The 71482-nt window shown below is 47.0% G+C and overlaps 2 protein-coding genes and 1 pseudogene across 3 annotated transcripts; 1 reads left to right on the forward strand and 2 right to left on the reverse strand.

Moving 5' to 3' along the window:
- The first annotated feature begins 1413 nt into the window (after positions 1–1413).
- Positions 1414–20201, forward strand: LOC146203831 (acyl-coenzyme A diphosphatase NUDT19-like). Of its 2 annotated transcripts, none has more exons than XM_084588939.1 (4): positions 1414–1659; positions 2374–3119; positions 14358–14565; positions 17480–20201. In XM_084588939.1, the coding sequence occupies exons 1-4, from the start codon at positions 1449–1451 to the stop codon at positions 17698–17700; spliced, it is 1386 nt and encodes a 461-aa protein (XP_084445065.1). In that variant the 5' UTR covers positions 1414–1448; the 3' UTR covers positions 17701–20201. The 2 variants fall into 2 exon arrangements, with proteins under 2 accessions (XP_084445065.1, XP_084445066.1); XM_084588940.1 differs by having other exon boundaries at positions 1597–1734.
- LOC146203832 (N-terminal EF-hand calcium-binding protein 1-like) lies at positions 18673–34381 on the reverse strand (annotated as a pseudogene).
- A 14889-nt stretch (positions 34382–49270) lies between these two features.
- LOC146203833 (phosphoenolpyruvate carboxykinase, cytosolic [GTP]-like) lies at positions 49271–61417 on the reverse strand. Its single transcript, XM_084603398.1, has 11 exons — positions 61374–61417; positions 60109–60225; positions 58199–58528; positions 57542–57726; positions 56318–56521; positions 55260–55447; positions 53671–53884; positions 52083–52391; positions 51696–51791; positions 51247–51488; positions 49271–49495 (listed from the first exon to the last, which is right to left on the reverse strand). The coding sequence occupies exons 1-11, from the start codon at positions 61415–61417 to the stop codon at positions 49271–49273; spliced, it is 2154 nt and encodes a 717-aa protein (XP_084459524.1).
- Positions 61418–71482: the final 10065 nt, after the last annotated feature.

Raw genomic sequence — 71482 nt, forward strand, 5'->3', positions numbered from 1 at the left:
GAGGGGAGAGGTTTCAAAAATGGGACGGTGCACTTGCCACCAGCATCAAAAGATCTCTTCATGGTCGAACACCAAACGATGCCTTTTCGCCGTTCCAAACTGCGCACCGGGGACCCTGCATAAGGCTCTAATTAGTGCCCCTCACGCGCCTGGCATAGAGAAAGAAATTGTGCCTGGTGATAGCGGAATAACGCCTAAGTGGCCATAAACGCGCTGAGATCGGGGCGCAAGAGCGGCCGGGAAGAAGTGTGAATCAGCGACGGCTTCTATAGTTTTAGCCTCTCGAGCAGGCCTGTTGATTCCCGGACGCCGCTTAGCTAACGAACGTGGCTGAGCAAGCGAGCGAACATTCGTCGTGTTGTTCGCATTTAAGAGCGCGCAGGCACAGCCCCCGTTTTCCTTGCGGATCCGCGCGGCGCACTCGTTGGTCTCGTTGGGCCACCGGAGCGCCGCCCGCCGCCGCCTTTGTAAGACGCCTTCGAGGAAAAGAGAACTCCAACTCGCTCTTCTTACTCTGAGCAGGAAAACTTGCAACGAGGAGATGTGCTGCTAGAGGAAGTTCCCCGCTCTTTGTCTGGGCGCTTTTTTGGCGCTGCCGTGTGAAGCGGCGCAGGCTGGATGCAGCGCGTGTAACTTTGACACTGTGCCAGCCGATAGCGTCGGTCGTATTGCTTTCCGTGTGGCTCGAGCTGCCACTCGAATTAAGCGTCCACAGGAGCCCTGCTTCGATAACCTCGCATGCGACAACTTTGTTTCGGCATATTGCACTGAACTAGCTCTTACAATTCATGTATTTTCTTTTTGCGCGATGAAAAGGAAAAAGAGGAGGTGGTTACACGACGGGCGATCAATCGTCACATGATCATGGCATTGAAGTCAAGATCAGCCCGTTTAATTTGATTATGAAGGTGCGCGTAGAAGGTTCAATTGTCACTGATGAAAAACAGATTTGGGCCTACATTCCTATCGAAAAGACCTAACCTATATTCTGATGACGTGATCTTGAACAGGCCCATATTGCAGTTAATAGCGCTCTCAACATGATAACTAGGACTTTAGATCTATACAGGAGCACTGCTAAACCACTGCTATCTCGCTTGACTGACATAGAATGGACGTCGAAGTAGCCCTTCAAATTAAAACATATTAAATTAGCGGCTAGAAGAGCTCAGTGCGTAAGCAAAGGTAAAATAAAAACGTAAGCGGACCACTCGTCGCCTGGCCCCTAGTAATTTTATTGCGCGCCCATTTGCGTCGTCTGCTGTCGGCCTGCAGCAGACGACCGCCCTGCCGCTAGAGTTGCTAGAGTTACTACCACATCTGCGCATGAGTGCTCTCTCCATTTCTGCGGAGGAGGAAGTGCCACCCATTTTTTATGCTTCCTTTCGTAAACGCATCATCATCATCACCATTGCCCTACCACGGTGTACCCTGCTCTTTCCGCTAAGATGGCGGCGGCCGCGATTCGGGTGGTGTGGCACCGCTGCCAGTTCAACGGCACTCGTTTGTACAGCGGACGCTTTGCTTTAGGAAACTTTGGGACGCCTGAGGCAAATAATTCGCTTTACTTTCTACCCGCATGCAGTGCTAACCTATCCGCAATGCAAGTGAGGCATTCAACTCGTCTACATGATTTGAAAAAACCTGGGACTGAATCAGGTGCGCTATGTGACTGCTGCGACTGCTGTTTTCAGTGACTTTTTTTTTCTAATTTTTCTTACGCAGAATGTTCAGGTAAGGTTGTTGCTCTAGATTATCGTAATTTAGGCGTATGTGCTACGTGTGGACGGACTTCGATAGGATGTCGCAGGGAGGAAAAAAAAAAAGAGGGGGAGGCGTGCCTCTGTTTTTAGTGACCTTGACGTTCCTGTCATTCTGAAGACGAACAGAAGAAAACGAGTTGTGATGGTGTTTTGACTGCGCCGCAATAACGTGCATTTCTTACTGTGCTAGTTGTGCTCGCCGCCCGACGCAAATTTGTCTGCTGTTTTAAGTTTTAATTGTTAAACATTGCTTCTTGTTCTCGGACAGTTAATTTAGTCGCGGGACGTTCGAAACCGAAACCTATTCAACGCCGCACGTATGCGTAATGTAGCATTGGAAAAAAAAAATCCTTAACTCTGTAGAAACTACTGTGTACTCGACGAAAAGAGAATGAGTGGTAAGAGGACAGAATATAAAAACCGTCACGCGATGCTTGAGCACTACTCTTTCGAACGTATTCATGTAATGCCCCGTGTGTGTTAAGGAATACACGATGAGTGGAACACTGGTGTGTTTACCTCTGATTTGTGTTGCATTTTTATTTCTTTATTTTAGGGCTGAGAGCAGAGTTGTTAACGAGTACTGTTGCGCCCGTTTGATCCGTTGCAGCCATGTCAGCACCTCCATGGAAGGAGGCAGCCAGCCTGATTGTAGTCAGTCGGGCCCCACTGCGAGATGTGGTGGGCAAGGACTTGGCGACTGCCATGATGGCGACTGTGTGGAACAACCAGACCGAGCGTGTGTCCCGTTGCGACTACCGGGTGATGATGGTGAAGCGCTCAAGCCTAAGCTCCTTCATGGCCAATGCCTACGTGTACCCAGGTGGCCACTGTGAGCCATGCGACTTTTCTCCTGACTGGTGGGAGGTGTTTGCTGCTGCTGGTGCTTCGAAAGAAGCACTTCTCAGGGATGTCTGTAGCCGAGCCAAGGGTCCGCGGCCTCCTATGATCACGAAGCCCATGACATTGTCTCACAATCAGCTGAAACCTGAAGAGCATTTACCGGGCGACCTGGCTTACCGCATCTCAGCCATTCGTGAGACATTCGAGGAGACTGGGGTTCTGCTGTTGACGCAAGTTGTTCCCAGTGGTGGTGCGACCGTAGTGGCGGAATCGTTGAGTGAAGGCATAGACACAACACTATGGCGACAGCGGTTGCGAGAAGATCCTGCTAATCTGCTGCGCATGTGCCGTGAAAATAGTCTCTGTCCTAACGTCTGGGCCTTGCACGAATGGTGGGACTGGTTGACACCCATCTCAGTTGGCCACCGTCGTTACGACACCATGTTCTACATCTGCTGCATGGACAAGCAGCCGCAGGTGGTGCTTGACCAAAGTGAAGTGATCACATTGAAGGTGAGAAATGCTTGACAGTTATAGAACTTGAATCCATCAGCTCGGTAGGCCGAAGCTAAGGATTTGAGCATATTTTTTTACTCTTTATATTATGCTGTGTTGCTTGTGCTGAAACAGCATTTCAAACAGTTGAGATGAATCGAAGCTGTTAATTGGGTCTGTGTGCACTCATTTCTGAAATGGGGCAGTGTCTTATCTGCCCCATTTTGCACTGTTTCAAAGAGGAGTGTGACTCCTAGAACAAAACAAAGGATTGTTTTTTTCTATGTTTTATCTAAGTTTTAGAATGGACATTTGGGCAAGTTCATAAGGTGTTAGATTCTACAGTGCGAAGACAAGGACGAGGAAGGTGACACAGTGAGTGCTGACTCGCAAGAGAAGTACAGTGAAACAGGCATTTATTGCTGACATAACCTGTGGCGTCAATAAACTTCACTTGCGATTCAGCGCTAGTCTTGATGCCCTGCCCGTGTTTTTCTTCTGCAGTGCAAATTCAGTAAAGTATTAGGTTGTCTTTATCAAGACCTCCTAATTGCTTGCTGTATGCTAGCTTGAAATAAGAAGTCTCTCAGTTCAGTTCAGTCGTTCAGTCGTGTCCGACTCTTCGTGACCCTATTGACCATGTCACGCCACGCTTTCCGGTCTCTCACTATCTTCCTAGCATCACATAACTTAGTCTGCAGTGCCTCGAGGATGCCATCTAACCATCGCGTTCGCTGCCTACCCCTTCTCCGGCGACCCTCAACCTTTCCCAACATCAAATCTTTCTCCAGCGACTCCTCTCTTCTCATCAGATGACCAAAGTAGCTGAGCTTTAACTTTAGAATTTGACCCTCCAATGAGCAGTCAGGGTTTATGGTCGACAGTATCGACTGATTTGATCTTCTGGCAGTCCAAGGAACTCTCAAGAGTCTTCGCCAGCACCACAATTCAAACGCGTCAATTCTTCGGCGGTCAGCCTTTTTCACAGTCCAACTCTCGCATCCATACATCACAACTGGAAAGACCATAGCACGAGTTATACGGATCTTGGTTGACAGACTAATGTCTCTGCTCTTTACTAGGCGGTCAAGGCTAACCATTGCTCTCTTTCCCAGAAGCAGGCGTCTCCTAATTTCATGGCTGCAGTCTCCTTCCGAGGTAATCTTGGAGCCCAAGAAAAGAAAATCTGTCACAGCTTCCACTTCTTGTCCCTTGATGCTCCAGGACTTGATAGGGCAAGACGCCATGATCTTTGTCTTTTTAATGTTCAGTTTAAGCCCAAACTTCTCACTCTCTTCTTGTACGCGCATCAGAAGTCTCTTGAGTTCCGCTTCACTTTCTGCCATTAAAGTGGTATCATCCGCATATCTAAGGTTGTTGATACATTTTCCAGCAATCTTCACTCCAGCTGAAGACTCGTCCAGACCGGCTTTCCTCATGATGCACTCTGCATATAGGTTAAATAGGCAGGGCGACAGTATGCAGCCTTGCCTCACTCCTTTCTCAATCGGAAACCAATCAGTAAGACCATGCCCAGTTCTGACTGCGGCCTCTTGCCTTTCATACAGGTTCCTGAGGAGACAGATGAGGTGAATTGGAATTCCCATCTCTTGGAGAGCTTGCCACAATCTGCTGTGATCTACGCAGTCAAACGCTTTCGCATAATCAATAAAGCAGAAGTAGATGGGTTTCTGGAACTCTCTTGCTTTTTCCATGATCCAGCGAAGGTTGGCAACTTGGTCTCTAGTTCCTCTGCCCTTGCGAAACCCAGCTTGCACGTCCGGAAGCTCCCGATCCACATACTGCTGCAGCCTACCTTGGAGGATTTTCAACATCACCTTGCTAGCATGCGAAATAAGCGCGATCGTGCGGTAGTTGGAACAATCTTTGGCACTGCCATTCTTTGGAATGGGGATGTAAACTGACCTCCTCCAATCCTGTGGCCACTGCAGGGTTGTCCAAATCTTCTGACATAATGTATGCAGAATGTTAACAGCGTCATGGTTGAGGTTTTGAAGCAACTCAGCTGGAATGCCATCAATTCCGCTAGCTTTGTTCTTAGCAAGGCTGGCTAAGGCCCATTCAACTTCACTCTTCAGGATGCCCGGCTCGAGATCAGTGATCACAACAGTCTTATGTTGGGTTTTCACATTCGGGTCCTTCTTGTACAGTTCTTCTGTGTATTCTTGCCACCTCTTATTTATCTCTGCGGCTTCAGTGAGGTCCTTGCCTTGTTTGTCCTTTATCACGCCCAGCTTAGCACAGAAGCTTCCTTTGATATCTTTGATTGTCTTATACAGAGCTCTTGTGTTCCTTAATTGGCTGTTGTCCTCAACTGCTTGGCACTGTATGTTCAGGAAGGCATTCTTATCTCTCCTTGCTATTTTCTGAAAATCCGCATTGAGAACCTTGTATCTTTCTCTTTCCCCTATAACTTTTGCCATCCTCCTTTCCTCAGCTATTTGCAAAGCCTCCTCAGATAACCAGATTGCTTTCTTGCACTTCTTTTGCTTTGGAACTACCTTAGTAGCAACTTCTTGTACTATATCGCGAACATCAGTCCACATCTCTTCGGGCTCTTTGTCTTCTAGGTCTAATTCTTGAAATCGATTCCTCACTTCCACAGCATATTCTAATGGAACTTGATCCAGATTATACCTGAAAGGCCTTCTAGTTTTCTGCGTTTTCCTCAATCGAAGCTTAATCTTGGCAACAAGAAGCTGATGATCGGTGCCACAATCGGCCCCAGGCCTTGTTTTTACTGCTTGTATAGCGCTTCTCCATCTCTGCCGGCAAATAATATAATCGATCTGATTCCTGTACAGACCGTCCGGTGAAGTCCATGTGTACAGGCGCCTCTTGTGCTGTTGAAAATGAGTATTCGCTATGGTCAGGTTGTTTTCTTGACAAAACTCTACTAGCCTCTGTCCGGCTTCATTTGGCTCACCAAGACCGAACTTGCCTGTAATTCCGGATATTTCTTCACTCCCTACCTTAGACAAAACACTTTTAATATCCGATTATAGAGCATTACCCAGAACACTACAAAAGGATTACAGAAATTGGCACATGGAAATGAGTTTTTCTATTTGGGAAACTAATAGATATTTACATAGATTGTTTCATTTGACCACATAGCGTAACACTGACTAAAACCAATTAGCAATGCCTCTTCTATGGTTATAACATATCATGAAGGTAGCCTAAAGTCTATGCCATAGCTATTCTTTTTTGGCAGTGGCATCATTTCAGTGCACATTATTTCATGTGTTTGGGTACTGTTGGCAAGTCGGATATGAGCGGCTCCCAATATGTGCTCATAGCAGTCATCATCATCATCATCAGCCTGACTATACCCACTGCAGGGCGAAGGCCTCTCCCATATTTCTCCACTTAACCCGGTTCTGTGCTAGCTGCATCCACTTGACCCCTGCGAACTTTAACTTAATCTCATCAGCCGACCTAACTTTCTGCCGCCCCCTGCTACGCTTTCCTTCCCTTGGAATCCAGTTTGTTACCCTAAGCGACCATTAGTTATCCTCTCTTCGCCCTACATGTCCTGCCTATGCCCATTTCGTCTTCTTAATTTCCACTAGAATGTCGGTAACTTGAGTTATTTCTCTTACCCACTCTGCACGCTTCCTATCTCTTAATGTTACCCCTACCATTTTTCGCTCCATAGCCCTCTGGGTTGTCCTCAACCAATGCTATGTATAAGGGCTGGTTATATTCCGAGCATTTTTCTATCACCTGATTGATGGTATGGATATGATCAATAGTAGAGTACTGTTTCCAAAAACCTGCTTGATCCTTTGCTGATCATAGCAGTACTTGGGTTTATTGTAAACCTGTCATCTTTAGGACTTAAGGAGCTTTATTCCTACATTCTTTTCCTGTTGCTTCTCTTTATTTTACATTTGTATGTGCACTTTCTGAACTCATTTTCACAGGTCGTGTTACATGTGTAGTTTGTGCAGCAGCACTAAACTCGGATACAACTTAAGAAAAAAGTGGTTTTCGCCCCCTAAAGGGCCCCCCTGCAGCCAATAGCATCAACAATTCTCGTGAATAATTCCATTGGACCTGCTAGTGGGACAACACGGTGTGGAAGATAAAAGGTGGTTCGCCGCTCCTTAATCGAATTAATTGCGAGGTCGTGAGGATTGGTCGATGCCGTTATTATCTGAAGGGCTTTCTTTGAGGTACATCTGCTACGTTTTTCTCAAGTTTAATAAGACTGTAGATTTAAGGAAAGTTGCCAATGTGCACTCTCATAATTTTTTGTGGTCTCCATTTAGTTTACATTTCAAGTGCATTTGTAGGGGAGAAATATGGTGCAAAATCTGGAGTCTTTTTTTTTTTTTTAATTCACTCGCTAAATATAAATGCCTAGACTGCATGCCCAATTAATTACTGGCTAAAGCAAGCCAGCCAGCAATGTCTGTCACATTGCATCTGCTGCCGAAAATTTTTACGCGGTGAGACTGTCTTTCCAAAGCATGCTTTTTTAAAACATATTGAGCCCTGCTGTGGTGGTGCACTAGTTAAGGCACTCAACTGCTGTGCCCAAGGATGTGGGATTGAATCCCGGCTGTGGCGGGTGCTTTTCGGAGGAAGCAAAAAGCAAGGTGCCTGTGGGCTGTGCAGTGCACGTTAAAGAACCCCAAGTGGTCGAAATTCCCAGAGCCCTCCACTACGGCGTCTCTCATAGCCTGAGCTGCTTTGGGACGTTAAATCCCATAAACCAAACCGAGCAAAAACATATTGAAATATAGCTTCACCACTCATGCCTGATACATCATTGTATCTACCAATGTGAACATAAAACAAAAACAAGCAAAAACTGCTGAACCTGTGTCACAGGGTCTTTTTACAAATGTGCTCATAAAAACAGAATTTGCCTATCAGTGTTTGCCTGCACCAACATTGCTTATTATACTGAAATGGGCCCAGCTATATCTGCTGGAGAACATCCTGCAATGGCTCAGTAGCTTTGGTGTTAGGCTACTTATCCCGAGGCCATGAGATAAAATTCCAACCACAGCTTGTGTACTTTGCGATGTCAGTGCACATTAAAGGGACACTGCAGTACTTTTTTGCAAAAATTGGGCTTTCAGCAGAAACCCACAGTTTTTCATGCTGCGAACTCGAATATCAGACTGAAATTAGGCAGAAGCCAGAAATGATCTTTTTTCAGCAGAAATACGCAGCCCCCGCGACGGGGCTCACCGCGTGTCGCGCCGCCGCCTGTGATTGGCCAAGACATCGCGTGACAACATTTTGAGGACCGGGGAAGCTGCCGATGGTGCTCCTTTGCTACGCTGCGTGCTGATCGCAGCTCTCTGCGGCTCTGTGAATGTCATTATGGCATGCCATTTCCACACGAATGACCTTCAGGATTTTCACCGCATGTATCTGTACCAGACGCGCCTACAAACGATGCAGCACTTCCGTTGTGGGGAGCATAGCTTTGACATGAAAACTTGCTTTGGTTATAATAAGGCAGTTTGAAAAGTCGTGTGTGTCATCATTAGCAGAAACATGGCCCTCAGCCTAACCTCGGCGCACATATTCCTGGGAAGAAAGGGAAGCGAGCAATGCCTTAGCCAACTACCTCCGTTTCAGGCCTCTCGCCCTGCCCGAAAGCTCATTGTTGGGAAAAATGAACCAAGGGCTTGGTGTACCAAATCCTGCTTTGAGTGTCAGTCGTCGTACCTTGGGGAAACGAAGAATTATATAGCAAGGGTGAAGCAGTACACAGCTGCCACCAGACAGATGAACAATAAGCGAAGCGCGGTTGCCGAGCTCTGCAGCGCATGTGAGGCACTGACGGGGCTATTGTGCTGGAGACCAAGTCAAATGCGCGCAGAATGCTGCTTGAGTCATAGTGCATTTAGGAAACTTAGAGAACCTTTCCCTTTTGTCAGACTCTCACAATACACGTTTACTGAATTTGACGGCTGACGTATATTGAAAGCCAAGCTGCAGCTCCTCCGCACCCATACCTTCATGAGAAAACCATGTTCCGAAATGTGTTTTCTTACAAGAGCCTCGTCATTTTCATTTCTAACTTAATTTGCATCCCCAAACAGGACAGGACTATGTAAAATGACGAGGCAGCAACGGGTGCAAAATCACAAGGCCATATATGAACAATTTCAATGATTACTTGCTTGGACGCATCGAAGGAAACCTCGCTCTGAGCGCCTATACTCAGCTGAGTGGTACACTCCTTATCTTCTAATAATGCTCTTGTAAAGGTTCCACGGACATATCAGGCATGTGCAGTGCTAGCAAGGATCTAGAAAACCCTTCAAACCCTAGCTGCAACATAGCAGCTGGCTCATCTTAATCATCAGCATGTGCTGCTGATGAGTTGTCCATAAATTTCTTCAAAAAGTTAGCACGGAAGTCGTTGCGCGGAGCTTTCGCGAAAAAAAAAAAACACAACATGCGAATACAACCATGCACCGATGCTGTCTGCTTGTCACATTGCGAGATTGCACTCCATGAACGGATCGCAATCAAAGCTAAACGCAACGTTTCACATTCAAATAAGACCTGAATAGTTAGAATGTAATGGAACTACGAAGTGCAAGCCTTACCTCCCTTTTCTTTCTTAAATAACCATGGTTCTAGGCAATGGTGACTGTCTCGACTCTTTTGTGCAAGGAAATACAAGGAACCGTGTCATGGTTCAGCCATGCCTTTTTGTCAAGCCCTATAGAAATTGCATTAGGAACAAACTGCATGTGGTTACAGTCACGAAAATGCTTCAAGTAGAATCATTTCTTTGGTTGGTTTGAATTTATCTCTCTTCTCAGTAACGCTGCATTGCGCCGCGAGCTTTTAACACAATGGAAGTTGCATCATTGCGTCCACAGCTGTTCGTGCGTCCGAACCCATGCAGTTGTGTTGTATTAGATGCACAGCACTAGTTAACATGTTTTGTACACCCGCAACGCACGTAAGACGAGGAACAGCGCACGCCGAAAGCCCCCTCCATTAGCTCTAAATGCCTCCGGCTCCTCACAGTGACGTCACGATGGGCAAAGAAGCGAGGTTTCTCTCTCCGCTTTCCTCCTCTGTAGCAGTAGCACAGGGCGCGGGATATTTGAATTGCACTCTTTCATTCGGTGATTGCGCAGGTGTTTTATGCATGATCGAAAAAATAACTTCAAAGACATGATCAAACAAAATAATCTACTTCAAAAATCTGTAGTATTGGCACATTTGAAAACCGCTGCAGTGTCCCTTTAAAGAACTATGCGGTCAAAATTAATCTGGAGCGCTTCACTGTGGCGTTTCTCTTAGCTCTTGTGTCCCTTTGGCACACTATACAGTTATTCTTTTTTTTTTTTCTAACATTGCAGTATGAATTAAACAAATTTTGAACTGCACTCTTTCACGTACATAAACAACAGAAATAGCAAATTGAAATCTTGCGTCATGAGTAGAAAGTTATAGGAGGTACAGTTTCAGATGAAACTGGAGTCACCTTCTTAGGTGTTACCCTTGCATAGCATTTCAAACTTCTCCACGTGACTCGGGACATGTGTGAGCTATGAATATTTCCTTTAATAGTTTATCATGGCATTGATGGATATTTGCCCTGCCACGATGCCTCAGTGGTTAAGGCGCTCAAGTGCTAATCTCAAGGACACGAGTACGATTTCGGATGTGGTGGTTGCTTTTTGATGGAAGCAAAAAGCAAGGTGCCGGTGTAGAAAGGACCCTTGGTGGTGGAAATTTCCTGAACCCTGGAGGGTTCAGGATATTCCGTATAGCCTGAGTTGCTTTGGAACATTTAATTTCTCTAAAACCGATTTGCTGTATTTTCACCCTAAGCGACTAGCTAGCATGCTTGAACTACCAAGAATTCTTTGTGTAATGGCCTCTGCTTGATTTATTTATACCTGTTTCAATGCTCAATCCATTAACCACTAAGTATCGTAATGCCCGTTTATGTCAATGTGGTAACATTCACTCAGTGTCAGTGGGAGGCACAACAGGCTCCTGGGTGCTAGTAAAGCAGTCAAAAGAAGTACTTGGTTAACAAATGAGCACAGTGTCATTACGGTGCTAGCACTCAATATGAATGGCATTTCCAGTTTGTAACACTACTATGCGACTGTTAATAGTTGGCTCTCAAAGCATTCAGATGTGTGAATGGAGCCTACCAACTGTGTGAACAAATAAAAAAAAAAGCGTCTTATCTAAGCATATATATTAATTTTTTTAGGCAACGGCTACACTAAATTTGTTTACTTTTTGCCATGTTGTGCTTTAATAAACGTACTTGTTAAAATAAGAACGGTTTGGCAAGCAAGACATTGGGGAGGAGTGTAATGCTGTGTCACTGGGATGTAAAATCCAGGCATCATTTCAGTGAAGCTCATTCATGACCATGTGCTGTTCGCTTCATGGCTACATGCTCCAGTTTCTTGAGCATTACTTGATCATTGTCTTATTTGTTCAAAGACCCTAAGTATACATCATAATACAGTGCTAGCTGGCACTCTGGGTCAGTTGTCTGGTGCCTCTTAATGGGAGCTGTTTGGCCTAGTGTTACCTACAGTGGGCAAGAGAATTGTGCGTCATCCATAACTGAGCATGATGAGCAAATACCGATTTTTTGTGAGGCAGCCTAGTTACTTGATTGATTTCTTTTTGAGACTGGAAAATAATAAGACTAAACTTATTGCTATGGTAAGTTGCTGTATCGCAGATATCGGTTGATATATCAAATGCGACTGATGCCGGCTCCAGGCAGCCGCTTTTCGATGGAAACAAAAAGCAAGGTGCCCGAGTGCTATGCGATGTCAATGCACGTTAAAGAACTCCAGGTGGTTGAAATTTCTGCCGCTCTCCACTACAGCATCCTTCATGGCCCGAGTTGTTTTGGGGCGTTAAACCCACATAAACCAAACCATCAACTGGTACACTGCATCTTGCATTCAAGGGGCAAGAAATAATACAGCAAAGGCATAGCTTGTGTGACTTGAAGTCTGACAGGTTATTTGCCCTACTTGCCCTTCAAGCATAGTGATTATAGGATAGTGTATTTATCCCCATTCCAATCTTGTACATTGGCATGCAGCTTGCTAGTGGATGCCCAAGATTGATCTTGCGCAAGTAGCTGTGTTGCGGGGAAGTATTGCTCAACTTTTTCAGCCTTTCAAAAAAGGTTAAGACGTCTCATTTAGAGAGAGATTTATTGACAGTCTTCCATACGACTTCCTGTCGTAGTCTGCATGTGCTCCTGATGAAGTTTCACAGGAACTGAAGGAGGTTGGCATGTCACTCTTAAGAACATCAGTTTATTGCCCCCATTGTATGCCTTCCAAGAATCCCTTGAGCTCATGTGAAGGTGAGCACAACACAAATTTTAGTCTTCAAATGAAAGTAAGAGTATGTAATGTCACAAAATTCTGTTACTCTTGCCCTTCTCAAATATGCTGCACTGGAGGGAAGTGAGATAAATGCATTCATTATTCAATGTACAGATGCATGTAAGCTTAAGTAGCATTCAGAAAGTAGCTTAAGTAGCATTCAGAAAAGCACTGAGTGCAGTGATATGGTTTGTTCGGTAGTCTCAAATGCTTGCCTTGTAATTGTTCCTAGGTAACGATAAGTGTTAGGTGGCCTATTTTTTCCCCGTTTTCGATTTAACAATCTAAAATGGAAACTTGCAGATGAGTTTGAGGACGAATGTGCTGTCATGAGGTGTACAGGGTGTTTCAGGGAAGATTAGGTAACTTTAAAAAATAATGTGTTCAATGTAGGTAAATATTTGCAAGAACAAACACTGTCGTGGCGGACACAATGTGCAGCAAAACTCTCAATTATCCAGCTAAATAACTTAAACCCACCAATTAACTCCTTAATTATCGCAGTTAGGTGGTTAATCGCAACGGGGAATTAGAAGCCATGAGCAAGATGATGTCATATAATTTTTTTTAAACAAATAAAAGCTCATTTTCCAAAGTCCTGCAACGCCATAAAACCGACGCTTATTTCTGTACGAAACCGAAGTTTCGCTCAACAAGACGCATGGGAAGCTGGGTACGGAAGTGACGCCTGGTGATGGCGTATTGCAGTGGCAACGGCGCCAAATTCGAACTGCCTGCTCTACTTTGATGTGCCATGCGCTCAATTTCGCTCCGTCACTATCAAAAACGGTGACCATGGATCTGGTAATGAATAGCCTCGTAATTAAGCTGTGAGGCAGAATAATGTAGATGACGTGGTGCAATGCCGCTTGCAGTTCGAACTGTGCGCAGTTGCCGCTGTTCACGTCATCACCGGACGTCGCTTCTGTACCGAGCCTTCTGCGCATCTTTTGCGACCAGTTTCGGTTTGCTAAAAAAAAAAAAAAATACATCCGATTTACTCGCGCAGCAAGACTTTAAAAATTGAGTTTTTCTTCGTTTCAAACACTCGTATGGCATCGTTTTGTTCTCCGCTTCGACCTCCCCATTGGAATCAACCACCCAACTGCGATAATTAAAAATGTAATTGGTTTTTTAATTAGCTGCATGATTAGCGGTCTCTTGCAGCGTATTGCGTCCGCCACTGCGGAGAGTTTGTTCCTACAAATATTTGTCTCCTATCTTGAACCCACTATTTTCTAAAATTACATAGTCTTCCCTGAAACACCCTGTGTTGTGGGTGTATACAGGGAAAGGAGGCCCTGCAGTCAGTGACGCCGAGTAGTTCTTATGATGCAGTTAAATCTCTTAGCGTGAGAGCGCAGGTGAACGGCAGGTACGCCCATGGTACGGGGGTTAACCGCCATGTCATAACAGTTAAGCAGTCGGTGCCCTTGGTTGAAAGGCCCGGGTATTTACTGCCACGAGTTGTATCGGACCACAGTTGAAGCTAAGCGTAGCACAATATACTACTTTGTGAATTGCCGGCTGCAAAAGCCAGTTGTAGAGAGGAATTTGCAAGAAATTCGAATGCATCACAGCATGCGCATATGCATCGTTTTTGCGAGCATTGCGCTTTTGCTTTATTCGGTTGCGAAATGATCGCCACTGGAAATTCTCGAGTTCCGAACGAGTGTATTTCGAGAATCAAAGTTAGAATATATAACGCTAACGGACATGGACGAAAAAGGAAAGCGCGCACAAGTGCTGTTCGACTTCGTTCGTTTGCGCTGTATTCAAACACTGAGGCCCACTGCAACTCGCCCGGCTCAGTATTCCCTTGTTTTGGAGAATGCCTGTTTTCAGGTGCCCATCTTGCTTGCAGTGGTGCACCCCGGAGGGTATGCTTCAGGACTACTCCACCGGGGCAGTGTTCCTGGCTCCGCCGCAAGTCTACGAAACGTCGCGGCTGCTGAACATGACCAGCTTCGCGGATCTGAGCCAGTTTGCCTGCCGCAGAGGGGCCGAAGGCTGCGAACAGTGGATGCCCGTCATCGCCTCGGCCAGCGACGGTGCCGTGTCGCTTCTGCCAGGTCAGTTCCCACGCGCGCCCGAGTCCAGCCCTCGAGTCCCCAAGACTCGGGGCCGCTGGAGGCTTCTGCCGTACGCGCCGTTTCGAAGGAACCAATAAAACGGAGGCGCGGCGATTGACCTCGCTTTCCAAAGCAGACTTCCGCAAACCTGCGCACTGGAGGACCGCCGGAAAGCAAGGCAGAAAGAAAACATTCTCGGGGGAATCATCGGCTGCATTCCTCCCGAGGCGTCCGTAGAGCCTGCGCCGCCGCGGTGGGCGGCCCCGTTTCCTTGACCTTGTTTCGATGCGCTCCCCAGTCTTTGTTTTGTTTCTTTTTTAATCGCATCCGCGCGGCTGATCTCCTGTCCCATCCCCCCCCCTCCCTTCCCCCCCTCCTCCTCCTGCCTTCTCATCTCGTCGGCCAGTTCTGCAGAGAAGCCGATCGACTTGTTGCGCACGACTTAGCGCGTCTCGCTACTTTCGACCCTCCGGCAGCGGGCCTCTCGACGCGCTTATACGGCGGCAGCTTTAGCTTTGTTATCGGCTGGCCTTGTATCAAGTGGTCATTAAGGTGTCAGTTGGCACTGTAAGTAGAAATCTTCGCACAGTATGCAGTGTACGCCGAGCAACTCAAGTCATACTTTTTAAAAGTGGTGCGTTTTGCGGATATTGAGATCATTGCTAGCAGCTGTCTCTGGCAGATTAGAATATCTTTATTTTTAGCAGCTTGATTCTTCGACTGCTAAAAGCGAAGACACTTGAGAGTGGCACCCCCCCCCCCCCCCCCCCCCCCCACCTCAGCGCACAGTCCTTGTGAAGGCGCAGACTTGGCGAACACAAAATTTGGAAGATGCTTAAGCTCCATTTTAAGGGCGTGACACATTAGCAGTCTGTCTCTGGTCCACGCTATAGTTACCCACACATTCATAGCATGGAGCCACAAGATGCCACTTTACTTTGAAGGCCACATTAGGCACATATGTACCAGTGCTTGTTCCCAAGAAATAAGAAGCATTTCTTGTGTGGCCCAGCTTGTCAGGCATGATCTCCTACCAAAGGTCATGGGTTCAAATACTGCCTAAAATCTGAAAATTTTCTCATAAATGAAATCAATTACTTTCTGAAGTTAAATCAGTTGAAGCACATGGAGACATTAAATTCATATTACGATTGTTCTACGCATGATGCCACATTTTACATGAACTTCGTGGAGTGTTTGAAATTTCTATGTGAGGGGATGTGGCTGTGACATCATGACCCTGTCGACCAGTCAGGATTTTCGCACCACGACACTGGATGCTGACTAAACAACGTTCAGTTCTCTGCTCAATGGGAACTTTGACATTACCGCTTTAAAAAGTGTAAATATTAAATTTTCATGGCTCAAGCGTCTGCATCTGCGTGCTCCATGCTGTCAAGGCACGCTCAAACTGGCACAGTCGTTTTTGCTACCAGCATATGGAGATGAAGCCTGTTTCACCTCCTGGGTTTTGTGGTGCCTAACGTAGAGCATCAAAATTTTCAATTACAGCCATGCTCTATAGCTTGATTTGATCTGTTCATGCATATATCCAAGGTTTGAAAAATTTGTTGCTGCTAATTAACTATGAATGCTTGCACTTATTGTTAGTGACCCCAAGTGATACCTCGGCAGCCTCATTTACGATTAATTTTATTCCTTGCCTCGGGTTATGCGGCGGGGTTTTGAGTATAAAATAACTTGTTATAGAAACATCACAAGAGCATCGTGCTTCCATGTTTCATGCTGCATGTAGGAGTGTACAGCAATGGCGAGGCCAAAGACAGGTACTTAGTGTTTCTAGTGTGTGTGTGTGTGTGTGTGTGTGTGTGTGTGTGTGTGTGTGTGTGTGTGTGTGTGTGTGTGTGTGTGTGTGTGTGTGTGTGTGTGTGTGTGTGTGTGTGTGTGTGTGTGTGTGTGTGTGTGTGTGTGTGTGTGTGTGTTTCCACTGAATAATTAGTAGTTATGATTCAGAACTTGCATAGGGTCCCACCTTAAGTGTTGCTGTGTATTTCAGGTGTACATTTTTTACTGCTAACTTCTCGAAAGTACCAACCATTACTTCAGCTATAGCCTTTGTATTAATGTCATACGTTTGGTTAATTCCTTGAAAGGCACTTCTTACTGAGCATTGTGTAGTGGAACGAGTTAACTTGTTCTGCTTAGTCTGTATTTTTTTGTAATGGCAAAATACCACACTTGTGTTCAGTGGCAGATGCAAAGGTTGTGTGATGAATTTGTAGCTATAAATACTGGCATTACCCCAGATAAACACCTGTGAGCAGTCAACTTGACTTTCCGATGTACAGCCTCATCCACTTCTAGCTATAACAAGGTCCCTGCTTTAAAAGTGCCCTTGCGTTCGACCGGGCCATGCAATAAAGCTAAGAGTGAGATAATGCAAAGCAACTCATCCGGGTCCCTCCGTGCTTGCATCGCTTTGCTTCGATATATGCCTGCGTCGGGTGCAATGTTGCTTTGAAAGCTGTGATCGTGGTACAGATAGAAGTGGATGACTCTGTATATACGAGGCCACGAAAGTACAGCTAATAATATTGCTAATAATACTGCTGATAATAATGCCTGAAAAAAAAAAAAAATAGAGCATTTGTTCGTACTCAGTCTTTGGTGGTTGAACTTTTCTTTTCCTTGCTTATTTTATTCAGTGTAGTAATCATACTGTTCTTGAATTTGCTCTTCATGAGAACTTTTGGAATGCAAGTGCACTGCAACAAATTAATGGCATTATGTAACTCCATTTGAAGTCAAGCAGAGAGCTTTAGCTTTTGTGTCCATGGTTATCTGCTACAAACGCACCTTTTCTGTGTGGCTGTTTTGATGTCTGTGTTCAGAGGTATGTTCATTTTTTGCAAGATTTCTTCGGCTTCAGAGACGATGCTGACCTTCCTTGCAGGTGATGACCTCTACCCAGAGGAACCAGATTACTTTGGCCGAGGCCCTGGTCCCGAATACCCATTCAGCCTGGAAGAGCTGCGCAAGCGCTGCCAGAACCTGCACCGCATGGAAGTGCAAGGTCCCCTGTGCACAGCCTACTCCAACATTGAGCCTCCCAGGGGTCACCTGCAGCCACAGACCTTCAGTGGCACTGCCTCCATGGTGCCATCCATGCTCTGACAGGCTGCTGAGAGAAGTGAACATGCCTGACTGCTGCTGTGTACATTGTTTTGCTCAAGCGGCTGGGCTGGGTGGGGAACACAGTAGTAATTTTGCTGCAAACTCTGTATTGATGCCTTGTAGTGTGCCCTGCTAGCCTTGCTTGGTTGTCTGGTCCAGCTCTTCAGAAGCAGCCATTATTTGTTGGGCGCCCAGCTTTACAATGACTAGTTTGATTGGCCCTATTTGTGGAAGGTTTTCTTTTCGCACTGCCTAGACATTTGGCAGGCCCTCATTTTTTCCTGTTCAAAATATTGCCTTTAAGCCTTCCAGCAGTGTTACTAAGGTATTTTTATATATACTTGCTAGTTACGTGCAAACTATTTTGATTGGTTGTGCTTTGATAGGCTCTTTCTTTGACTCTCGGCTCTGATGCAGCTTAATGGCCTACCCCACAGCTCAGCATTTGTTTGCTTGTTACTTTTTATTCCTTTTCGCGAAAGTATTCAATGCTTGCTTGACATTCCACACTGTTTCTAGATGGATTACTTTACATCTGAGCAAGAGTGGTTTTGTGTGTTGCAGTATCACTTTTTTTTCTTAAGTGTGGATCTCAGTGCAGGGCAGTGCCAAGGTTCTAGTGGTGATGAAACAGTGCAGCCTAATTGTGCATCACGATTTTGTGATTTCAATGTTATTTCTAGTTTTCATTAATAAATTTTGCATTTTTGATGAGGCAGCCTATTTTATTTCACCTTGCTTCAATCCTAAAAAAGTGTAAACACCTGAGAAGTCTGCACCAGCTTTACTTAATGCATTTTGCTCATGGTTGTTGCTGTCCTATTGCTGTCATCGTTATTGGTAAGGTAATGAACAAAAAAACTATGGAACAGGATGCACACTAGTTTATTTCAGCGTGCAGAGGTGGTCCTCGAAAGGGATGACTTTCCTAGAATGCAGAGGCAAGTTTTTCTGCTCTGCGGGAAGGGAATGTCACGTTTCTGAGCCTGTTTTCCACCATGACCCTGCAATATACAAGATATCAAAGTCCTTGCTCTTTAATCTCTGATGTTATCTGTACTTACCAGGTATCTCCATTGTGTTCAGGAATTCAGGCTTTCTCAGGCACTCTATATTTTGATGCTGCAGTGTCTTGTATATATGTGACCGTAAGTGCCTGAAACACGGAGCGAAGTTGTTAGTTGAAAGTGCTCACTTGTCATGCAGATGAAAAATTCTGAAAGCCTTCATCAATTGCCACATTGGAAAATTGTTCCTTTCTTTCACTTGAACTTGGCACAGCGTAACTCATAAAAAAGTTCAAGCATGCTTTTCAGGCTCGTATCGCGTATAAAGCCTCTTACTTGTTCCATGTATCTTCACTCTCCCATATTTCATAAACTGCATATGTGTTTATGTCTTTGTAGAAGCGGACTGATACGCTAGAAAAGAAAGCATTTGGAAGTAATCACTCGCAATACGTGTTAAAAAAAAACTGCCTTACAAGAGACATCCAGCAGAGGTGGCTGTCTTCTCGGCATATGTTTTCAGCGACTCCTTGTAGTCTTCCATCTGCTCTTCATCCACTGGCATTGTTTGCTGTACTAGAAATAGCTGTGAAGATAGCAGAAGGTACACATGGTGTCTCTTCGTGATCCTGTGATACTCGTGCAAGATTGACATGGTTTTTTAGCTCTCTACACAAACTGCCCTTGTGAGGCGTTGCAACCTCAAAGAGCTTGGTGACTTTTCGCTTACCAAGTTTTCTTCTGTGATGTCCAGTTCATCTTCTTGTGGTTTTTGAAATCTGGGCTGCTGAAAAAGTCTGTAGTAAGGCTATATTTTTGGATGCAAGTTATTTTACAACTTTACCACAAAACAGCAAAACATATGCTCTTGCTATAGCTGCCTGTGTACTTGGGAAGAATCCTGTTCGGCTTTGACGTTGCAAGGCTGGGGGTCTTAGTTATTGTTTCTTTGCTCGCACCAACTACCTTGTTTGAGGTTGTTCCATTGTGTTATTAAGCTGATACTTTTTAGCTGGCATTAAAACATCGACTCAAGGAGTACGATTAGTACACTGTGAAGGCATTTGATTTATGAATGTACATGATCTGACATTTTACTGTTCAATCCTCCATAAGCTGGTATTCAGCTGCACTGCTTCTGTTAGGGGAATGTACGTATTGGAGAACCTGTCAACCTGATTTGCAAGCTTTTCAACAATTGCCTCCAGCTTCTTGATTTGAGCACTCAGGTCTTGACTGGATTCTGAAAGTCAAGGTGGAAATATGTAAGCAAAATGGAGTGCGCTAGGACAAGCTCTCTTCACTCGAGAATGTGGTATCATACCTTCCAAATGAAGGGATGTTTGTGTCACCATCTGTTTCCTTATCCTGACTGGGAGCAGGCGACTAGGGCAAGGCTTGTACACCTGGAGGCTTTGGGGACCAACTGCAGCCTGAAAATTGCTGTTGCACATGTACAGCCGCATGTTTAATAAAAGAAAAAAAATTCTACAAGGTGTACTTGGTGGCTATTGTTCTTGAGTGGGAAGTTCACACACTGGATTGGAACACCTGTTACTTGAGCGTTTTTAAAATGCAAACTCTGTTCACCAGGTTGAAGACTTTTTGCATGCCTTCAAGATAGGGCTGCATTGTGCTGTATAGCAGCTGAATTTGCATGCCGTGTACTTTACTATTATCATGACTGACCAGTGCCTTTGCAGCCTGTGATGAAATTTTGCAGCTCTTAGTCTGCGGGGCAAGGCAGAGCATGGTTATGATGGATCAGCTGAGCTATTGCATGCCTGCTGTAACTGACTAGATGGCCGGTAAGCAGCACCTTCTAAGTGTCCAGAGTTTGCAATAATGGAATTCAATATTCGTGAGGATGCAAATTTGTGCCTTTGGCAGATAAATGTCTAAATTTAATACTGCTGTCGCATAGGCACTTCAAACCATTGCTTAACTCTAATACCTATTGGAGTTTTAAGCATGCGCTACATGAAACGTTTCTGCACTTCCCTTCATAATATTAATCACGTTTCCTTGCAAAATGCAATATGGTGCTATGTGCTTTCATAGTTGTGAAAGTGATGGCAAATAGATGGGCTGGGGATGAAGAAAAGTAAAGAACACTTCGATAAAATATTCTACAGCTGCGACACATCCAGACCAGGTTCTGTTGCAGACTCTCGCAAAGCATCGTACTTCTAGCTCATGCATGTGGGTGCTTTGCTAGTGCTAGCACACTTTTCTACTACTGCCAAGGCATGTTAGGTGATGTTGCGAATTTACAGTTTTGGAAATAGTGTTTCATTGAATAAAACTGCTATTTCAGTTTTTGTAGAATGTTTCATTTTGGTTTGCGTTTTCGCCCCGAGTGCTTGAGCAGCACTTCTAGACGAGGATAAAAAAAATCGATTGCACTTCAGCGAGTGTGCAAAGGGTCAAACTGAATCGGGCTTGGTTTGCTATTGGCTGTGTAATAGTGCCAGACCCCTGCAGTGAATGCTCGATCAGAAGTATGTGGGTGGCAGTGTTATAAGGCTGCACATTGTTGTGAGGAGGACCACCTTATAAGGAGAACGTACAAGTCAGCTATCTTTTACCACCAAGATTCCTTTACACTTGCTGCCCAGCGTAGCTTTGGGGGCATTTAAAATTGGGGCTTAATTTTCTGGCCATTTCTTAGGGGGACTCTAACCACCCGTAGGGTGCTGGGAAACGGAATTCCAGCCATGCTTGGGAGCAGTGCTGGCGCCATCAACAGTGATGGGGAATGCTGCGCCAACTGGTGCCATCGCGCTGAACTACCGTGCTATGTCTCTGGTCCCTTCTCCCGATAAGTGACGAGATTAACGACTGAATCCTAAAACCCCGCCCCATTTCGCTTTATGTAGCGCTTTACCGCCTACTATTAGCGCATGGTGTGCGCGCGTTTCGCAAATATGTTCCGGCGCCGCTGCGCTGCTGCAGCATTTAACTCTAGCGAAGAAAAGTGGCTGCACTTATCCCGGAATGATCGCGGTGACCTATGCCCTGTTCGTTGACACTAGTTTTCCCCTACCGCGTTCGTGCAATCGGAGCGCTTTTGAGAGTGTTAACATGAAGACGCCGTAGTGCAGTCGCGTGCCAATTTGAAACCTCGCGGGCATTTTAATGTTTTATTGAAAAGAAGCCAGGCTAGATTCATATCGACGAAAACAGCTAAAATGGGCATAACATCATTAGCGACTTATTGCGCAGTACAATTTGCGTCAATACGGAAACTTGGCCAAGGTGCTTATATAACCGTAGGTATGCTTAGGGCTCTGCATTAGGAGGAGCGAAGTTTCACCGCAGCCTAGGTATATAACGAACCACTGGAATATTATCGCGTTGTCGTTTTTTAAACCGTGGCCGCAAGTTTGATTAGTCCCGTCTGGATTCGAATTTTCTCCCTTTTCAGTAGCTCGAGGTAGCTACTTCAAATCATATTTCCGCCTGCTACCAAGCCTGTTCCGAAATGCTCTTGGCAATTCCCTCATCTGCCTCTAGCCCAAACAGATGCATGCGCGTGCTCCTTGTGGACATATGTATACCCGCCACCTGCATAATTACTCGACTTAGCCCACCCAAGGACTTCAGCCAGCATGACGCCTCCTTTCGTGTGGCTTGCCGTGGTGGGGCAGTGGTTAGGGCGCTTGACTGCTGTGCCCAACGATGCGGGATCGAATCCCGGCCGCGTTTCGGCGGAGGCGATAAGCAAAACGCCCATGTGCTGTGCGATGTCAGTGCACGTTAAAGTACCTCAAGTGGTCGAAATTTCCAGAGCCCTACATTACGGCGTCTCTCGTAGCCTGAGTCGCTTTGGGACATTAAACACCATAAATAAAGCCAGATCATTCCGTGTGAGGCAGGTGTACGTCCACGTGACACGTGCACACCTGCATGGACTTGCAAGCGCCGACACTGCTCAGTTAATTGTGCATCCTACGCTGCTGATGCACAGCTGTCTTAAAGATTTGCAGCATGTTGCTTGGTTCGGCTGGGGTCTTCTGTCACGTGTGTAGAGAGCTATGGCTATGGCACCCAACCGCGCCGCCGGCCGCCATGCTTGCGGCGCACTTAGCACACGAACGCCTCCGCGCATGCTTTCCTCACACGGCGCACCATGCTGCCGCTTGGAATGCGCGAGCATGTCAGATTCGGCCGGCCGTCGTCGCGCGCGGCAGCAGCAAGAAACGACGTCACAAATAAACGTCACTTCGGGTGGGCAAGTGCGCTGCTTAGAGATGCTCGAGCCGAGGTCTAAGGTCCAACGACGCCGTGGGTTGACTCGAAGCGCAGATAATGGTCAGTATGATATTGGATAATTGGAATTTGGAAGCCTTATTGGTTGTTTGGTTTATGGGGTTTAACGTCCCAAAGCGACTCCGGCTATTATAGACTCCGTAGTAAAGGGCTTCGGAAATTTGGACTACCTGTTTTTTTTTTTGTTTTTTTTTTTCTTTTTTTTTTTAACGTGCGCTGACATCGCACAGGACACACATGCGCCTTGCTTTTCGTCTCCATCGAAATGCGGCCTTCGCGGCCGGGATTAGATCCCACATTCTTAGGCACACAATTCGAGTGCTCTAACCTCTGCACCGCCGCGGCGGGGCTTCGAAGCCTTATGGTTACCACAATTGAGAAATATCGCTTTTGTTTTTACACAAATGTGGCTGTCCACCTAACGGTCACTCAATAAGGCATCAAACTCTAAGTGCACGGTGGTGGTTCATTTTTGCACTGTGCGCTGTGCGTGTGACAAAAGTCGACACGCGAGTGCCGATACTCGGTAGTCCGCGCTTCATCCCTGTGGTGCCTGTCTTTCGTGTTGGCATCTGAAAACACAGTACACATACGGTGCAGTGATCGAGTTAAACTAGCAGGTTGCCGAGCTAGGCGGCGAACTGGCATTATCGCCTTGACACAAGCATAGATTTTCAGCAGTGTGCAAAAAAAAAAAAAGAAAAAAAAAAGTCATCGCCAGGGTAATAACTACGCCATCGGGAAACAAAGCGCATGCCACAAGGACTTATTTCAAGGTCCGCAACAGGTCGATGTGACATATCATTTCATACGTACATATTTTGGGAAAGTTTAATTGGTGTCCCTCCTGCATGCGCTTATTCTGGACACATCTTGTTCAAAACTTTCGCAGGTGACCCCAAAGTTAAACTATGAAGCGCTATGTCTATAGGTCACATATGCACAAGATGGGGAAATCAAAGGTCCTGCGCAGATACGTCGTCCAGAGTAATGCAAGAGCACGATCCTCCGCAGCCAGCTGATCGCGTTGGAACGTTGTCAGAGCTTTCATTCCGGAATAGAGAGAAACCGAATCCACGAACAACGTTCGTCGCTGCACCCTTTTCGCGTATCTCGAGCGCATGTGCCTAAACTAAGAGCATGGCCTTTGTTTACGACGCATTTTCATGTAGTTATCACTTGCGGCCAGGGCTTATAGACAGGGGGATCTCGGAGGGGGGGGGGGGGGGAGGTCTGAGACCCCCCCCCCCTCCCAAGCTTGAAAGTACAAGGACTGCATGATTCCAAAGTAGGCAACCATTTTTTGTTCTTGTCAGTGGTATAATCAGAATTCTTCTCTATCGTTTCGACAGTTACGCAATGAGTATTAATAGGAACCAGTAACACGCTTTCGAAAGCCAGAGATGGAGAAAAATAATGATTTCTCTGCTTTGTACAAAACGATTTGCAAAGCAGGCAGTCAGCCGCATTCACTTATTCCCTCTTTATTCTCTTTCCACCAGTGCTCGAATCACTAACCCCCCCCCCCCCCCCCCTCCTCCCCTCCAATGGAGCCAGGCTTTAAGCACTGCTTGCGGCAATTGCATGTTCGATTTCCGATGCATGCGGATTCTTATCGACATGAATGTGGAACGCGAGCCACACTGTAACACGGCGAAAATACACTTTCGGAGCAGGACTGGCAGGAGCTCCTCTGCTACGTGCTCGCAAAAATGGCGGCCGGTGGCGAAAGGCACTGCAGCGTTCATTGCTAATCAGCTTTTCGCCGCAGAAAGTGCGCGCATTAGTCATTCGCGTTGGTGCTTTGTATGGCCGCGGTAAGGCGTTTTAGTACATCGCTGCAGAATCTAGGCTACACGTGATGAGCATATTGTGGTCACTAGTCCAAGCTTGCACTGCAACACGGCCGCTTGGCCATCGCCAGGCAGTGCTGCAATGTCTCACTGGAATACCCATCGCCAGCAACAACATGCAGTGGCGTCGCAAACGTGTATGGTCTCCAAGTGGTTTTAAAATGGCGCTACATGCGAACCCGTTGGGCCTGCGCAGAGCTTCGACGTCGTCTTCTTCGCTGTCGCTTCCGTCTATAAGCGGGATGCCTTCCTCCTGGAGCCTCTTCTGCGAAGCCTCCAGTGCCGCAGTCAGTTTGGTGAGCTGGAACGCCGTCTCCCGCACCAGGAACCTCGACACGAACTGGTCCTGAATGCTGCTGGAGTCGTAGCTCTGCGCAATATTCAACCCAGGTGAAGGACATTGCGCTCTAAGTGCTAGGGATGTCATCCTGACCTTGAGAGGCACAGTTGAAAGAATAAAAGTTACGCACTCTGAACATACACTCTATGGTTGCGCACATCTTGTGAGAAAATGGTCTCAAGCAGAGTTAAGCAGTGGCAGATAACATTTGACGAGAGGGCGACACCTTGTCAACAAACAATCATCGGAAGGAACAAGTCTCAATGGATAATCTGTGTAAAGACGGCTACACGTGCCCGCACATTAGTATTTGAGGGAGGGTTTGTGATGCATGTGCGTGATGTCATTTACACGCCTACGTTTTCTTGAACGCCGTGTGTGGAGCATATGCATTATGCCATCATTACTTATCCTCTCCTTTTCCATTTTGCCACCTAAAGCGCGGAGCAGCAGGAAAGATACATATCAGGTGATGCCACGTGTCCATATTCGGTCGAACTAACACCAATGCGCTTTTCGATGAGGTAAAAGCAAGGCGCCCGTGTACTGTTAGGTGTCGGCGCACGTTAAAGAATCCCAGGCCCCTAGCTGGTGGTAGCAATACCCACAAGCCTCTACTGTGGCGTCCCTCACAGCCTGAGTCACTTTGGGTGGTCCAACCCCCGCCGCCGCCTTGACGCCGCGGCAAAGGGCGCGCTCAGAAAGTCTAAGTTTCTTGCGCTGCAGCGCTAAAAAAAAGGCAGCTAACTGTAATAGTTACCATGTTAACCAATTTAGCTTAAAATGCGTTTTAGCGTTTTGGTTTTCTTTTTTCACTTCCGGCCTCCGGCAACAGCAATCGTGAAGAAAACTTCCCTTTAAGGATTTAAAAAAGGACAATGACTAAGAGCTTTTTATGTCTCATCTGTGAAAGCACTCGGTTTTCGAAGGAGCAGAAATATCTAAACGATGTGGGGATCATATGAAGTAAGGTTGCTGCAAGCGGAATTCTTTCTATATACAGCATTTAATGAAGGAAGGCAACATTCACTGAAACCAAGGAAAGCACAGGAGAATTAGTTTTTTTGACACTGCGCCATATAAAGCCAAGGTCGCCGTGCATGGCACAAGCCGCTACTGCGCATGCGCCGTAACCACGGCAACAAGCAGCGCCGTTCCACAGGCGTTCCGCCGCGGCGCTCACTACTGGGGAGAGGAGCAGGGCAGCGGCATCTCAGCAGAGGCGTGCGCCGGCACGGAGAGAAGGATAGTTCCCGCACTGTGCATGCTCGCGCCGCCGCGGAGAGCTGACCGAGTGGAGCAGGAATGCTTCTGCCGGCACCGCATGCGCAGGGCGTGAAAGTGTATCTGCCTAGAACGGCGGCGAACTTTGATGCGTTCAACGGTACTCTGGCTGTGTTCAAGGCAACGCTCGGCGAACCGCAGTTAGTTTTCGTTATAAATCAATTTGCAACTTAAGAAAAAAATTAGAGGGTCTCTTAGAAATCTCTTAAGAGGAGAATGGCGAAAGCCTATCCCTCGTCTCCTATAATTACATTGCCTATCATCTTTTGCTTCTTATCGGGGTTCGTTGCAGTGCTATATGTAATTATAATTGGTTTACAGGGTTTACAGGAAAGGAAAGGCGCAGTATCTATCACACTTTCTCCGGCAAGTGCGAGTTTGGACGGTACACCATCGCTCGTGTCGCGCGGCTTTACTTGACGCGCGTTCAAGTGTGGAATTGCAGATGGCAAGAACGCTATAAACAAGAAGACATCTCGCAGAATCTCGTGCAATATGACAGATCTCGCGCACAACTCTCGCGCACGGGATTTCGTTCCATGAGCCTAGAAAGGCTTTCGCCTTAAAATATGAAAACGTGAACTTGACCTGATTAGGTCCACCAATCCATGGTGTCTAACCAAAAGTATAAGGTGCCTTGCAAACTATATCTAAAAGAAAGAATATGAAAAAAAAATGCGGATGGAAAAGGCGGTGTTACAAGGGTTATCACTGCAACACTCACAGCTTTCACTCTATCACTAGGTTCAAGCCATGCTTAAACCCGCACAGTTTGTTTTTTTTTATTTCAGGCGACAAAAGGGGTATTGAAAAACAATGTATTACAGCTTTTGTTAGTGATATATAGTCCATTAGGTGTGCTTGAAAGGCGTACATCGAAGCTCTCTAGCCCCTCTACAAGTACTATTCTTCGGAGAGGTGCGGACAAGAAGTCTGTCTTTCCAGAGGTTTGAAATACCGACGAAGCAAATAAAGCCACTCTGCATGAGCAGGAAGCAGACTTAATTGGCTGATTACATGTGCTTGACGAAAGCGTTGCTATAGCAACAAACGAAATGATAAGAAGAAAAATGAGAAACATACGCAAAAGCACATTAGGTTACGGAGAGGAAATGCAAGAGAAGGTGATTGACACTTCCAAAAAAGAGTCTTTGAGGCTGTATTAGCCTGCGCTAATATTGAGTTTCCCCCGACTAATGCCGTAGTGTCTGAACAGACCTCCCCCGGTGCAAACGTCTCAAGGAGCAACAAAATCATCCACTTTCGCTCCTTAACCGGTTTCGCTTGCGACGAGGCTTGCCGCCGGCTTCCGCGTATTACAGATGCCTCGTTACGCGTCGCCGCCGTTATCCTAACTAAAGAAGCCCTCCTTCACCCCCCCCCCCCCCCCCCCTTAAAGCAGCACGTTTTGCCCACCGGACCAGAAACACGCCACCTGATGACGTAGGCAGGGACACCTCAGTTGTCATGTGGGCATTCCATTCATTCCTAATAGTACATGTGCTCAATTTGTCCTGCCCCGCCGCTTTTTGATGTCTCTGCATATTTAAACACAAAACCCCCTCCTATAGATCTGTAGTATGCATTTACTGGTCACAGGTTTGGATAATTTGTTTGCAAAAACTGCTCGTCAGGTCCTGGTCTCTCCTCTCCTTTTCTTCTGGGTTCTAGTCCCAGCATTAATACATTGAACTTCGTGACATCGAAAGAGAAAGAACGACAGCCCAGTTATCAATATCTGATTTCATCGAAAGCTGTTAGTGGATGTGTACAATCTGAAGACCCCACGGACAGTACATGTGTCACGGCTCAAAGTACTCCCATGTTGGAAAAAAAAATGTGTGTCAGCGTCGCCGTTTATCATTTTAAGTCTCGTAGCCTCGAAAAGAAAAATACAGCCGATTGAGCTAAGTTTGCCAAATGCAAAGTGTGTGCGTCACGTTTAATTTTGCTTTCGGTTCGAGGATAGAGTTTCAAGGTATACGTCATGCTTCAGCGTTCAAGAGTAGAAACACCGTTCAAGAGTAAAAAAAACAAAAAAAAAAAACAAGCAAGTAGAGTGCATAAATATCTTCCCCCTCCCAACCCTGTCCTGAACTGAACGGATAACATTGATTCATTCTTAAATATCGCTCATGTGAAAATGCCGATTGCCAAGCAATCTTAAAAAACAAACGGTTCAGTATATTTGTATTCTCACATAGATACAATTGTGCTGTTATTTAAAGGTCTGTACATAACAGAACAAATTGCATTCACCTGTACACAGCTGAATACTGTTGCAACACTGAAATCAAAACATTATGAGAATGCCTCGAAAGCGCGTTCTGATGTTCACATAGTGCCTTCGCGATATATCTAGGCGATATATCTAGCGTTGAATGGCTAATAATGAACGATGCATGCTTGGATTTAGTTTTTTTTTTTTTTTTTTTTTTTTTTTGCATGGCTGAAATTTGGCGTCTTCAAAGCGATTTCCTAAAGCAAACTTTGCGAGGTGCGGATATAAACTATGCTCCGCAGCGCGTTGCGAATTTGGGCAAAACTATTGGCTGCGATATAGAGGTCAAGCTAGCGGTGGCGACATTAATGTGTTAGCTTACACGATAGAGCCGTGCCATATTGTAAAAATTATTTTTTTCGCAAGCTCTGTATCTCGGCAATTCGGTTTATGCCGCTGTTTAAAAACATTTCGCCAGCACTAAACTTCGCGAAGCAGATGTGACAGCACCGTTAGCTCTGCTCGTTTTCCCGTGGCCTGCAGGCATCATGACGCTGCAAATATGACGCTGTGGTGCCCTACGCTGTGGTGCCCTAATATCGCGCAAGCCTCCATAGGAGTAACTTGATTGTAGACAAAAGGGTAGAAATAAACAGTAGTGGCTAAAGTGCGTCCCGCTTTTTCGGCGGCTGTCGCGTGGCGTTCCTTGGCGCACGTTCAAGTGTGGGATTGCAGATGGCAGCAACGCTTATCATTCTTGGAAGCAATTAATACGCGGCGTTGAATTCTGCAACCTGAGGGAGACTTAAGCATGTTTTTTTTAGAGAGTTAGTTCTACCCCTTGCATGCACAAACATCAAGGTCAATGAGTGGTGCAGTTGGGAACCTGAATTCTCGCCCTTTGCAGCAAACATTGTCGTGCCCAGGCACGAGAGCACTATTCTATCACCGAAGCCGATCCCGCCTCGTGTAAAACCGCAGCACACTCTCGCGCTGCGCAGTAAGCATCCTCGTCTCCATCAGCTTCCAAATGCAAACCACTCTCGCTCTGTGCGCTTAATATTGCCGCCAAACCTTCAAAACTATATTTGTTGTTTTTTTAACAGCCGCCGGCATGCGACCTTATCACTCTGATTCTGGATCACGTATCAATTCTGTATTCTTTGTTCGTTAATGCTCGATGTCACGAGTCGCACCTTTATCAGATTCGTTGTAGCGCAAGATGCACCGAGATCTGTCTCGAAGATTCCAACCACTCGTGTGTCTTTCTAGAATGTTCCAGCTTGTGCTGGTAGCTGTTTGCGACGTTATCTAGATTGTTCTGAGCAGCCTTTAAATTGAACGTTGACGAGTGCGACGGGCATTCTTTGTTCGACGATCGACGAGCACGTCTGTTGCTTTCGCCGCCGCCGAGTTGCTTAGTTCTTTTGTGGGCGCAAGTCAGCCCAATAAAGAGTTAATTTCACTACCATCAAACCTGTGTCTTCTTTTGGTGTCACCACTACGTGACAATGTCGTCGTCTTCGTGAAGTTCCCATCTGCGTCGCTCCTTCACTTAACCTTGGGAAATGGCCGTACACATACGCCATCTCGCTAAATAACTTCGCCGTGTGAGACATGCTGTCGAGGCCATCGAGCAACGAGAAGAGTAGCCCATTGCCGAGAAGTTTACCAAGCGCGGAAGCGTGCCAAGATCGAAGCAGCAGCAGCGACTGCGGCTGCGGCCGATGGCTAACGCTTGTAAAAGTTGGTTCAAGGATTGTTGAACCTCTACATTTTTTTTTTTCGTGAAGTCACCTCGCTCATTCGGTAAATACATAATGTGATTACATAAGCATACTCGCAAATCGCAAAGGCCGTGAAAAGGATGAGGACTTTTATGCGATAGCGTTTTAGGCTCCACGGCCGAAAAGCGGTCGCCGTCGTCGTACTACAGAATTGAGATACGCGTAAAAGACATGCGAGAAAACATAACGAAAAACACACACACACACCTTATTTCGTGTCACGATTGCGACGCAACCGTTCTCTGCGCAGCTTTCAGGGTGGTGTCATACCACTTCGCGTCCCATTTAGCATCCATCATTTGCTCTAGTTGGAGACTAGTTGTGGTATAGGGATTCGAATCGGCGACATATGTGTCTCCAGTTTTACGTTATTAATTGTTGGTGTAGGTGTCCACCGAGAAGTTAGACATATACTGCGCCTTCCTCTCCCCCCCCCCAAAAAAAACAAATTGAATTAACTTTAAAAAATAAATAAAAATTTCAAAATGAAAAGGCGTTCTTAAAGGCGCTATGGCGTATACTTTTAAGCCGAAGCTTGAACAGCTCCCCTAATTTTTCATAATGCTCTTTGCTAGGTTGCAGATATTTAACGGAGAGGAGTGGGGCTCAACATAAGAAGCAAGGAAAATGAACGAGATGAACAGGAGACGGGCGAGGAAAATTAGCCTTTACATTGTCCCCTTTTAACAGGGCCAAGAGGGACGGCTCTCTACCCTGGCTTCTAGTTGCAGGTAGTAACAGTGTGCTCGTCTCAGAGGTATATTTGTTGCGAATTACAAGTTAATATCTTTCCTATACAGCTTGCGGAACCTAAATCTTTGTCGGTAATAAATCGTATACATAATACGTGTTAGGTGGAGAGCGTTTTACGTTTTGAACATTTGATCATCTGAACTGCGCCGGACAGATGTTTGTGGTTCGCTGTGCATTCACTTGACACTAACGCTCTGCACCTTACCAGAAGTGCTTTGATGCGGTTACATGAATACATGCAAACATTAGGACAGAAGAACTGGGTGTTTTGTCCGTGCTGGGCAGTGTGTGCAAGAAGGACTCGAGCGAACCTTTTCCATTTGTTGAAGGCCTTTCGTAACAGCTACGCTCACGTCCTCCAGGGAAGCCAGGAGCGTTGGAAAGTTCCCCATGTGCCTCCATATGAAGGAACTGAGCTCCCCGGCATCTATAAAACTAAACCGAAGGCATCCATGAGTGACGATTGTTAGTCACGTGCAAAAGAAGCTTCATTCATTCATTGCATGGAACACATCCCAGTGCAAACACGAACATGTGGTGACACCTTACGCATACATGACCGGTGAGTGGGATCTGCCTTTCTCACAAGACATGGCGCCCCCTTTGTCTGCTACCATTTGAAAACAAACGTGCATGGGGGACACAGTACCAAGCGTGTGTGTCGTTTTGAGAGCTGCCGCCCCCTGTCGCATGCACCTTTCACTAGTTGAACCGCGCATGCACACTTGGGGCTGACGGTTCGTTTTCAGCCAGTGGACAGGCGCGCACGCGCACAGCGTTCGTGTGAAAAAGGCGGGTATGTGAGCACGATTCCGCGCACACGAGGGACCATTTTGTTACAGGTGTCACTTTGAGGCCAGTCACGTCGCCCACATTTAGGACACCGAAATCCAAGGCTTCTGCTCTGCATTTAGCCCCAGAACTGCAGCTGCTGAAGACCTAGGCTTGCAGGTGAGTGCATACTCACGCGGCTGCAATTCCCAGAAGCATGCAGAATATATACATTGTAAAGCTTGCCCTAAGCGTGACACTTTTGAAGCTCGGTTTGCCAAATCCACCCTATGGCTTGTGAGCCCACTGATATGAAACTTAGTTATTATTAAAATAATAATGCAGTCCAGGTACGCGCTCATAGGTGACTCAGTGTTTTTTTTTTTTTTTTTTTGTTGTTGTTGTTTTGGAGAATATCGCATAAATGCGAATCGCATGAATGGTGGTAACATGCGTGCACCTGTTGGCTTACAGCGCTTTCCGTGCGCATGGCCAGGTTTCGTTGAACAATTTTTTTCTTCGTTTTTCACTTTGAATTGCTGTGGACATTCAGAAACAAAAGGGGGCAGAAAGGGGACCAAGCCAGTCATATGTTTTTCGTCGCTTGTACTCCTACTGTCAGAAGGCTCGACAATAACGCCTGCTAATTCCAATAAAAAAAAAAGGTTGAATGCAATCGCATTTCTTTATTTATTCTTCCGAATACCACTTTTGAGACTCCTGTCCAGCTCAGGACCTGTCTACGTCAGTGAATACTTGATTCGGCCAGATAGACCGTCCAAGAGTGTGTTCTATACGCTAAAATCACATTTTGCACCGTATAAGATATCCCATCTTGCACTCTATATGCACTCCCTAGAGTTGAGCAATACGGTCGCCCCTGTTTTAGCCCCCACCTCATCTCGTTCGAACAAAAAGTGACCCGTTATAGCGCCCTTTTCTTTGGAGGACAAAGCTATCCCTGCTCTGCCACAGTGCTGGATACTTTTTCGAAAAGCTTAACCATGCACATGTTGAGTCATCTTTCTGTTCTGTTAAGTCTGTTATTATAATTTCGTCCAGTTTATTTTTAGAGTTCATGTTAGTTCGTTTCTCTATGACGATCTTCTCCTCGTGGACTCTCCACAACCCTGCAGCACGAGGATAGAAACCATTTCGAGCACCACTGCATTCGCAATTCCCGCATGACCACTTTCCACATATCGGATACATCGGACATGATGTGCACAGCAGTACGCTGTGCGTCTAAGGCGTTGACCGCTTTTGTTGGTGCGAGGATATAAGCCTGTAAGAGCCTGTAGTCTAAGAAATAATAGTGATAAAGGGCATGAGCGCGTTGCTTGCCTATTTTAACCTGTAGTGCTGTTAGATGAGGATTGTATTTCCTTGTGAACACTTAATTGCCACGGTTATCTTTCTTACCCGGTCCTGTGAACGTTGATTTCTTCAAAAAGTTCGCATAGCTCATCTTCTGTAAGTATGGCATCCCAGAAGAAATTAAGGAATTCCTCCTTTGCCAGCACACCATCTCCTGGGCGGGGAAAGATAAGAGCCAGCATATGGAAAAACTTTAGAAAGATGAACTGACGCACTAAACGATTGTTTTCACTTGGACAAAGGGTTGGGTTGAGGTTTACTTCTTTTTCTTGCTCTTTTTTCTCTATCGAATTGCGTGTATCGTTTTACTTTTTCACGAATCAGGTAAAATTGGTTCCTACTATGTGGATAGTTTGATAGAGTGTGCTAAGTGTGTTAACCTGCACACCTTCAGCAAACGGCGATAACCGAATAACAGCGATAAACATACTCGTTTGGCATACTTATTGTAGCTGTAGGGGCAACGTGCATGAACACCGGGCAAATTCGCAATAAATTAAACGGCGAATGAGAAAACGAAAGTCAAATTCCAACAGTTCCTGCCTGCCTATTTCTTCTTGCAGCCTCAGTGCTTTATACGGCGATATCAAAGTACATAAGCGTAGACAAAAACATGAGGCTCACTGCAAAAGCCCAGCTCGGTAGTGTGCTCGTCTGTCGCAACTGGCTTTGTGAAAGCCGACCACAGATTGAAGCTACTATGTTAACGACCGCACGTCCTCGAACTCTTCGGCAAGCGGAACTCCGTTCAGCGCAATTCCTGCTTCCTGGCGTTCGCGTAGAGCATAGTCACTCACCGTTGGTGTCGGCACGGTTCAGCACCTGCGTATACGGAAGAGGCAAAGAGCTTCGCTCACTACAACGCTACGCCACGCGATTTCGGGCATGCAGGCCGACGACCGTAAAACTCGTGCGGGACCGCCGGCGCTGTCAATGTGGTCACTCACGTTGAGCAGGACCGATGTCCCTTTCTGGAGGTTGAGAAAAGGGCTCGTGATATCGGCCATGGCCAACCTCTTCTTTTTTCCCAGCCTCTGGACAGCTGCTCTCCCCCGCAGCGCGCGGCGGTTTGAGGCTGCACTGCAGCCGGAACGCGGGAGGCACGGCGGGCTGGCGGTGTATTTTTGGCACGCGCCACCGCAAGGAACGCGCGTTATGTAGGTGAAATATACGGAGGCGCTCGCTCCGCGGGGGTTACGGGAACAATTAACCGGCTTCCCAGGTGTCGTTGTCTGACTGCGGCCCTGCGTGGCGCGTGTACACACCCGCGCGTAGACGGCGGCCGCGTGGCGCTTCCGCCCATCGGATGCACCGCGGACGCCGGCGACGAACCGCAGGGGGGCAACAGCAGTGTCATCCTCTGTCCCCCCGTGTCGCATGAACGGCGCCGACGCCGACTCTGATGCACCGGGAGGTCAGCCGAGCACGTCGTGCGAGCCGCTCTCGGAAACCGCCAGATCGGAATTAACTGCGTCGGACATTTGAAAACTGTACACGCTTGGCGTCATTTAAGCCATCACGTCATTAGCCACGAGCTGGTGGGTGTCCGCCGACAGCCAACATATTTGCCAGCCATGCAAAATCAATGTGCCTCCCCTGGCTAGCATCTCACAAGAAAGCTTAAAGCGATACCTGTCGCGCAGTACTATTGCTACTGATGGTCTGTCACAGGAGGGAAAGGCTGGCTCAAGTATTTACTTATCGCTCCGTGAGTACAGTCTTTCTCCCTTCGATTGGCTGATTACAGCTCTCTTTTCATCGCGCAGTATTAAACCATGGTTCTGGCCATGAGGAGGTCTAAGCCGCAAAATGGAGCCGTCATGCCATAATTAAAGGTCAAAGGGCATTTCAAATGCTACGAAATGATTCCTTCATTCTGCGACCGAGACGAAAATCCTTTGGCTTCGGGACTTTTGATTAAGCCTGTAACTACGTTGTAACGAACCCATCATACGACATTGTCTATTGCGCAGTGTTTGTCATACAAACGGCATGAACACACAGGAGTATAGTGAGGGAATATTTATTTATTCGTCCTTTTCTCGCGAAGTAGAGCGAATGCTGGGGGGGGAGGGGGGGGTGGCCTTTCTGCCACATGGCCTCAGCAATGTATATCCTTATTGTGACCAATGGCTTTTTTTTTTTTATCTTACAGCTCTGACATCTGAAATCCGGACGGATTTGCCTCCCCTATATTTCATTCTTTTAAAGGGAGGAGGGGGATCACGTGCATTGTCATGTCTGTCAGGTGACGCTTGTGTGAATGGATAAGACGGCGGACTTTCTCATAACTTAAGCGGCCATATATTGGACTTGCGTCTTTTTTCTTTTTTTCCTTTATGGGCAGAGGATTGCAGCAAGCTGTTTTTATTGCTGAAGCACTTCAACTCTCCATTAGTTTCGTCTTATGACTTCCGGTATTTAAAGTTCCAGCAGAATATTTAGTGATACTACAGGGCTCTGGACTAGTTCACTGTAGTGAAACCTTCCTAGTCAATAAGAGGGCGCACTCTGATCAGCGTTGAGTGCAGAGTTACTCCTATAAATTTCTATCCTCATAGGTCCGAGAATTTCCCCCCAGTCATATGAGTTCATTCAGCAATGAACCTGCAACCTTGGATCATTACAAAATAATGTAATGAGATTTATAGCTAACGTAAAATATGATTCCCCCACAGAATAACTTTTTAAAGTATTCGATGTTGCTAAAGTTTGCCAGTATTACAACTACAGCTGCCTTACCGTATCGTACACCACAGCTACAAAAAACAATAATCGTTCCTACAACAACATCGCCACATTGAAGAAAACTTTTCAGAAATATAACACACGTCATGTTAAAGATCCCCAGGTGGTCGAAATTACTCAGTAGCCCTCCACTACGGCTCCCCTTTCTCTCTTTCCACTTTCACTCCCACTTTCATCCCTTCCCTTACGGCGCGGTTCAGGTGTCCACATAATAAGTGTGACAGATACTGCGCCTTTTCCTTCCTGTGAACCAATTATTATTATTATTATTATTATTATTATTATTATTATTATTATTATTATTATTATTATTATTATTATTATTATTATTATTATTATTATTAGTAGTAGTAGTAGTAGTAGTAGTAGTAGTAGTAGTAGTAGTAGTAGTATTAGTATTAATATTATTATTATCCGGATGTGTTCTATGGTACCAACCTCGTCGAACAACTGTACCCTTCAGTCATTAACCTATAGACCCTATTCACTATAATGTTTAGCAGGCGACAGTTGTGGCAACCTTGTATTGCGGAGACGCCATAACGTTGGGCGGTTCGAAGCTCGGCGCTGGTCTATACCGGCGTCCTCCCTGCTGTGTGCAGTTCATTTGTCGGACACTTGAGACACCGTTAGCAACGCCGTCCAACCAGAGCTCGGATTTCACCGACGCCGTGTCATGATTCGCTGTAGGCCTTCTCTCTTTCTCTCTTTCTTTCCCCCTCTCTGATGTTGTTTTGTGCGTGCCATGGTTGCCAGTACAGCTGCAATGGCGTCACGTGAATAAGCTCTGTAGTCTACAAGTTCTCAGCAATTATGCTCGCCGGTCCGTCGGTCTAAAATATGTTTGAAACAGGTCTTTTTGGGATGTGTATATAGTGTAACAATATGAAATCTGAGCTCAGCGTGATGGTTTTCTTTATTCCGTCAATTCCATTTTTCCCTTTTGGGACACTGCATTTGTTGTATTGTACGACGCTATATTTTTCACGCTCCTTTGTCATTCCGGGAATTAAATTTTCCGGCCTCTGCTACTGTCATGGGTTGGGGCGGTCTCCTTGTCAAGCTGCTGGTAGCAGCAGCTTTTTGCGGCTGCTCTATCCTTGCACTTTGAGCAAAGAAAACTAAAATTTGATTTGATTTGATTTCCTCCTTTCCTGTCGCCAATTCCCTTCCCTCCGCAAACGCTTTCTCGAAATTCATTTCATAAATTTAAGTGTTTGCAACAGTTGGTCTACAGCCCCGGGAAAGTTCGCTCCGCTCTCCACAGGTTCAGTTGCTAGATTTTTTTTAATCTTTTATCCACCCATCCTATCAGCATGGCAGAGTTAAGGGTACCGTCACAGAAAAGCCGGTGTCGGCGTCCTTGTTCGCCAGGGAACGTGGAATGCGAGTAGCCGCATGGGTAAAGTTGTTGAACTTTACAAAGCAGGTGATTTTGCTTCAAGAAAATGTTTAAGAATTTTAAGGAGGATTCGCACCCGCGCCCCTCGGATTCCCAGTCAGAAACGCTACCGACTATAGGCAGGTGCGCTTGTATGCTTTGGGAATAAGCGAGGGTTGATATCTATAGCCCTGTAGTGTGTCACAAAGTGTTATCAAGCACAGGATTCTGGCACAACTTTTACTTGTGAGGCAAATGCGGGCCTCACGGGCCCGCAGTGCGGGATAAGACACTGTTATGCATACGTTGACTGGGATGATATAAGCTTCTGATGCGGGGCCGCAACTTTGCCTTTAAAGATTTTCCTGCGGTCGCACTGAGTAGTTAAATCTGCCATATAAAACCAAAAGGCTGCTTATATGAAAATAATTATGACGCAGCTGTTGAATTCTGCAAGATCCTTTCATGAACTTAATAGAAATGACCTAAGCTTCCTCTGCGTACAAAAATTTTAACTTTGAAGATTGTCCTGCGCTCACAACGAGTAATTCTGACTTCTGGAGAAAACCAATGGGGTGCCTTTTTGAATAATTGTGAGGAAACTGGAATACAGCAAGATACTTTCATGAATATATTTATTGAGAGCAACTGCCTAACCGTCCAACGGATAGCAGAATTCTTCTTCAAATGTTTCTCCTGCACTCAAGTTAAGTCCGAATGCCACAAAAAGGTAATCATAGCCTGAGTCGCTTTGGAACGTTAAACCCCACAAACCAAACAACCAACCAACCAACAAAAAGGCAATGGGGCGTGTTTTTTTTATATTACCAACAAAAAATTAGGGGGACACTTAACCTCCGCCGTTAAGGGCATAGACGCGATAGCGTGTCATACGCGCAAGGACGGCGTTTCGCGCTTTTTATTTTCTTTCTTTTTCGTTCATTTGTTTACTGTTCTTTCTTTTTTATTATTATATTTTTTATGCGCCGATACTGAGCATTAGCAAACACATGGCTTTCCATTCTGAGCAGTTTGACACCTTTGAATGCATTTTCTTTTTTTTTTTCATTATTTAAATTATTTAATTGATTAAAACACACCCTAAAATTTTCAGTCAGCCCCATCAAGCACTGACTTTTCATTCTGAGCACTTTGACACCTTTCACCTGTCCTTTCCAGTTTTTCATTTTCAGCTATTTTAGTTATTTTATTTATCAATTACGCTCAGTAAATTTTCTTAATTAGCGTATCACGCATTGACTGTTTATTCTGAGCACTTTAAGAATGAACCGAAGCCCTCCTTTTTCAGTGATTCATTTTTTCAATTATTTACATTAATAAATTGATCGATGACATGCATTAATTTTTTATAATTAGCATCATCAAGCATTAGCTTTTCGTTCTGAGCATTTTATACCTTTGACCTCTATGTTTCAATTGCTCATATTCAAATATTTCAATTAATTAATTGATTAATTATGCAATTTAATTTTCTTAGCATCATCACTCATTTGGTTTTCATTTTGTGCACTGTGACACCTTCGAACCTTCTTTTTCCATTTTTTAGTTTCTTAATTCCTTTAGTTTATTAATTAATGAATTACTTACAAAGATTTCATTAACTCGGCATCACCTATCCCACAACAATCAATAATCAGCCTCTAGAACGATAAGTTATCAAGATACGATTTTTTTTTAGGCAGGCGCTGTTATTTCCGACACGCGGTGCCGACTACAACTATACTACTACGACGTCAACGGCTTTTCGGCCGTTCGAGCTATCGCTTAATTGCCGAGGGAAAAATGGGGGCTACAGATTGTTATTCGGAAGTTATACAACACGAAAAAAAAAAAAAATAAGTTCAAGATCTCTTTCCTTCAATACGCCCGAAATTCCTGGGTATGCTTACGGATACATAGTAATGACTATGTTTGCAATTCGAGGGGACCACAGGTCGTGTCGCTTCATACTCTTAAGGCGGAGCTTACGTTTCCCCTTTATATCTTCCTTCGTCAGTCTATGAGATTTTTCTCCAAATTTTGAGCCTATCTTAGGATTATATTTTTTTGTGTGTGACCAATTCTTACCGCAAGTATATATATCTTTGTTCAAGGTCACAATAACAACAACAGCAAACAAAAGGCAAAAAACTGACAGATCACTGTCCGGAGCTGCCCTGGTTTTCCCAGTATTGTGATGTAAAAGCACCATCGACGCAGGCCACAACCAGTAAATCAGGGTTAGATGGAAAGCTGAAAGTCGCTGAGAATAGAGATAAGGATTGCCGCTGGCAAGGACCCCATAATGTGTCATCATTTGGACCTTTTAATCAATCTCGACGAAGAGGAAAACTAATCGCGGAGCTCACTTGACTGGCACGCACCACGAGGCAACGTGCCTTCGAACCGGGCTCGGAACTGATCCTGAAATGAATCGACGCATCAAGCTGTCGAGAATTACGTCGAAGTTCCTGGGTTTGCGACTGTGTTGCTTCGTGACCAGAGCGGCACCTGCCACTGCATTCGGTTCAAGCTGCCTCCAGGCCAGGAACGATGCCATGACGCTTCCACGAGCTCTGGAACAGAAACAGGCGGTGAAGACGCGCCTCGGAGAGGGCAGCTCCAACGCTTGGCGCAGCTGCGAAGCCTTACCGGATGGAGTCTGGCGCACAACTCGAACCCAGGACTGGGCCCACAGACGAAGCGTTCCTGCTCTACTGAAGGCTTGTATTGCGCGTTTTGCTAACAGCGTGCAGCACTGCGGGTCTGAGATGGAGCAGCATTGGCCAGCCAGGAACCATTTCTCGGCACTTCGTCAGTTCTTGCCATGGAATGAATCGTTTGAGTTCCCTGGCGGAACTCGCGCTTCCTGCACAAAGCTTGCAAGCTTTCCATTTCGCGCCTCTGCACCGGAGAACTCCCTGCGGTCCGTCTTCATCGCCGAACGCCAGCGCGAGTGCACGCATAACAAGCACCTTCTTGCCATCCTCCGTCGACCTGAAATGTCCATCACTGACGACAAAGGGCATCGTAGTCAGCAGGAATAGCTGGTCGTGATCGGAGCCGGATGCAGGCGCGACGTCATCGTCGTCTGCACCCAGTGCACACGCCGCTGCTACCAGCACCATCGTCGCGATGAAGGTGACCGATTCATGCTCCTAGTCCCCGAGTAAATATGCGGCTGGTGCTTTGCGGAAGATGGGATAGAGTTCGGGTGCTTGCCTGCCGATGTACGGTACGCAACCGACAACTACTCGCTTGCCATAGACGGTGTTGTTGATACACCAGACTCGAAATTCAATCAAGGACTTTGTCGCCGGCAAACTGCTTGTAAACGACCACCGTATAAGTTTTCCCGTGAACCGGAACTAGCCCATTTATTCTGCACCCTGCGCTGAAGATTACCATTGCCACGGGCCTTGAGAGGCGTCACGGTTTTCGCAGCGATACTGGCCGGTGTGCATGATATCATCGGTAGCTGCCCATTTCTATCTATTAAAGCTTAATGACATGACGTGGTTGGTCTCTGACTTCAATAAGCCAATCATACCTTTCAGCGTGGGGCCGAGCCTGACCTCGTACCTTGTGTACTCAGGTCAGACCTGCATTCGAGTTTTCTCCCAAACCAGAACGAGATTATTAAACGGTGCGAATCTTCTTGCTGAGCAGAAAATGATTTCTTTACAAGCGAGGACGTGAACCATTACCAACGAACGTGCCGCCTCAGATGCCGCTCTCGGTCAGAAACAGATCACTATTTAGAGTCAATGTTTGTGAGTTTCACACTGTTCTGCGTTATTACGAGTTCTTCCTGTTTCAATGATGGCGCCACATACTCGTACTAAGCATGTCCTTTCATCTCGCTCTATGCAGCAAACATCGTCGTCTTCATCGTCGTGCCCAGGCGCAAGAGCACTATACGCTATACCGCAGCCGATTGCGCCTCGTGTAAAACTGCTGCACACTCTCGTGCAATGCAGTAAACATCGCCGTCTTCGGCAAATTGCCACGGCAAAACACTCTCCCGCTGTGCATTGAACATCATCGTCTTCATAAAGTTTAATCTGCGCCGCTTCTTCATTTAAATTTAGTAATTACGCCATGCACATATACGCCATCCCGCTAAAGACAGACCGCAGCCGTTTAAGACAGCCTGCCGAGACCACCGAACAACGAGAAGCTTACCAAGCGCGGAAGCGAGCCAAGGTTGAAGTGGCAACAGCGACTGCGGCCGATGGCCAACGCTCGAGAAACTTCGTTCAAGGATAGTTGAACCTCTACAAAGTTTCATGCAGGCCTCCTTATAGAGCAAAATTAACGCGAGCGTTTAAAGAAGTAGCATTCCTTCTAACGCGGCAGACGAACAAAGCGCTCCTAGGGCAACATTCCCTACAAACAAAGATTGAAGGAGGTCATCACGATGGCGTCAGAGGCGACAGGTAAGGCGCGGACAAGTCGTGCAGCTTGAGTAGCTTGACTCGCTTTGCAAGGTCGGCGTGAACATGATTGAAGAGGACGCAGTCGAGCTGAATTTTGACTCACTTTGCATTTTTAAAGAAAGACTGGGTACTTCGTCCAATATTCGCGTTCATGCTGTTATGAAAATGTGAGGCAAAAAAAAAAAACAACAACTAGTACCCAAGAAACAAACTTTCATTTTGGTAACAAGCGTGACTTGTGGTGAGAGGCACGTTTATAGCTAGTGGAATTTATTTCTGAAACACAGCTTTATCATATTTCCTTTTACCCTCGTGTATGCCGCATCCATGCTCGACCTATCTTCATTTTCGCGCATTATTTCAAGGCACCTTACTAAACATCCCATTATGCAGCTCGCATACCTGTTTCCTGATTTGGGAGTTAACTGTGGAATATTGTAAGATACTTTTATAAACATATTGACAGCAACTCTTTAACCGTCCGACGGATGGCTCATATTTTTCTGGTGTTGCTCCTGCACTCACATTAAGTCCAACTGCCACAAAAAAGGCAATCGGGCGCGTTCTTTTATCATAACATAAAACATAGAAGCATTCTGAGGGAAGATATACGGGTATTTTGATTTTTAACGTGACGTTTACAATATGTGAAAAAAAAAAATGCGTTCAAAAGCTATTTCTCAGAAAGTGTACAAGGTTCCTGGGTATGCGTGCGGCTATATGGTAATAAGTATGTCTGTAATTCCAGAGGACCGCAGGCTGCTAGCGCGTTGAATGTTTTTGTTGTTATTGTCGTCATAAGCGTGGCCCAGACCCACATGGTGGGTTGGCCATCACCCCCTTGAGGGTATGCCCACTTTTCATTAGGACAACAACAAAAATATTGCTACGAAGATAACGAAGCGGGCAGTGGCGCGGGGCGGAGCGCTCGCGCCAAGCCCGCTGGCCATTAAAGCATATTTTATCATCAAGTCATCACGTCGTTCTGTTTCTGTTGTGTCGCCGTGTTCCATCGCTCATCATGCCACCACGTAACAATATTCAACGCGCTAGCAGCTTCTGGTCCCCTGCTTCCTTCCTTCGTCATCCTTAATTGAGATGATTGATTTTTGTTTTGCGAGAAATCACTGCTAACCTTTTTCTCTCTAAATTCTGAGCGATATTTAGGCTTTTCCTTGTGTGAACAATTCCTCTCGTAAGAATATATCAGTCTCCAAGGCCACAATAAAAACAAATAAAATAAGATCATCATCATCATCAGCTTGACTATACCCACTGCAGGGCGAAGGCCTCTCCCATATTTCTCCACTTAACCCGGTTCTGTGCTAGCTGCATCCACTTGACCCCTGCGAACTTCTTAATCTCATCCGCCCACCTAACTTTCTGCTGCCCCCTGCTACGCTTTCCTTCCCTGGAATCCAGTTTGTTACCCTAAGCGACCATCGGTTATCCTCTCTTCGCACTACATGTCCTGCCCATGTCCATTTCTTCTTCTTAATTTCCACTAGAATGTCTGTAACGAGTTATTTCTCTGACCCACTCTGCACGCTTCCTATCTCTTAATGTCACCCCTACCATTTTTCGTTCCATAGCCCTCTGGGTTGTCCTAAACTTAAGTAGAACTCTCTTGGTTAGCCTCCACGTTTGAGCGCCATAGGTGAGTACAGGTAAGATGCAACTGTTATATACTTTCCTCTTCAGCTATACCGGTAAGCTGCTAGTCATAATCTGCGAGTGCTTGCCAAATGCGCTCCATCCCAATCTTATTCTTTTTGTTATTTCCTTTTCATGGTCCGGATCTGCGGTTACTACCTGCCCTAAGTAGACATATTCGCCTACTACTTCCAGTATTTCGCTTACTAATGTAAACTGCTGTTCCTTCCCGAGGCTGTTGAACATTACCTTAGTCTCCTGCATATTGATTTTCAAGCCTACCTTTCTACTTTTCCTGCCTAGGTCATCAATCATTATTTGCAGTTCATCCCCCGAGTTGCTTAGCAAGGCAATGTCATCAGCAAATCGCAGATTACTGAGGTATTCTCCATCTACCCTTATCCCTAACTGCTCCCATTCCAAGTCTCTGAATACTTCCTTTAAGCAAGCTGTGAATAGTACTGGGGAGATTGTGCCTCCTTGCCTATAACACCTTTCTTTATGGGAATTTAGTTACTTTCTTTATGCAGAACGATGGTTGCTGTGCAGCCACTATATATATCTTCCAGCACTTTCATGTACGGCTCGTCTACCCCCTGATTTCGCAATGCCTGCATCACCGCCGAGGTTTCAACTGAGTCAAATGCTTTTTCGCAATCAATGAATGCTATGTATAAGGGCTGGTTATATTCCGAGCATTTTTCTATCACCTGATTGATGGTATGGATATGATCGATCCTTGATCCTTTGCTTGATTGAAGTGTAAGGTTGTCCTGATTCTATTAGCGATTACCTTAGTTAATATCTTATACGTAACAGACAGTAAGCTGATTGGTCTGTAATTTTTAAGGTCCTTAGAGTCCCCTTCCTTATGAATGAGGATAATGTTTGCATTCCTCCATGGTTCCGGTGCCGTCGATGACACCAGACACTGCGTATACAGGGTGGCCAGATTTTCTAGCATGATTCCCCCCCCCCCCCCGTCCTTCAGCAAATCTGTAGTTATCTGATCCTCTCCAGCTGATTTCCCCCTTTTCATAGTTTCTAATGCTTTCATGACCTCATCCTTCGTCACTGGTGGAACTTCTGACTGTTTTTCCCTACCAGCCAATCTCATTACGGTCCTGACTATGTTGGCTACTGTAGAGATCTGTATAGAACTCCTCGGCTACTTTGACTATCTTATCAATATTCGTGATGACGTTGCCCGCCTTGTCCCTTATCGCATACATCTGGTTTTTGCCTATGCCCAATTTCTTCTTTACCACTTTAAGGCTTCCCCCGCTCTTTATAGCATGCTCAATTTTCTCCATGTTATACTTCCTTATATCGGCCAACTTGCGCTCATTGATTAGCTTTGATATCTCGGCCAATTCTATCTGGTCTGTTGGATTGGAAGCTTTCATACTCTGGCGTTTCTTAATCAAATCTTTCGTCTCCTTAGACAGCTTACCGGTGTCCTCTCTAACTATCCTACCGCCTACTTCTACCGCACACTCAGTAATGATATCTCTGAAATTATCGTTCATTGCATCTAGGGTAATGTCGCCATCCTCGATTAGAGCTGAATACCTATTCTGTAGCGAGATCCTGAACTCTTCTGCCCTCCCCCTCACCGCTAATTCGTTGATGGGTTTCTTTCTTACTAATGTGTTGCGTTCCTTCTTCACATTTAGGTTAATTCGGGACCTCACCATCCTGTGGTCACTGCATCACACTTTCCCGATTACTTCTACATCTTGCATAATGGCGGGGGTTGAACACATGAAGTTCTTTGTCATTTTTAGTCTCCCCGTTCGCACTTCTCCATGTCCATTTCCGGTTCTTCCGTTTGCTGAAGAAGGTATTCATGATTCGTAAGGTATTGCGCTCTGCAAGCTCAACTAGTAACTCCCCCCTGCTATTCTTAGAACCAATGCCATAGTCGCCTACTGCCTTGTCTGCTGCCTGCTTTTTCCCTACCTTGGCATTGAAGTCGCCCATTAGTACAGTATACTGCGTTTCTAACCTTTCGCATTGCCGATTCTACATCTTCGTAGAGGCTTTAAACTGCCTGGTCATCATAACTACATGTAGGTGCATAGGCCTGTACAACCTTCAGTTTATACCGCTTATTAAGCCTAATTACGATGCCTGCCACCCTCTAATTAATGCTATAGAATTCATCTATATTACCCGCTATATACTTATTGACAAGGAAACCTACTCCTAGTTGTCGCCTCTCTGGTAATCCTCGATAGCACAGTACATGCCCATCCTTCAGTGCAATATATGCCTCATTCGGCCTCCTAACCTCACTAAGCCCTATGACATCCCATTTCATACCCTCTAGTTCCTGTAAGAGCACTGTTAAACTAGCTTCACTAGCTAGGGTTCTAGCATTAAACGTTGCCAGGGTCAGTTTCCAATGGCGGCCTGTCCAGGGGAGCCAGAGATCCCTGCTGCGTCACAGGTCTGACCGCCGCCGTGGTCAGTTCTTCCGCAGCCGCTGGTGACTGAGGGCCGGGGTTTTGTGGAGCTTATCATGAGAGGTTGCGGCCAATTACTGCACCAGGGTGGCCAACTCCTGTTCTGGTGAGGGAGTGCTTTGCCGGAGGTGTTCACCGGCATCAGGTCGCACCCCAAGCCTGCTTTTTATGCAATTCCATCGACACGCGCATTTTCTTTTTTTTTTAATGCGGTGGAGAATTGTGCGGCACCAGGATTTGAACCCCGGTCCTCTTGCATGCGAGGCGGATGTTCTACCGATACGCTACCGCTGCGTGTGTAAGATACAGCAAGGAAACCAAAGACAAAAAACAGACCGCCGTCCGGAGCTGCTCTGACGTTTGCTGACGTTTGCTGGTATTGTGCTGCGACCGTTGACATAGACCACCACCAGTAAATCACGCTTAGAAAGGAAGCTGAATGTCGCTGAGATTAGAAAGAGAATTGCCGCTCGCAAGGATTTCATACTGTGTCATCACCTGGTAAGTGACCTTTTAATTAATTTCGACGAAGAGGAAAACGAGTCGCGAAGCTTGCTTCACTGGCGCTCAGCACGAGGCAACGTACCTTCGAATCTGGCTCGGAACTGATCGTGAAACTGATCGACGCATCAAGCCTCTGAAGAATTGCGTCCAAGTTCCTGGGTTTGCGACTGTGCTGCTTCATGACTAGAACGACCCCTGAGACTGCATTCTGTTCAAGCTGCCTCCAGGCCTGGAACGATGCCTTGACGCTTCCACGCGCTCTCCAACAGAAACAGGCGGTGAAGACGTGCCTTGGAGAGGGCAGCTGCAACGCTTGGCGCCGCTGCGAAACCTTACCGGCTGGAGTCTGGCCCACAACTCGAATAAAAGACTGGCCCACAGGCGAAGCGTTCCTGCTCTACTGAAGGTTTGTGTTGCTCATTTCGCTACTAGTGTTCAGCACTACAGCTCTGAGCTGGAGCAGCGACGGCCAGCCGGCAGCCATTTTCCGGCACTTAATCAGCGCTTGCCGTGGAATGAGTCATTTGAGTTCCCTGGCGGAACTCGCACTGCCTGCACAGAGCTTGCAAGCGTTCGCTTTTGCGCCTCTGCACCGAAGAGCTCCCTGCGGTCCGCCCACATCGTCGAATGCCAGCGCGAGTGCACGCATAACAAGCACCTTCTTGCCATCCTCCGTCGACCTGAAATGTCCATCGGTGATGGCAAAGAACAGCGTAGTCAGCATGAACAGCTGGTCGGAATCGAAGTCGTCCTCAGGCCCAACGTTATCGTCGTCCGCACCCAGAACATAGTCGTACTCGTCGCATGCTACCCGCCCCATCGTCGCGATGAAGCTGACCGCTTTGTGGTCCTGGTCCTCGAGTACATACGTGGCTGGTACACGCCCTCTGCTTCGTGGAAGGTGGGGTGGAGTTTGACTGCTTGCCTGCCGATGTTCGGGACGCTACCGACGACTTCGCGCGCCTGCCATAGACGGTGTTGCTGATACACCAGGCTTGAAATTCAATTTAGAACTTTGTCGCCGGCAAACTACTTGTAAACGACCACCATATTACGTTTTCCCGTGAACCTGAATTAGCCCACTTGTTTGCCTCATGCGCTGAAGATTACCTTTGCCATGAGCCATGAGAGGCGTCATGGTTTCCGCAGTGATACTGTCCAATGTGCATGATGTCATCGGTAGCTGCAGACTTCTTTGTATTAAAGCTTATTGATCTGATGTGGTTATGCCTGAATCTTGGTGCTGGCGGAGACTCTTGAGAGTTCCTTGGACGGCTTCAAACCAGTCGATATTGTCGACCATAAACCCTGACTGCTCATTGGAGGGTCAAATTCTAAAGTTAAAGCTCAGCTACTTTGGTCATCTGATGAGAAGAGAGAAGTCGCTGGAGAAAGATTTGATGTTGGGAAAGGTTGAGGGTCACCGGAGAAGGGTAGGCAGCGAATGCGATGGTTAGATGGCATAGATGGCATCCTCGAGGCGCCGCATATGAAGTTATGTGATGTTAGGAAGATAGTGAGAGACCGGAAAGCGTGGCGTGATATGGTCCATAGGGTCACGAAGAGTCGGACACGACTGAACGACTGAACTGAACTGGTTATGTCTGACTTCAGTAAGCTAATCATAACTTTCAGAGTTTGATCGATGCTGGCATCGTTCGTACCTTTGTGCACTTAGATCAGACCTGCATGCGTTCCGCCTCTAAACCAGAACCACAACCTTAACTGCTGCGCGGAAAATGATCTCATTACAGAGAGGACGTGAACCATTCCGCGTCAGATAGCGCGCTGGGCCAGAAACCGATCACTTTTTATGCAGGCGTCCTTACGAGGTGAAATTAAAGCGAGCGTTAAAGCAGTGGGTCTTTGTTTTCAATGTAATCGCTCCAGGTAGGATGAGGCCTTCAAGAACGCGGGAAACGAGACAAGTAATGCGCTGACAAGTCGGAGCTGCTTGAGAAGCTTGACTCGCTTTGAAAGATCAGCATGAACAAGATCGGAGAGGACTCAGTCGAGCAGAATTCTGACTCACCTTTCATGACTGGGTGATTCGTCCAATATTCGCGTTAATGGTTTGTGTAAGGCAATAAAAAGTTATACCCAAGAAAAATTATTTCTTGCCGGGAGCAAACGTAACTTGTGATGCGATCCGCTTTTAGAAAGAGTGGGATTTGTTTGAAACGCAGCTTTGTCATATTGATTTCACTTTGCCTGTGTATAACGCAATCATGATCGACACACCTACTAGCATTGCCCATTAAACGCTTTTAGCTGTTTGGCCTATTGTTCGTGCTTTACTTCAAGGTACCCCTAACCACGTCTTTAAGCAGCTCGCTTACCTGAATACAGAGTTAACTCGCATCGTATACAATAGTTGACCAACGATGTGAGAAATATGCTTCGATGTGTGTTCTGGACAAACTAAATAAATATTAGGCTTGTCTAATGTGGGCATACCAGGCTGCAGGTTCTTGTTTCCGATTAAACCGTGTGCGTCCCCAACGCGATTGCTACAAACGATAACGTGAATGCCACTGATACATCCCGATCCAGGTGCGCTATCTGCGCATGACAGCCAAAGTGTTCGCAAGCTGGGACTTAGGTGTGTATTGTCGATAAGTTTAGGAGAAAGCTGGCGGTTCTTTCACCGACGTGCAAGGCCTTTATTGCAGCCGGCCCTCTCGCAAGACCCGACGCTGCTAAGCCGTTCGCTCATACAGTTGCCTTCATGATGCGTTCCTTCAGCGCAGTCAGCTGCTCGGCGATGGCCGGAGGCAACGAGCGGCCCACTTGCTCGTCGAAGAAGGTCTTGATGTCGCGACACTCCTTGATCCAGAAGTCCTTGTCGACGCGCATGAGCTCCGCTATGTTGACTGGCTCGTTCAGGCCGCTCAAATTGAGAGCATCTTCGGTTGGCACATAACCCAGGAACGTCTCCTGAAAGCAAATCGCGCGCAACGTGAGGTTAACAGTAAATTTTGCGATTTCGTTTCAGAACGCCTAAGTCTAACGCTATATTATTCCGATCCAATAGTATAGGCAACTTGCACTGCCTAGGTGGCGCTGTTATTGTTCCACAGTATAACAGTAACAGCATAACAGTTCCACAGCATAACAGATAACAGTGGCCGGATGAATAAACCGGCGGTGGAAACTAGCAAAAAACGACCGGAAGATTGGTGGCTTAGAAGCAGAGAAGTGACATATAGTAATGTAGGTACAAAAATTTAATAAATAGAATGATGGTTTAGCTAACCATTCTAAATCAATAATTAATATATAGGGAGAAAAATGAGCATGATAGCTACTGATACCACCCCGTTTTAAAGGGGACGCTCCTATATTCCATCCATCCATCCATCCATCCGAAAAGAAACAGAGTGTGGAATTATACCGAAAGTGGAAAAGGCAGATCAGAAAGGAAGCTTTCTTCGATAACTCAAAAGGCAAATCGCGCGCAACGTGAGGTTTTTGAAGCTAGATCAGGGTGCCTTAGAACACGCAGCTACAAAAAGAAATTTAACGATGAAGATGACGCATGTGCTGTATGTGGTAACTCCAGAGAAACAATTGACCATATTATACTCGAATGTAACGGTATCCATCCGGAACTTGATGCAGGCGCAGTCACTGTTCCTGAACCTCTGGGGTTTAGAGATGCCAGTGGCCGGGTGAATATTTTATTTACATGATACTGCAGACCTCTTTGGTCCAAGCAGGATGGGCAAAATCAATGTTAAGAAGAAATAACAAAGAAAAGGAGAAATTTTGCGTGTCATGCACAGATACACTTCTACAAATAACCTGGACGCATGAATTGGTACAGATAGCCATTTTGATTATGTCGCTATCAAAAAAAAAAAAAAACGACAATAACTCTCTCAGAGGTCAAAAACATTGCAAACAACCAGACAAAAACTCTCTTAGTGGTCAAAAACATTGCCAATGGCTTCCCTGAATTTTTCACAAGTGTAAACCTCCCCAGGCAGTACCGGCGGTGGAAGCTAGCAAAAAGCGACTGGAAGATTGGTGGCTTAAAAGCAGAGAAGTGACATAATGTTAGTATTGTAGAAAGAAAAATTTAATAAATAGAATGATGGTGTAGTTAACCAATCTAAAACAATAATTAAGATATAGGGAGAAAAATGAGCATGATAGCTACTACTACCACCCCGTTTCAAAGGGGACGCTCTTATATTCCATCCATCCATCCAGCGCGCCTCAAAAATGCTGCTGTTAGCCACTTGGTTCGCGCTAAACTGCCAAGCATAGTCAGCGCCATTATAGATACGCGCGTGACAACGTCCTTGCTCAGGCGCTCTCGATGTAACCCAGTTATTTGACATCCGACATGCAAACTTTTGACAGAGCGTGTAATCTGATCCCTGTAAGCTCATGCAGGTGGCGTGAAAACTCTCCACGAAAGCGCCTCAAAAGTATTCGCTCTTCTCGCCAGGATATGAGTTACGGCGCGGCGATTGACACAGCTCCCTTCATTTCAGGCTGCCTGAAATGCGCATGTCGCCGTACAATTTTAAGCTTATATAAAAAAAGTTCGCTTTAATTACTGGCTGGGAAGTGTTCAAAGTGAGGATCGAGCGTCCTTTACCAGCAAATGAAATGCAAAGACACGACGTTCGTGATAGTAGCGGCGCCCATTCTGTTTGGAGAACAATGAAAGGATGTACCCTGGCGATGTTGACTTCACCGTCGACACGACGTATAATCCAATCCAGGACGCGGCTGTTCTCGCCAAATCCTGGCCACAGGAACTTCCCGTCAGCGCCTTTGCGGAACCAGTTGACGTGGTAAATCCTGGGAAGCTGGTTGCCGTCTTCTTTAGCGAAGTTCAGCCAGTGGGTCAGGTAGTCGCCAAAGTTGTAACCAAAAAAGGGTCGCATCCCGAAGGGGTCATGCATGATAATTTTGGCTGAAAAAGAAAACAAAACGCACACACACCGTTACACCTCAGATCTAAATAACCGCAGTAACGTGCTAATAGCGCGAATATTGATATCACGTGCCGTATGTCACGCAACTTACGTGCTTCCGTATATCATGTACGACCAAATCGTTTCGCAGGCGCGCTATATGGACAATCATTTGATCACCTGGAAGAAAATGAAAGAATGCTTACCTTTGTGCTCGGCAGCTGCCGTCGTTTCGGACCTCATGCAGGCGCCCAGGAAAACTCCGTGGCTCCAGTTGAAAGCCTCGAACACCAGAGGCACACCTGAAACGATAGTCAAGGTTAAGCATTCACTTTTCCTCGCATAAGAACATATGAAAAAAAAAATGTCTTTTTCTTCATCCCTAGCGCACCTTTCGACGCCTTCGTTACTGTGTCGCGGCTGATGTCCAAGCTAAATCAAGCAAACGCATTAGCATCCTGCATTCAAAATCAGTCCTTCGAATATAGCCTACAATCTCATGGTGCGTGTCCAGAAATGTCCACTAAGCAACTGGACTTAATAGAGTATGCGCACTCCAAACGAGCTCGCCAAAATATGCGCGGAGATTGGACCTTCTGGCCGCCGGCCGCCGAAGATTATGGCTGAGACGGGCACGCCTTTGGGATCCTCCCAGGCCGGATCGATGATGGGGCACTGTCCGGCCGGGGTGCAGAAGCGCGCGTTGGGGTGCGCCGCGGTCTTGGACTTGTCGCCGGGCTTCCAGTTGGGCTCGCCCTTCCACGACTTGATGGTGACGTCGGCAGATGGCGGATCCAGGCCCTCCCACCAGACCCCACCGTCGCTCGTCTCGGCCACATTCGTGAAGATGGTGTTGGTCTGGATGGTCATCATAGCGTTCGGGTTTGTCTTCATCGACGTTCCTGCGCGTGCCCAGCGCCCAGATTAAGAAACGAGGCCCAGCATTAATTGCGCTATATCTGCACTTCTGCACTTCGTAAGGGGCTGGGCTGGGAAATTCGTTAGCAAGGCAAGGTTCACGAAAAACTGTCGCTCATGCCAACCAACCACAACGCGATCGATTCTATGTTACAAGGAGTTTTGTAAAGATTAACCCATGTTCGTAAATTTTTATTAGAATGCTGTACTAACATCTATCTATCCGCGTCTCTTGCAGAGAAAGTGTGAACCAACAGCACGATTGCGTTTTGTTGATACGAATAAAGTGAGCGTCTGGCATAAGATGCATTCATTCGTCGTGGCAGTTAAGGCCTATTTTATCGCAGATGCTGGTCTTCATGCGAGCAGTGAGGCAACTAATGTGAATCCTGGCGCCCACTTGTTGGCTGCCGTGAACTGTACCTTGGAGAACCTGCATCTTGACTTAGACATGGTGCAGAGACGCTACCGAAGTTCTGGCTGTCTCCTATTTTCTATTACAAACTCCTGTAAGCTTGCATTCTTGTGACCAGCACAGTTATCGGTGATCTCTCATCTAGGATTTACGAGAAATGCAAACGGTTTGGTTTAATGCAGCTTGAAGTGCCATTCATTGCTTTCTCAGTGTATAACTATACTCACGATTCATGTCAGTCTATTTCTAGTTCAATAATACAAACCAGCCAGCGCCGTCTGAAGACTGCTCTACTTTTCGCTTCTTTTTCACCACAGGAAGAGAGCACTTATTATTCGATACGTATTAATTGATAAGCATGATTCCTATCCATCTGGTGTCCACATTTAGCGACGTATTTAGCTCAGTAGTTAAACAAAATGTTACAAAGACGAAAAGCGACACCGCAGCAGGCCTTTGAATATTTTCTGCTAGAATATTACAGGCACCATCACGGAAATAATTTTGATAGAGGTAGATGCAAGCGATCTAGCTCATGCACCGGCATGCAGGAGGTTCGATCCCCATGCATCCAGCTACCCCCGATGATACGGCGGGCACAAAATTTTCCCTGGCGGTAAGGTCACCTTCACTGGGATGACATGCTCAGAGAATGGGTCTTTTACCCCCACCTTGTGAAGAGAAAAAAGAAATGTCTTGCGTCATGGCGCTCTTTCGCAAAGCTGTGCTGGCGCCATTAAAACCCATCATCACCACCTCGTCGACTGTGCTCTGGACGCTCCGCAAACCATAGAACTTAGGCGATGCGCCGACAATGAGCGCATCGAACCGTGAGTGCGCACGTGTACCTGGACAGACGCCGAAAAAGCCGTTCTCAGGGTTGACAGCGCGCATGATGCCGTTCTCGTCGAAGTACAGCCAGGCTATGTCGTCTCCAACGCACTCGGCGCGGTAGCCCGGAAGAGTGGGCGTAATCATAGCCAGGTTGGTCTTGCCACATGCGCTGGGGAACGCACCCACGATGTAATACTTGTTCCCCGACGGCGTCGTGATTCCGAGGATCTGCGAGTGCCGATGGCAGCGCTCCCCTATACTACGCACACGTTTTGCTTTGCCGCAAGCTCACTAGCTCTGCGGCAAAGCAAGCTTTAAAGAAGCAACGGCAAGTCTATCAAATATATCTCCAATGGACCTGTAGGGGGAGGATGCGTAAGCTTCCGGCAATTTCGCGATAAGAAGACGCGTAATAAAATGCCCGAAATATCGATGCCGAGAAAGTTGCGGTCACTTATGTTTCCGGTAGTAAGCAGGCTTGCGTACAGTTCAGAACCCCCCCCCCCCCCCTTTTTTTTTTTAAAGCCTCACATGCTCTGTATTAATACAGCTTTGTGAGCATTTCAAAACTAAAATGGGTTACAGTACTCTAGTAAGCGCGGGTACCTTGAATTTTTACTACGCGAGTCGTCATACGGAACACACCCACACACCCTGAGCCGTCAGGTGGCCGATGTTCGTTCAAAGTCACCAAACAAAACGACCAGGAAAGAAAGAAAGATAAGAGCACCGCGATGGGCGGTGAAAAGAGGGAGGGAAATAGGGGGGTGGGGGGGGTGAAGGGGTCGCAATCCTAGGCAAAGGGCAGAGAGAATAAAAAAAATAGACAAGCCTAAAGCCTTTCCCTCTTTATCGCTGTCGTCCTTTGCTGTCGGCGCTACGTTATGTTATCACTGACACAAGCACCGTCAGAGCTTTACTGCCCCCACGCCTCACTATCCAGCTCCTCTAGATTTGCGTGCTAATATCTTCACCGCAAAATTAAGCAAAAGGCTGCAGATCGGTGGTGAAAGTGCTCGGCGAGAGGGAGGTCAGAAATTCTTTGCGAGAGGCCAAAGAAGGAAAAAAAAAAAAACGAAAAAATAACACGCACGGATGGCGAACAGCGGTACTATGGGTGATGCGGATTACGCTCGTCGCCCTCGCGAGGCTCTAAGTCGGTGTAGACAGGACAAAATTGCTGTTGCCACCGACCAAAATGCTCGATAAGCTACATAAAAAGACGAGGGGCAGTGCATGACGAAGCCTTGGCGCCAGAGACAGCGGTCCCGCTAACATCATATAAAAGGGGGACCTTCAACCTTCGGAACTCCCGCCCGTGCCGGACTAAGGTATGTACATGGAGGGCTGCGCAGAAGAGTGAGCGCGAAGCAGCAGCAGCAGCAACCGCTGCTGCAGCCCCACCGCTGGTTCACTCCTATTGCAAACTGGAGGCTATTGCCTAGTTTATACCATTTTTTCATCGCAATTTCAATTTACCCGGTTCTGACTGGCAATTGCACGCCCTGACGGTCTACATAGTGCGTGGATGACAACTGGAAAAAGCCCTCCAAGTTACTGCAACCGGCAACCTAAGCTTGTTAAGCATGCTGCTTGAGCTTACCAGCATGTGCTCGGCGAGCCAACCTTCGCGCCTTCCCAGGTTGCAACCGATGCGCAGGGCGAAGCATTTCTTTGCAAGCAGCGAGTTGCCGCCGTAGCCGCTGCCGAAAGAGATGATTTCGTTGTCGTGCGGTATGTGCGATATGATCGTCTTCTCGGGGTTGCATGGCCAGTTGCTCACCAAAGGCTCTGCAAGAGAGACATTTATTAGCTCGGATAGTTAACAAGCACAACATCATGCACAAGAAGCTCAATTAGAGCTGTACTGGGTAAACATCTGCGACATTTGCAGATTTTACTACTCGCAAAGCGCGAGCATTTTACTATACATTCGTCACCTGGTAAATTACGCGACGTCAATTAGTGACCGTAGTAGTCACGTATAGTCAATTGAATCATGTACCAGACACGCGCGGTAAACGTTACCACAGGCCATTTATCAAAAGCATCACACACTGCAGCAATAAATCTAAATGAGTGTTGGTAATGGTCGCTTAACCTTCAATTTGAGTCTAGTGAATCAATATAAATCGCGTAGTCAACTTTTGAATAATTACAGGTAATTAAACATTTGAACGAAAATACATGCACTGCGGAGCTTCACTGAGAGAAAGTAGTGCTTCGTATTCCGAAGAAAGCATGAGAAATTCAAAACATTCAGGGCACGAGAAATGACAGGACAAATTTGGGACCTGGTACGTGTCCACTCGTTTTTCTGCTCTCTGTGATTTCGCGATCAGAACTATTGTCTGGATTAAGTAACTAATAAGCATGAAGCATGCCGTTGTGGTCAGGCCGCAGAATAAGACAACAGACTCAGCACGCCTGCCAAGCACGCGCAGATTGTTTTTCGAGGCTGCAGGACTGAATGTCGGCGTCTGTGATTCATCTCCACAAGCGCAAGTAAGAGCTTTGGCAGTTACCTCTTCGCTAAGCAATGCTACAAGAGCATCGACACCACAAACCGAACAGCCGTCGTTCCTGTCGTAGTTGTGCAGCCACGCTGCCTAGCTCATACTCCGCCTCGTCTGCGGGGCAATGCCTCTGACACAAGCCTACCTTTGAGGGGCAGCGGACGGCCCATACTGTGGACACACTTGACAAACTCCTTGTCCTTGGTGGCCGCCAGTGGCTTGGCTCCCATGCGGGTCATGATGCGCATACTGGCCACCACGTACGGCGAGTCCGTTACCTGGATGCCCAGTCTAGAGAGCGGCGACTCAACGGGGCACATGCTGAAGGGGATCACAAACATGGTGCGCCCTGCGAGGTATGCACAGTCCCGCAGTTCTGCAACTCGAAGCGATCCGCCAGGCTAAACAAACAAAATCTGAAAAGAAGGCTTAGGCGTGCGAAATAAAAATTTGTGTCGCACTTTGGACCACTAAAGTGCGATAAGGCGAAAGCCTTTGTTTGAAACTTCGCTGATCCCTGGTTTTACTGCGTCTGCTTCTGTAGGCTGTGTGGTGCGGCGTTCGAGGAAGAGCCAGATGAAAGGCGCCGCACGGACGCCTGGATCGGTATGACGCGATAGCGTAAGCTACCAGGCAACATGTAAACCCCGCTTTAACCGAGACGTATGAACGTGCCTGTGTGGCCTAGGGATAACATGAATGGAAGGGTTTTGGCAGGCTGATTGGGATATCACCCTTTCATATGAAAGGAGAGGCCCGAGTTGGCAGCGCCTGCCAAACGTATTGTCAGGAAGCTCTACGTCCAATTAGTGCTCGGCCATGTCAGCTGCCAGCTACCACCTCCCACGTAACGAAAGCGAATACGTCCCCCTTTAGGGGGCGTGGGCCTATGGTGACCCACCTTGACCTATGGTGGCCCGTCACCTTGGGTGGAATCACGTGACCTAGGGTGGCCGCAAAGGGTGGCACCTTCTGTATGAGCCATTAAAGACCCGCCTTAAAAAAGCAAGGACGAAAGACACAGGACGAGGGTTTGTCCTGCGTCCTTCTCTCGTGCGTTCTTTTTCTCGCTCTAGGCCTCGAGCTACCAACTAGCTGAAACAGCCTACTTTGTCTAAACGAACAGAGCCAGCACTTCATTTCTCGTGCGGATGACTCGACACAACACCACATGCCGCCAGTTATCTTTACGAAACCACGGGCGTACAGTCCTCGACTGTACGTGCACACCTTATACCTAAATGGCTCCTATGGACAATGTGCCCAAAACAATGTCGAAATAAAGAGAACGATACCTCTGTCCCAGTTAGATATTAACGCTGTCTTCGAGAGTTTAAACCAAGATAGCGGCTTCTTTGGAAGATCCTACCTTTCATGCAGCCGGGCATGCACTCGGAGAGGATTTTGCGCAGCTCCTCGGGGGCTATCCAGTTGCCAAGGATGCCCTTAACGCCAGGTGCTGGAATGGGCGCGGTCTCCTCTTGGCGCGCCGTTGCGATGCAGGTTCGCCCTTCGACTCGCGCAACATCTCGGGGGTCCGTCCGCACCAGGTAGCTGCAAGACGGCAGCCGACTCACGATTCTTGCCTAGCCCGTATAACTGCCACTCATTTTTCTCCGCGAGTTTCAGCGGCGCGCTTAACAGCAGTCCTCGGCGAACAATGTCCCAGTGTTGTTTTAGACGCCAGTGGAAATACGGCAACGAAGCTCGGGCGGAATGTGTTCGAAGCACGAAGATAAGCTCTAATTTGACAACAGTGTTTGGCACAAATACTAACACACCAGCTTTTTGGTGATGCGCCGCTCATTACAGTAACGAAACCACGCTTATTGCGACTAAATGCGCACACGAAAAATTCTGTTCGGTGTGTTTTGCATTTTAGAGTAACTGAGCAGCAGACCGGCCACTGGACGTTGAAAAACACTGCAAAATAGCTAATGAAACAACTGCTCGCGTATAGAGCAAACTATAAGCGACGCTCAACTAAGGAGACGATCGCACGCGATGGCGCAGATGGAAGACTCACCAGTTGGCGTGCTTCTTTAAAGGCACGCAGAGTCCCAGCTTGATCATGAAGGCTACGATGGCCTCATTCTCCTCGCTGCTTCCGTCGCACACGTACACGCTCGCCGGCTGGCAGAGGCGGCGCTGCTCCTCGACGAAGTGGCGCACTTTCTTGGGCAGGTCAGTCACGTCGTGGCCCTTCCACAGCGCTGGCGGCTTGAATACCCAGTCCTCGTCCAGGGGCGCCGCCGGCTTCTGTTCCGGGGCGGGGGGCGGGGCCGCCTCGGACGATGTCGCGTTCTGCGACTTGGTCGCTGCCTGCGTCGCACGCGGACAGGCTTCTATGTCTGATCTGATGGCGCGGTCGATGAGCGTACAGCACCTACCATCTACACGAATTACACAGGTACATGACTTCTATTTGATGTATCTGTCAACATGTAGCGATTGTCGCCTGATGATATCTACATGCTACTGGTTTAGATTGCACGCTCTTACTCCGCATCCTCGTAGCGCACCTCATCTCCCCTTTTACGCCACCAAGTGCAGCTCAAGGAGTTTAAGCCTTGCATACCCGAAGTACCTCATTAGCAAAAGTTCCATTTACGTCGAGAAGAAATGCGAGCAGAAGTGACAGTCGGACGCCATTATAGCCAAGCACACAGATTGGCGAACAAAAAACTCGGAAAGTGTACGGCCTCACGAACACAATGAGATACACCCGATGGGTCTCTGTCAATTACCGTATTCTTCATTTAAAAAGCCCCCCCCCCCCCCCCCCCCCTGACAAGTACGAACGAGCGTCCCAAAATGCAAATTCGCTTGCTTATATCGATGGATGCTTCCCTCCTCACTGCACTGGACGCTGGCCGGACCTCTCGTGTGTGTGTGTGTGCAGCAAAACAGATTACAGAGACGCATTCCACGGTTGTCGCTTCGGGGGGAACCGCATAAAAGGACAACAAATAGATAACCTATGTCTCGTAGCTTCGCGCGCTAAGGTCCATGCACGCCCGCCGAGCCATGACAAGGACAGAGGTCTACTCACCATCACGACCACTGGGATGCAGGGATGGTTGGAATTTAGACGCGCTGTAGTCGTGGCACCTCGGCGGCGTCGGAACAACCGATGGAGCCCGGGCAAACAGGCACGCGCACCTCGTGCGCACTACCTCCTCGTCTTTTGCGTCGTCTTCAGCATCGCGCGCAATGCGAGCGAAAAATTTTGCACGCCACCTAGTCTTCGAAAGACGGTGCGAGAAAAAAATGTCTGAGTACGTGCTTCTAGCATTCTAAATGCCACGCTTTATTTCGAAAGCATATGTCCCAAGGAATTACTGCACACATTTGCACTGATACTTATAGTGTCTTTGTCGCCACTTGCATCACTCTGAAAAGTCACAGCGAAAACAGTGCCGCAACATACGCGCCATGTTTCAACTGGCCCTCCAGCATATACTGCAGGGGCGTAGTTTGCTGTTCCTGTGTTAGAGATGGGCAAGACGGCTCAATTTAGTGAGCGGATCGGAGCGGCTCCACTCACTAACGCACTTGAACGGCTCACTGGCTCACATCTGTAGAGGTGAGTGGGTCGCTCAGGAGGGGCCGGATATTATATATATATATATATATATATATATATATATAATATTGATAGTAATAATTAGTAACATCCATTTTGGCCCTCACGTGGCACAGCAAGCGGTGGCATTTAGCATCAGTTTCTGCCTGCGGTTGTGATTGCAGTTGCGGTTTCTGCCTGTTGAGACGACTGGGGAAGGTGCTACGCAAGAACGCGGAACATTCGGACCACTTAGCTCTGCTTTTCTCCTCTCCAGAGCATAGCTCCGCTCCGGACACTAAAAAACACCGCGTACCAAGCACGCTTGAAGTAGGGCAACATTGGCCTCGATCCGGCCTCGAGGGCGTCACGGAAGGATGGCCCCGAGCCGTCCCATCGAATCCAGGTCGCCGGGTCTTCTGCTGCTCATGATGGCGACCTGGTGTCCAGTCCCGTCTTTTTGGGTGGACACCATGATGGTGCCCCAGCTGGAAAGCACAAGATAAAAGAGAAAAGGAGGGGAGAAATGATACACCCAGTGCCCTCGCATTTGGATAGTTGGCGCCTTTATGTTCTGCAGACTCAAAAGTGGAACTTCTGCGTCATCTATTAGCGGTGCGAAAAAGCAACTTTCTCCGCCCACGGCCGCCTCAATCGGCGCGCGATCGTGACGGGCCGCGACCATGCTCCGCGTGCAGCCGCTGCGATCTGCTCCGGAAGGCGTTGGCTCTGGCGGCGCGCCGTTAGTTTTTGACGTTTAGTGTTTGCCTTTCCGTGCCTTCTTTTTTTTTTTTTTTTTTACCCGCTCTTCTTTGTCTCCCTCTCTTTCACGGAGCCTATGGCCGCATTCTCTCTGTGCCGGTTCTGGTCTTTCCCTCTCATTCCTTTTCTCATCGTTCGAACAGCAGCATGTCAATGAACAGCGCCACCCTTTGCCAATTAAGGCTTCTTTACTCCCCCATTCAGTGGCATAGGGTGTCACACTATATTACGCATACAGAGCCAAAGAGATTGCCGCGGACCACTTTACACAGCGGACGAGTACGAGTACCGGTCCCCACTCGTCGGCATGGAACGAAACCATAAAACTGGAAGACAAAAAAAAAAAAAAAAAAAGTGCAGGCACCAGCAGCAGTGCGCCCGCGATACCCGCGGGGAGATCCGAAGGCAATGGGTTGGTTGTGACACTGACAAGGAAGGGCTGTAAGTTGCTTTTTCGCTCTGCGTTATGAAAAATCTCACCCGGCTCCGACACAAGGCTCACTGAACGAGAGAGAACCGGCTTTTCAAAAGAACCGCCATTCCAGCCATCTAGCAGATCTCCATCCATAGAACAAAAGCAAAAGAACCACTTCACTTGCTCTCCAAAAGAACGGCGCACTCCGCTCAGAAGACAGCCGAGGGCGAGGACATTATTGCGAATCTTGCGAGAAAGGGCATGAGGTTGCTTTCTCGCATCGCTAATAGATGGCGCGGAAGTCGCACCCGCCTGTGACGGAAAGGTTCACTGAACGAGAGAACCAGCAACCAGCTCTCTGAAAGATCCGATGGCTCGGGCCCCGCTCCGGCTCCGACCGCTCCGGATCCGAAAGCTCCGGCGGATCCAGCTCCGACTTGGCGGAGCCAAATGGCCCACCCGCTCTTTGAAAGCAAGATCCGGCTCGCTCCGGAGCGACCCATTCCTACCCTCCGTGTCTAGAGTGGAACACGGTGGTGCCCAAATTCTTGGCCAGGAAGCTAATATGTAGTAAATAATTTAATGTGCTCCACAAAAGCTATTTTCTGAGGCGGTATCGAAACTATAGCGGATATCTTCAGCGGCTGATGTGAGGTACAGAAATCATCATTCACTGCTGTCTTGGTGACTGCTTGAGTGACGACCTTGGCTTAAGTTCACAAACATTTATAGGCCCAACCGGTCTGTGGCGTACGCAAAACACGGTGGCGCTGCTATCGCCGAGTGGGTATAATTGCTGGTTTCGGTGCCCATAGAAATATGGACATATAGCCAAATTTTATTTCACATATGACGTCCCTCCTCTGTCAATAGCTCATCAGAGAGTAGTTCCACTATTCCTAACAGGTGGCGCCACTAGGACGGCCGTCATTGCCGGCCTTCGGAACGCATCGGAGCGCAGTGCGGACTGCTGCTGTGCATCTTGTGTAAGAATGCCGGCTGACTTTTAAACACCGCTGCTTTGATGCAGGTGCCATCTATATTGTCGAAGCATTCTGCAAGGAAGTAGAGCTAATGACCCTATTGTTTATCGGCGGAAGAACAGACGATGCTTTCTACATAAGGTGCACATCATGGCCTTGGCCACCGTTTTTCTCGGAGGTGTAGCATGAGTTCATGTTCCTTTCTGGGACAAGAAAGCGCCTGTGAATTGTAGAGAAAGGCTATACCTCACGCACCAGTTCATTTTAGCACCGGCAGTAGCCATGGGGATGCGAGAACGACCCAGACGTTTTCTGAGCAGTTGTATATTGCGTCTTCGCACTGCTGTCGCTTCATTTTCGCAGGGCGTTAAGAAGTACCTTGATATGGCTTATAATGTATATTCATTTATAAGAATTGATTGTGCAGAGAAAGAAAGTCAGTGTGGGCATGTCAGTGAATTTGCTTGCTTTAATTAGGTACATTTCCCAAAGACATGGGGGATCGATTCCCGGCCTCGGCGGCTGCTTTTCGATGGAGCCGAAAACCCAGGCGTCCGAGTGCTGTGCGATATCAGCGCACGTTAAAGAACCCCAGGGGGTAGGGATTTCCGCATTCCTCCACTCATAGCCTGAGCCGCTTTGGGACGTTGAACCCCATAAACCAAACCAAGCTTTAATTAGGCAAGCACTGCTGCAATACATGTAATGACTGCTGCTTTTATGAAACTAATGCACAGGCCAATGATGAAATTTACTATTATAAGATTTTTTATATCCCCGCTTGCTTGGGTTCCCTACTGTGGGTTCTGAACTCCGGTGCAATTTCCAGTCACCTTTGCCCGAGCGGAGGTGAACGGCGCTGAGCGTCTAATATGACCTTCAAGCAGCGTAATAGCCTTTTGAAGCCAGGATGTTTACCGGAGGTAAACCTATAACGTATCAATTGTTCAGGGATTACACGCGCTTCCACATTGAGCAGTAAATATTGTGCACAATGTTAAATGGTGAACATTCATAATGCGTCTCAGCCAGCACGGTCTGAACATGCGCGTTCGCCCTTTGCGCAAGAAAATTTAAAAAATTAAGTTTGAGGGGATAATCAGATTTTAATCTGTTCAGTTTTACCGAAAATCATATTTTCCACAAAGAGTGCTAGAGAGGGAATAGATAAAATAATAAAAAAAAACGAGTCGACGGCTGACGGGTTTGTCGAAACGTTCTAGCCAATGCAGACAGTTAAGAGGACGCAATAAATGAACTGCATGGTTAAATTAAACATTTTTAGCACCTACACATACTATGGTCATTCACATGAAGTTTTTTGGCTGTTTACTAGTTCGTTGCCCCCAGCGATAGCGGGTACGCCGCACCGTGCAGCCGAGTACCAGCGCGCCGAAAGCCGTCAAACCAGAAGGCCCGAAGGCCGGCGATGGCGGAGGGGTCACATGATCAAATATGGCAGCGCCCATGCGCTCGTGCTGTAAAGGGTCTATAGTGTTAAACCCATCCAGAAGACGATATATTTGTTAAACTCAGAGACAAATGCGTGCCGCAGAGTCACACCAACAAATATACGAGTTTAACCTATTCAGAAGGCGATGATATGCTAATCACAAAGACAAATGCGTGCTGTGACTCCGCGGACACACCGTCAACCATGTCGAGGCGTTCTGTTATTTCAAAGTCGATTTATCAAGCAACGATATCTGGTACATTATTTCAATATATTCTGAACTAAGTGCAACCTATAATATACATCGTCATAGGCCAGCTGACCCATGAAAAATATAATGCTGCAGGTGAACCTGTTACGCATCATATGGTAAAGAATTTTCTATTAACTAAGAAGTTTCTGAGGAAGCTGTATAGCTTTCCTTTGTAGCCGTATGGCTGCACTTTGGTGGATGTCAATGAGTAATTATTCCCTCATTACAAATCTATTCCGCCTTGGCTGATTCCCCTAAATATTTATTGAAAAAGTTCTTGAGGCACTTCATACCTCTTAGAAGCGATAAAACGAAAGTCTTCGGCGCTGATTCTACTCTAGTGTTTGTTTGCCAGAACCTCGCCGACCACACAGTGCTTCTTCCGTGCCGGATTCGAGGTGAGCAGACGCACTAGGCGGCGATGGCGTGCGCTCGTTACGGAGCTTTAACTTCTTAGCTGGCGACAGATGGCGTGTGCCACGCGCTCTCCTGGAGACAGGGTTGAAGGTGTCGTCGTAGTGCCCCTACGTTGTCATGGAGACGGCAGGAACGCTAAACAAGAACTAAGTAACGTTTCTCACGTGCCAACATGGCGTAGTCGGTTAACGCGATCGGCTGGTGATCGGAGAAGTGGGAGTTAAAAGAGGTTAAACAGAACCCCGCCGATACCCCGCGGAATCTTGCGGACACATCTCGCGCACTCACAGATCCTGTTAACAGTGATGAGCCTATAAAGGCTTTTGCCTTAAAATTGGACACGAAATCGACGGAGTTACCTGTACTTATAGAAATTCGTGCGCTTCCTTGATACCCTCGAACAGGCTTCGGCTTTGGCTAAATCACTTCGCTTTCCGCGCACCAAGATAAATAAGCTCACCACACACTGTCTGACCCCGATATATCGAACACAAAGGAAGTCTTGAAATAGTTTGATTTAAAGGAATAGCAGTGCATCAGCTTATCTGTAACATAGAGGCAAGAATAGATTGCAACCACGTTAGTGACATGCCGCTCGTAAGGCATTGCTAGCTCTGACCTGTTCCGAACCTAAGGCCAGGTGGACGTATAGAGTGATATCATAGCAATACACGGCGGCTCCGTCTTTGAAAGGTGAGGATGACTAAACAATGACGCCATAACTTTAAACTTTGTGACGTCATAGCCATGTGTTGTCTGGTCATAGCCATGTGTTGTCTGGCAGACAAAAAGAGATCGTCGCAAGCCTCCAGGCTCTTCTGGATACGAGAGACAAGGACGAAGAAAACAAACAAAATAATTTTTTTACAATCAGTAGAATTTTTAAATTGCCAGCACTTGTTTCTTCTTCGTCCTCGCCTCAGGTGCTGAACAGTACCTCATTGTTAAAGTACGAACAGTCCCAGCTACTTGCCTTAATGCCCGAAAGGTATACATTTATAGGAGCCTGACCCCTGTAGTGAATTTGTTTTCGGGCCTGCGGGTTTGCGAGCAATGGACTCCGAGAGAAATCTGGTTACCGAGTTCTGCTCATATAAAATGTGATGCAAAAATATTTTTAGTAACCGCATTTTTTTTTTTTTTTTCATTGGGGCAGGGGGGGGGGGGGGACCACAGTGCGATAGTAACCCAACGATCGAGAGGTCCCTGAGCTAGCGCAGGATGCAAGTTAAAAAGTTACGGCGGACGCTTAACACGGCTTACGTCCTGTGAAGGCATGAATGTCTCATCATGAATTTTTTTTTTTTTTTTCATTGTCACTACTAATAAAGCTACTGCTTGCATCGCGCGTCCACTAGCTCAACATTTGATCAGCTTGGCCCAACGAGCCTTCGTGGCACGCTTCACGCTAACGAGATGTTCGTGCCATGGACGGTGAATTGCCGCCTGTGTAAGACACCAGAGATCATCGATCATTGTTTTATTCTGTGCCGCGATACTGTGTCATTCTGGGACATATTACAATGAACACTTTTGAATGACACTGGATTCACACCACGCAGTATTATATTCTTGTCTTTTCATGGAAACAGCGTTGTGCATTGGGATCTCTTTGTGTTGATGAGCGTATTCCGTATGCGGAAGAGCCGCATGATCGACCAACATGCCTTATCACCACGATAATCGAAATCACTCTTCCGAGAGCATTGCGCTTTGGTGCGCGGCTCAGAGTATATGTTATACAGGACGATGAGAAACTGAGGTATGCAACAGTTAATGGCTAGCAGTATTTTACGAGGTAAGAATAAGACTGAGCGCCATAAATGTGGCACGAAAGCTTCAAGTTTTGACAGGCAAATACAGAGCAGACATCCTCAATGCTTATAAGCCGTCAATGTGTTTTTGAATAGGGCGTGGTACATACTCATCACGTGATGAAAAGGTTAAACTAAAACGACCGGATAAAATTAAAGTAAATACCGAAAACAAGCTCGTGACCCCGGTATGCTTCCTCCTTTTCAAACTAGTCGAAGATTCTTATTGAATTGAGGCATCACCAATAAAAAAGAATGGGGGCGAAATACGTTTCTCCACAGGCCACCTCATCTCTTGTGTTCTCTCGTACTAGAGGCCAAGGTCAGCTTACAGCTGCTGAGAAAAAAAAATTCAAATTATATGAACACCGGGACATACTGGTACGGACAGGGGAAACGCAGCCGCGCACTCGGCAGCCGCGCGAGCGGGCGGGCTTGCTGACAGGTACAATTCCCCACACCTCAACTCCCTGCCTAACCGATAGACACAAATCTCTACCAAAAATGCTAACTGATGGCTCCCCTGGCAGAGCAATGATATACACCACGCAAGCCCCAAAATAAAACGAGATATTTCCAAACAAAGTAATAGAAAACGTAGCATACACACCCTTGAGAAGCGGTTTCTCGGCAGTCACGAAACAAACAGAACAGATGCACCTACTGTCAGGGACAGTGCATACAGCAGACCAGAAACACTTTATATGACAATGCGCACCCTTTTTTCACAAGGAAGAAACAAACTTAAGCATATTCCACGTGACGACGTGCCTACCCCAGCACATCAGATACTATCAAGCGCCGCAATACAGCATGCCATTGCGACCCTAGTGAGAGCGGCCTGCTTTGAGTTGTGTAAGAGGCCGACTTAAAACGCGCCGATCGGCAGCATACAAAGATACGAACTGTTGGCGGTTACAGCAGCCGCTGCCTTAGCTGCTTCGTGTACTTGTGGTCTCTTCAGTAAAATCGACTCATCAAAAACAATGTTTTCGCGCGCCTTGGCATATGGCTTCAGCTTCTCATAGCTAAGCTGCGACGCCAAGTGACTCATCGGTTGCAGCTTGGAGCCGGGTAAACCAAACGCTGCCTCCCCAAACCGGAATTGGAGATAATTGTTTTAACTGTAACGTCCCCGAGACAATACCGCATATTATTTGCGAATGCCTCTGCTATCCGGAAGTCCCTGTAAGCTACTCTCAGGCAAATGCATGCACAGTCACCCAGCTCTCTCTGAGGAAACTGTAAATACACCCAGAGCGCCAGATTTACTCTAACGACCGGTGCGCGAGAAATGCTCCAGGCTCTTAGGTGAGACAGGACGAGATTCTCACCTGTGATACCCACGCGCACTGAGCTATGTGTTTACAAAATTTGTATACTCCGCGCGCGCGTGTGTGTGTGTGTGTGTGTGTGTGTGTGTGTGTGTGTGTGTGTGTGTGTGTGTGTGTGTGTGTGTGTGTGTGTGTGTGTGTGTGTGTGTGTGTGTGTGTGTGTGTGTGTGTGTGTGTGTGTGCGTGTGCGTGTGCGTGTGCGTGTGCGTGTGCGTGTGCGTGCGCGTGCGCGTGCGCGTGCGCGCTACGCGTCGAATCTACGCAAGAAAGGTGTTAGCCAATGTGCGCACGGACTTCTCTGTTGTACGAGTCGGTTCAAGCAATTCGTTGTACTGACATCCTCACTCTCCGCTTACTTTTCCTTCCCTTTCTAGCTGTGGAGCATCAGGTCAGGGTCATCGCATATTACCGGCCGACCTCTTCACCTTTCCTGTAATTAAACTACTTTCTCTCTTTCTCTTAGCTCGTTCCGTCCACTAGACCTTGTTATCGCGCGTGTCTATGTTTTGACGGAAGAGACAAGGGCAGAGGAGGCTGGGGCCACCAGGACCCTTCTACAACCGGCTGCGCGAAGGGTGCGAGGATGCTTCCGTAGCAAAGGAAATAGTTGACGGCACCCCCCTTAACAGCCCAGTCAAACCGGTTTCTCCGAGGGTCGTAAAAAGGTGCGGGCAAAAACAGATGGAGCGCGCCTTTCCAATATTTCTGACGGGTTGTCTAATAGCATGTTGGTTTGGACGTTAGTGTTCCTTTATTGTCGATAAAAAGGATGTTTCGTCATTTTCGATCGCGAAGGCGTAATTTCACTTACAACGCAATGGTATGCCCCGTTTAATCATGTCAGTACCTGCATAAGAAACCCAATAGAGACCACAGGGAGGGGAATGATGTACGTGGTGACGCACGTTGCGGGACAAGCAGTTGAGCATTGGAAAGTAGCCCATTTACAGTATTTTCGCGATTCTAAAGTTCTAAGCGCCCCCCACCACCTCACCCATAATTTTGCAAAACTAATTTGGAAAAAAGTTTGCATGCGAATCTTAGTAACCCGAGCTTCTTTTTTTCTTTCTTTTCGAAGAAGAGCGCGTAGACAAGCCTGCCAGGTGCACTTGCTCAGTCAGTAGTCGAGCCGGAGCCGTCGGAGACCCGAGGTGGCGTACGCAACCTGATCATGTGTTGCTCCTTTCTGACATCACATGACAGCTGGCGGCACAGAACGCCAAAAGCCTGCCGAAAGCGACTCCAATAACTCTATAGTCGGATATAACTCAACAACGGAGCGGCAAATACCCATCAGAGGAGGCCCTCCATCCAATGAAGTCGACCGGTTCCCCTAACGTTGCGGTTAACCACGTAAAGTGAAATAGTAGTGGACACTGTTCGAGGACAAAATTCTGTGGCTCTGCTGAGAAAACCCGGCAGGAAAGAGATGACGGGCTTTTATCTCCGTCCCGTGGAAAATGGGCCTAACCGATCGTCTCTCCAACTCCTCCCTTCACAACCACAGCACCTCTACTCCGAAGCAATACGCGCCACGGAACGGTAACAAAGGCACATCTCATTCCCCTTTCTGCCTAGCTTCTGCTGTGCGCCACAGAATAAGCGGACAGAGAGAAAAGGGCGGTCAAAGAGAGGGCTCACGAGAAAAGCCCAATAGTTGCCCATGGTGACCAAGCAATGTTCCTTCCCCCGCCTGCTCCTGGTATCTTTGTTCTTCACTCCTACGAGGCGCCCACGCGATCTTACACATGAAAGAGAGGTTGTCAAATTTAGAAAAAAATTACCGACGATTACGTTACTTCCTAATGCGAAATTTGAGCGCAGCAAATAAGCTGTTTCACCTTTTCGATAGATTGAGGCAAAGAAATCGAGCAACACATGTATGCGCTATCACAGAATTTTTTAGAGCGCGCGAAGAAAGGAATTAAGTTCGAGCCGGCGCTTTGACAACCGGAGACTCGCAGGAAGAGGGGAGAGGGGGGCGGCGTGTATACCCAGTGGCAAACGATGGGGGCAGAAGCGCGCGCAGCAAGCGGACAACGCGATAAAGGGAGGAGGGAAGAGATAGCAGCGACTGACTGATGCTGCTGACGCCGATAGTGAGTCAACCCCAGCTGCGGAGTTGGTTTCAGGGACAACGCCGCCGATGCCGACGCAAACAATATGATACCCTCGCTTCCGCAGCGCCAAGAACCAGGTCTAGCCGTGGGAAGGTGGCCACGTATTCGTCGACGTGCCGGGGCCTACGTGAAATAACCGGCGCGTCGGCAACTGAAGAGCACCCTATCCGCCACACAGGAACAGGGGGGGGGGGGGGGGGGGACCCTCCCTTCCTCTTTCTGCATGGCGGCGACGGTGTTCTATGCAGTCACGTTATCTTGACTCTCTAGCGGCGTCAGCGGCATCCAGCGGTATCAGTCGGTCGCTGCTAGCGCTGGGGGGATGAAAGGGGGGCGGAGCTGGTTACGAGGCCGACGACGACGCCGACGCGAAACCCAGGAACGGACGCCAAAGAGCTGCGCTCTAAAAAAAGTGTTACTGCGAACAAGAAACCACGAGAACATCTTCCGCGATGCTGTAGTGACGTTCTCATGTAGGCTGTTTCGATTGCTGCCACACGTCTCGTCATTGGGAGAGTGAAAGGGAAAGTGAAAGACCGGGAATATTGAGTTGAAGACATTTTTTGGTTTATAATAATAATAATAATAATAATAATAATAATAATAATAATAATAATAATAATAATAATTGGTTCGTACAGGAAAGGTTCAGTATCTGTCATTCTTTTCCTGTGGACACCTGACCGCGCCGTAAGGAAATGGAGGGAGGTGGGATTGAAAGTGGACAGAGAAAGAGCCGTAGTGGAAGGCTACGGAGTAATTTCGACCACTTGAGGATCTTTAGTGCGCACTGACATCGCACAGCGCACGGACGCCTCTCCTTTCCGCTTCCATCGAAATGCAGCCGCCGGCGGCCGGGATCGAACCAGGGCACTCCGGCACAGTAGTCGGGCATCTTAACCATCTACACCACCCTGGCGGGGCAAAGTATCATAAATATTCATTCCTTAATAACCTGCGTTCTAGTGCACCGATTCCTGTAGTTCTTTTTTTATTCGGTATCTGCGTGACACCTACACTCCTCGGGGTGTAGGTGAAAACGTCCCTGGAACAGAGGTCTCCGGAAGAAGCGGCCACTAGGAAAAAACATTCCCAAGGCAAAAATTGGCGCTAAGAATCAATTCGTCCCGAATTCACATCGAAAAAAATTCACATTTTATTCCATTTTTTTTTTTCATGGCTTTGAGATAAATGTAATCGTCATATGGGACCTGGGCCCTCTGGTCGCTTGACATGTTTACAAGCACTGCAGAAGGCACTGCGAAAAAGCATGGTGAAAGCAATTTGTCTCTTCATACGTTGCGTGGTTCCGAGCTCCGCGTCTCGCTAAGCAGTCATTACGACAGGTCTAATCAGCTTGGTAATATTGCCTACTGAGAAAGTGCAAGCGGATCGGTGCGTGGTAATGTCTGGGAAGCCACCCAACACAGAATGCGTCACTAAGAATCTTCCGGACCTTCCAGTGACAATGCTCAACCCTTCCTCTGATGATTGTGTAAAATCCTTGGTGCTTTCCGTAACTGAGATGCTGTATTAGGAGTTTTAACTAAACCGGCAGTTAGTGTAATGCAAACGTGCGCTGTATAAGCTATCAAATGATATATCATTTCATGCTATAGTCTAAAGTTAGACTTTTAATCATAGTTAATTAAATAACGGAAATTAGCAAATATCGGCAATCAGTGTATTGCAATCGTGCTACATATAGCTATCCTCTGATATATGACTTGGCGTTGTTCAAGTGATAATCACAATTACCTAATTAATAGTGATTAACTAAAATTAACTAAATGAAATTTCAAATGTTAATCTCAATTAACCAGTTAATAGTTCTTAACTAAACCGGCAATTGTGTAGTGCAAACATGCTCTAAGCTATGCAATGATATATGACCTGATGCTTAATTTTTTAATCACCGTTAACGAATGCCAAGTAATTAACAATTGCAAATAGTCAAGCGCAATTATAGTCGACGCAAGGTATCCAACGATATATTACTTGATATTGCAGCGCGATGTTCATTTTTATTCACAATTAACTAATTAACTATTGTACCTACAATAATTTTGTTGCTATCATACTCGACATAAGCTTTCAATTTATATAGAAGTTGTGGTATTGTAGTTAGAATAAAACAACTACACAGTGGCCGTGCACACTTTATCTACACATTAGGTACAAGACGCTCATCAAC

Source organism: Amblyomma maculatum, chromosome 1 (assembly GCF_055883805.1).
Source record: "Amblyomma maculatum isolate TAMU_Amacu chromosome 1, ASM5588380v1, whole genome shotgun sequence".
Lineage (NCBI taxonomy): Eukaryota > Metazoa > Arthropoda > Arachnida > Ixodida > Ixodidae > Amblyomma > Amblyomma maculatum.

Excerpts from the sequence above, each read along its gene's own strand:
- LOC146203831 (XM_084588939.1), top strand. The coding sequence starts at position 1,449 with ATGGCGGCGGCCGCGATTCGGGTGGTGTGGCACCGCTGCCAGTTCAAC. Across the intron at positions 1,660-2,373 it reads AAAACCTGGGACTGAATCAG|CCATGTCAGCACCTCCATGG; the intron begins GTGCGCTATGTG and ends GATCCGTTGCAG. Across the intron at positions 14,566-17,479 it reads TGCCGTGTCGCTTCTGCCAG|GTGATGACCTCTACCCAGAG; the intron begins GTCAGTTCCCAC and ends CCTTCCTTGCAG.
- LOC146203833 (XM_084603398.1), bottom strand. The coding sequence starts at position 61,417 with ATGGGTCGCTCCGGAGCGAGCCGGATCTTGCTTTCAAAGAGCGG. Across the intron at positions 60,226-61,373 it reads ATCTTGCTTTCAAAGAGCGG|CTGGGGCACCATCATGGTGT; the intron begins GTGGGCCATTTG and ends TGTGCTTTCCAG. Across the intron at positions 57,727-58,198 it reads TTAAAGAAGCACGCCAACTG|CTACCTGGTGCGGACGGACC; the intron begins GTGAGTCTTCCA and ends GCCGTCTTGCAG.